Consider the following 67,905-nt stretch of genomic DNA (forward strand, 5'->3'; position numbering starts at 1 on the left):
CAGCCTCTACCGCGCCCCGGACACTGGATTTCGAGCCTCTTTAAACATACAGATCGCGGATAATCAGTCGCATATCCCACTCCCGTCATCCCGCTCCGCGCTCCCTGCTGGACGTTCGAACCCCCGCCAAAACCACCATCCTCCGGTCCACCAGTCTCCATTTTGGACATCTCCCTTTTTGCGACCACCAACATCAAAAGAGCGTGAGCGCATCGCCAGAAGCCGCAATTACGGTCGCACCAGCACACGTTGTTGGCACTGCTGATCGTTAGGCCCATTCCGACCCTGGCTGCTTGTCCCCGGTTCTTGGTGCGGCGGCGCGCGCAAAAGACATCAGCCAGCAGAATAAGCGCTGGTCAAAAGGCGCCGCCAACCCACCTCTCTCTGGACCACCCTACCGCCGCCCCTCCACCACGGAACACATTTCTTGTGGCTTTCTCCCCCAGCCTGCCGAGGGCCAGACGTTTCTCTCCCAGAAACAACATCTTTCTCCAGCGCAGCCTTGATCTCGTCGGATTAACGCACATTTATTTGCCTCAAAAGTTGGCTACACATTTGACGAGGCCTGCACGACGCTGCCTCACTGTGCTTGCCAACACTCGCTTCGACCTGCCGTGTGTCGTGTAGCTCCTACAGCTTCTACTCTACGCAAGAACATGACATAGTATTCCCCAAGCATCGAGAGCAAACCTGCCTCAGCCTTGGACTCCAGTCACTTGACCAATTTCCAAGACTGGCCAACGCTTTGAACAAGACCTAGATACTCTCCATCCACCGCCGTACGCTCTTGCGCGCGCCCGGCTCAATCATCAGTCACCATGACTTCGACCTACGCCGTTCCAGCCTCGTTCCACGACGAGCAGGCGAACGAACCCCGCAACCCCTCCCCGCCGACAGGAGGCAATCAGCGCCGATTGACTGCCACCTCCTCGTTTGACCCGAATCACCTCTCGCCTGCGTCGCAACTCCAGAGCAGCTCCGTGTCGCCCAACTACAACGACACCCCAGCCGAGTCCATCTCAACCTACAGCCAGTACCACAGCGACTACACCAGTGACATGGATGACTCCCTCGACCCCTTTTTCGGCGTCGACTTCAACGCAACAGAGCCCGGCACGCCCTCGTTCCTTGGCCCAGAGAGCAGGACCGACAGTTTCGGCCAGAACGCCATCGCCCAGAGCTTCAGTGAGGCCCGGAAGCGCAACGGAACCCTGGAGGCCAACTCGTATCCCTTCACCCCCGAACAGACAGCTTCGCTCCACACCACGTCCCCGGGAAGCGACCGCAGGACGATTGCCAAGTCCGTGCCCGACCGCCTCCCGACTTCTATCTCACCTCAGGAGCTCCAGAGACCTTTCCAGGCGCAGTCTTTCGCCCCCTACGCAGTGCAGCAGCCTAATCCCACCCTCCAGCCGACGCCCGATCCCAGCGGCAGCGGCCGTTCCAGCGAGGACGGGGCCGTGCCGTCCCCGGCCATGGCCGCCGCCCAGAGCCCGCGAGTCACCGTCTCCATGTGGGGCAAGGACGACGCCGAGCCTGTGCAGTCGATCGAGCGCACCTTCACCCCGGACGACGAGAACTCGTCGACGGCGCGCGGCGGCGGCATCAGCTCTGCGGGGGACCTGATTTCTTCGCAGGAGCATGCGCCATCGCGGCGCTCATCTCTCAGCCGCCGGGGCCTGGATCCCGACAACAGGCCGTCAATCGAGGTCGCCAGCGTCAATGAGATGGTGACCCGCGGCGAGATTGAGAAAAAGAACCAGGAGGTTAACCAGTGGCTTAACAAATCCGTCGCTCCGCCTCCGCCTCAGGAGACCGTGCAGGCCAGTCCCAAAGACGTGGCCGAGGATGAACGTCTGAACAGGCCCATTGACCTCGGTGACCAGACCGAGAATCGCCAGCAGTCGGGACAGACCTACTTTACCGGTGGAGGCGGCGAGATGACAGCCACAGACTTGCACATAATGCGCCAAAACAGAGTCTGGGGTGACGCGCCGACAATCCAACAGATCAGCGGACCCAGCACAGATAGGTATCAACCCGAGTCGTCACAAGCTGCAATCGCCCGCTTCAACAGGATGTGCATGGACAATGAGTCCATCGTTTCTAAGGCGGCCACGTGGGGCACCCGCCGCCGAAACTCCCTGCCCAGTCTACACGACGTGGACACCGAGAATGTCACAAGCGGCAGCTTATTGAAGAAGTTGTCCATCAGCAGGGGCGAGGGCGGCCGGAGACCGAGCATCCTGAAAGAGCTGCGCGGCATTGTTCGCCGGCCGAGCGCCACGTTCAAACGGTCGAGGAGCATCCACGAGGACGAGCCCAATAGGGCTGAGGCGTCGCCCCCCGAGAAACGGGAGAGCTTGCCTAGCCTCATGCCAGGCCGCACCGGCAGCTGGGGCACCAAGAAGGCGCCGACACCGAGCATCAACACCGCTCTGATCTCCATGGGCGGCACCGTGGCCTCCATCGGGACAACCCATGCCAGGACCGGCTCGATCAGTGCCACGCCCATCACGTCGCCCAAGAGCCCCTTTGGCGGACTGCAGGTCAGGAATACGCTGCGACGACCAAGGAGCAAGTCCGACCTGCCCAAGGGAAGCAGTGGCAGTGGCGAGACACACTCCAACCTCGTGGGCATGTGGAGGAAGACAGGCGGTCCGCCGGTGGCTAACCTCGCAAAGACTTCATCCACCAACCTCGACCTGGATGATGACGATGACGACGATGATGATTTTGAGGAGGGCGAGGGCAACTCCGAGTCTGGCAAGCTGATTGACAGCATCACGCCAAACTTTGCAGGATTTCAGCAGCACATTCTGAGTCTGAATCCGGACCTGGCCGACAACCACAACTTCCTCGTCGACCGAATCGCCCACCAGCAGGTTGTTCGGTACAAGACGCTCCTCAACGCCAAGGTCAAGCACCTCGGCATTGGGGCAGCCTGCACGAGCGGCAATCTCTGCCAGGCCCGTGGCGGTCGGCCCGTCCTCCTCGACCAGCGGGGTGACCTCCGCGAGCTCGACCCGTTGTCCACCGGCCTTGACTCCGGAGACGGGGACTCGACACCCATCGAGGGTGCCATTACCAAAGACAGCTTCCCCCAGGACATTCCCATGCCGCCCACCCAGTCTCTGCCGGCCGAGTTCGAATGTCAACTGTGCTTTGCGCTGAAGAAACCAAAGAAGCCGTCTGACTGGACCAAGCACGTCCACGAAGACGTGCAGCCATTCACCTGCACCTGGGACAGATGCAGAGACCCCAAGATCTTCAAGCGCAAGGCCGACTGGGTGCGCCACGAGAACGAGGGGCACCGCCACCTAGAATGGTGGACCTGCGACGTCGAGGACTGCCGCCATACATGCTACCGCCGCGATAACTTTTTGCAGCATCTTGTCCGCGAACACAAGTTCACCGAGCCCAAGAACAAGACGAAGGCGGCCATCAAACGGGCCGGTGGCATGGACCCGACGTGGCAGAAGGTGGAGCAGTGTCGCCATGAAACCACCAAGAAGCCCCAGGAGGAGGCGTGCCGGTTCTGCGGGAAGCAGTTCCCGTCGTGGAAGAAGCTCACGGTTCACCTGGCCAAGCACATGGAGCACATCAGCCTGCCCATCCTCCGGCTTGTCGCGGCCAAGGAGCTGGAGCCGGACACGATCATCAGCCCCGTGCAAGACCCGCCCCCGAGGACCATCTTCCCAGATCCCTTGAGCGCCACCTCGGCCGTCAAGACCGAGCCGTCTCAGCCGCAGGGCTTCATGAACCCGTACCAGCAAAACATGATGCCAAACAGCGGGTTCCAGTCCATGGATCAGTTTGGCTATGCGACGGGCAACGCCGGCAACTCTTTTGACTACATGTATGGCACACAGTACACGAACAATGGCCAGTCGATGGGCGGCCACAACATGCTGGGGGTCAGCCAACCCGTCAACCATGGGTTCAACCAGCAATACCAGAATGCCAACAACATGGGCCTCTCTGGTAGCTTTATGGGCGCACAACAGTTTGGGTCAATGGCGCCCGACACTGAGCCCTTTCCCTCCCTGGATCAGAATGCCTTGGGATTACAGCAGCCCTCGCAGATGGGCTCCCAGATGACCTATGATGGGCTCATGGGACAAAACAGCATCAACAAGAACCAGTACGGCTCTCAGGGGTCGATTTCACCGTACTCACACTCGCCCCTCCAAGGCGGCGGTGGTTTCTATCCTCCCCAGTGAGGTGTGGAGCATATCCCGTCTTCAGATTGGCGCGTATTATGGATACCCCTCTTACCTTGTGTATTGTTATGTCGACTACAGAGCTGCTCAGGCAAGCTTGGTGTTTGGAAGGGTGAATTCTTTTTATGAAATTTTGACGAAATATCTATCACGGCCGACACAAGATGGGAGTGGCGAGGCGTCCACGAGTGAAATAGTAAACCGGATATGACGTGTTTAATCTACCAGCAGCGAGTGCTGTTGTTGGGAGTGGTCTGCTACGTAGTTCGGGCACTGGCCGATGTTGGGCAGGTGGTGACGAGATGAGGCCGCCGAGGAACATAGACAGCGGACTGATTCGAGTGGGCGGGAAATTACCATTCTTTCTCTTTGACAATGTAAAAAGCCCGGATAGACAAACCATACGCACTACGCAAAGCAAGCCTACCTGTTGTTATCTGATGGCAGTGCACGCACGCGATGTGACATGTTGCGTGAGATGGGACCGTCCCCCCCCCCCCCCTTGGGTCCACCAGAGAAGCATTTTTAGCACCCGTCAGTCCAATTTTCCAGGAGGGCCGACGAATGGACGAGAATCGATCTGGCGAGGGTGGGTGATTTGCGCCCAGCTGCCGAAGCGAGCCGGATCCCCGAGGAGTTATCGAGACGGACGCAGGCCGTTGGACGGATGGCCAGAGGAGGAACCAGGTTTTTGGGTGGAGGGACCACAGATTACCAAGGCAAGAAGACGCAAGACCAAAAGCAAAAAAAGCGTGTTGCAATTCGCAAATGATGGAGAAGGGGTGGTGGGATGGGGATTGCGAGGACCCGCTTCATACGAGGCGCAATGCCTCCCCACCCGCCCCGGTTCACTGCTCGCTGTTCCTGAGCAGCTGCCAGCGCGTCGTGGGTTGTGGATAAGTGGTTAATGACGGGACGGACGGCGGGCTGGCGGGCGGCGGGCACAGGTGGATGATCCCCGATGCTGTCTTGTGCACGCAAGACGGAAGATGGCGGGGGGGCTGTTGCATATCTCTGTTGCGGGAAGGAGATGGGAGGAGACGGACGGAGACGGGGGACGGAGGTTATTCTGGATCTGGTGCCTGATTGTCGGTATCGTGCATGGAAGCGTGCGTGAGGTAGAGAGGTGTTGGTGGGAGGTCCTTGTTAGAGGGCGTCGGTCTGGATTTCTTGATGGGGAAGGCATGGGCGGTTCATGGGCATGGATTTTGTGACGACGAGGAGGGCTTTGGACGGTGCAGAGTTGTGATGTGTGATGTGATGTCCGTCTTTTCTTGGGTTGAGCTGCGAGGTGAGACATTGTGTCTTGCCTTGTAGCTCGGCCCGGCCGGTTAGACACTGGGAGCGAGGGGGCGTGAACATTCCTAGGAGAAGCAACGGAAGACTCTCGGGACAAGGCCTTTTTTGCAGATTGGCGAGGGAAAAGAAAGGCGGAGGATCAGGGCATTGTTGGGACGCGTTTCTGGCGCAGCAGGTATAGAATGCCGGAGGGGGATTATGACGAATGGGAGGTATATTGAGGTTCTTGTTAATGTGCTCTGCGCCGTCATTTGACACCGTGAGGTGAGTAGCGTGTCCCGAGGGGTCGGAGCACGGGGATGGCAATGGAGGCATGATGCATGTTTGGATGGGGAGGCAGCCAGTGACGGATGTTTCTTTTACAGTTTTGTGTTTCCCCGTGGGATAACTGCAGATACGGTAAAGTCTCTGGTTTTCTGACTACGCAGCAGTGAGAAGCACTCTGCATATACGAGAGGTTACCTAGGGGTTGAAGCACACGGCGTGGAACCAAGGTTTCTGGCGTTTTGTTTCTGGTGATCGACCTGCGGTAGGGTGACAGTGGCATGACGGACAAACACTGAGACAGACACATTCCTCGGGATGGCAACCGTGAGGCACGCACGACGTTGCCGACTGGCGAGACGATGACGGCGGGCTGGGGAAGGGAGGGGAGCCTCTTGCTGCTGAGTACGGGGGTTGAGGGTTTCGTGATGGGCAGAAAGTCCCAGTCCCAGTCCCAGTACCAGGGACGGGGAACCGAGGGCGAAGGGGAAGAAACAGACTTGTTTTGGATGGACGGTGACGAAAGACCGGATTGCATTTCAAGGTTTTGGAGGGGTTTGTGAGGGGAAAGACGAGGAGTGGCTCAGCTCAGCTTTTACGCTAAAAAAGGATTCAAGTCGACGAGAGATCGGACGGGATTGACAAGATTGGCACGTCTGAGCTGGGGGCATCTGAGGCGTGAGTCGTTGCGTAAAGGCGCATCTGCTGGCGCATCCGAGCTGGAAGGGAGGTGGCGCATGCTTGAGGCGGCGGCGGTATGCTCGTGCTGTGCGTCGAACCGTCCGTACTAGACCGTCCAGACGAAGGGTTCAAGCAGGTTTGACGGGCAGACGCACGGCAGCGCTCGAACGGACGTGGCGCGTCACTTTTTTTCTTCACACGACCCGGTTTGCGCCACTGACAGGACGACATGGCATGGCGAGCAGCAACAAGGCGCAACCCGGGGGCCACGGGCGGGAGAGAGGGAGCGAACGGGAGATGGGACGGCGGCAATGTAGGTACAAATTACGGTAGCAGTGTAATTCCCGACGATGCTTGATTGCTGGACGTGCTGCGAGGAGAGAGGGAGAGCATGGACAGAGAGACGGTCGAGAGGGTGGGATCACCTTGCCTTATCTCTGTGGGACACGCGCGGCGGTTGGGGCCGTTGACGTTGACATTGACGGCGCCGGATATTGGAAAGTTTGCTGTTAAGACGATGGCGAGGGTGGTATTGACGACTTATGCTGGTAATGCCAGCCGTGCGGTTGCATGCAAGTCGTGGTAGCGACGATGGATAGAGACGGCCTGGATTGTGACGTGGAGGGCTGGGTTATTTTTAATAGCAGGCAATTTTCCAGGGTATCAATCAGCGAGCCAGCTATCAATCAATAATCGACCCGTTCGAGGGGAAACAGTGGTTCTGGCGTCTGGTTGAGGGAGAGGCAGAGTCAAGACCAAGACAATCGAGCGGGAAAATTTCCCGTAGTCTCGGTGGTGAATTTCTTCAAGCCCCCGCCGAAGCCTACGAAGCGAGAAACATGTTCGACCTCGCGCTGGCATTCGTCGTCGTCGATTGATGATGGATGGCGTCTTTTCGTCTCCTCGGCGAAGAATTTGCTGTTCCTGCTCCTCCTTCTCCGTGATGACTGATGATGGCGCAGTTTCAGACAGGACCGGGGTCCGGGACCGGTCTGGTTCGGGATTCCCTGCTCTGGGCGTGGCGCCGGCCGCTTTACCCCCGCCCTCGCCTGCCCGCGGGGCCCTTTGTTCAACTGTTGTTCATGTTCATGTTCTCTGCCCACGCGAGACGCTCTGCCGTTTGCTCGTCGCTAAGAGAAAACGTTCAAGTACTTGCGTGAGAGAGGTCGAACGGCGTCAGCCAATGAGCCCAATCAAAAAAAAGCCCCGTCGAGGCATTCGAGACCGGTTTAGCCACCCACCACCCACTACGGTAGGAAAGGAAAGGCGCGAAAAAAGAAGAAGGGAAAAAAGCACTCCCCTGTCGATCTCCTGGCCAAGCCCCCTCCGAGACCCCTGACTGATGCAGGGGCGCTTGCAAGTTGCAGCTCGGGGGGCGAGTGAGAGTTGTGAACGGTGCTGTTTCTTCAAGGCCCCTGATTGTTCACACCTACTGGATTTTGCAGCGTCTATTACTGCGTATGGACAGCACATGCCGCTGGGCGACTGGTCAAGCGCCCGAGGGAAGAGAGACACCGGAGGTTGGGCAGCGGTTCGTTTGTGAATCATGTCCGGTGGATAGGATTGTGTCTCAGCTCCACAAGAAAGAATGGACTGCCACGCAGATTTTCTATCTCTGTGTATCAAGTTCATCCGCTACTCATCGTTCAGTGCCCAGTGGTGGTTGATGCCTGCTATCCGTCGTTGGATGCCGGACACCAAACGGTGGTAATTTGGTGGCAGGTCGTAGTGAGCAGATTGGATTGCCAGGTACTCATGCAGCACGCGCATGGTGCAGAGGTACTTCCGCCCGCTGCCTGCTGGAAGCAATTTGTTCCCTGCTGCAATCCCGGGCCCCCCAATCTCTTGTTTCCTCACCAGCAAGGACTCGCAGCGGCGACGGACCAGTCCAGACTGGCCGAACACACGACACCACCACGAGTCTAGACAGATGCCATCCAGGGGCTCGTTGCTTGTGCCGTTTGCCTGTACTGTGCGGTAAGGCACACCACGCCCGTCGGTCCGTCTGATACGCTACCGTATTCCTCCCTCTTCCCTGCAGTAGCTTCGTCCCAACTGCGCGCAGGACTCGCTCGACCGACCAAGCTAACAACATGAAGGCGCGCCATCAGACGGGACGGCGGACGACAAGCACGCCGCACCATGCCATGGCTGGCGCCGGTGCCGTGCCCGGCCATGGCAGTTGACGCTGCAAAGACTCTCTCCAGACTGCACAGCACAGCGGGAGATGACTGCCCACGGTACCTGAAAGCCCAACCTTGGGAAGACGACAGACCCAGTTCGTCAGCGCCGGGTCGCGCGTGGGCCGTCCCAATCCTTGGGTTATTACTGGCCATATGAGGCCCGACAGGGGCAGCGACACCTTTGCAGGCCTTCGGCTGGCTGAGAGGACTCCGTGAGCAAGGAACATGTCAGGGACGAGGCTCCAATCGAACTTGCGCCTAGTGGAGTCGGCCGGGGTATGGACGGGGGTGTGGACGAACACGACGACCTGCCTTTGCTTTGCGTCTGTCTGTCTCTGCTGCTGCTGAGCGAGTGCTTCGCAGACACAGCTCGATAGAGAGAGAGGGCTTCTGGTCCAGTCCAGTCCAGGGTCCATGTCCACCATGTCCCATTTCAACATGGGCCTGTGGATGAGAACAGACGACGCTGAGGTCGCTTCCAGGCTTGGGTCCCCGTCTCCCGCCAACCATCGATCGCCAATCGCTTCCCCTTCTGCCCAGTTCGTGTTCGTCCTTTTCCCTCTCCGTCCTTCTCGTCCCTCTTGCATCTGAACCACCCATCCATCCTCCCTCCCTCCTCTCTCTCCTTCCACACCACACTCTCCACCACCACCTCCTGACCGGCGTGCCTTTCTCAGCATCGTCACCTTTCGCTCGTTTCATATACCCGCCCGTGGACTTTAGCCTCTTTTCTCGCCCAGCCACTGTCTCTCCTTCTCTTTGGCTGTATCCGGCAGACACACACATTCTCTCTCTCTCACTCAACACACAAACACGCGCCTTAACAACTCCATCATCGCCTCACCAAACATAGGTTCTCGATCTTGTCCCGTCGATCCAGCTCTCTCGACGGCGAGCACGAGGCCTTTCTCAGGCTCGCAACAGCAACACGACAAGGGCCCTGCAAAGGCACTCCGCTGCCCGCCCGATTTTCCCTTCTTTCCAGGTTGATCCTCGGCCGCCTTACTTTTCTCTCTCTCGTCCTTTTCTGTAGAGCTGTGCTTGCTTCTCGGTTACCTCTTACAACCTTCTTTCCAATCATCTCTCGTACTCTACAACCTGGTTTCCTTTGGTCTCACGACTCGCCCATATACCCACCCACCGACGCGACGACGACGACTTCGATAGCACTCACCCAGCTTCGACACTAGAGGACCCGACGACAACACACGGCTTCCATCTCTCACTCAATTCTGTATCAAAGCGTATCAAATTCGTGGACAGGGACGGCAAAGACTCATTGTTGGGAGTAACTTGGGAAAGAAAGAAGCTTGTAAAGGCTCAGAACGCATAGACTCTTTTTGGATATACCCATCTGCGGCTTGGGGAAGAATCATCGATTCCCGAAACAGAAACAAACGACGACGAACCACGAACGTTTACCGAAACCCCCTTTTTATTTACTCCAAATCACAAAATGACGCGATCCGCGCCGAGTTGGGGCCCGAGGAGGCTGTTGGCCGTGGCCGCCACCTTCGCCACCAGCACCCTCGCCGACTCGATCCTCAAGACTAGCAGCTTCACCACCTGCGGCAACGACTCCGCCATCACTGTACAGAAGATTGACATTCAGTACAACAACGACGACAAGACCGTCACTTTCGACGTAGCAGGAACGAGCGCCAAGAGCCAGAACGTAACCGCTGTGTTGGATGTTACCGCCTACGGAACCGCCATCTACTCCAACAGCTTCAACCCGTGCGATGCCGGCACCTACGTCGAGCAGCTTTGCCCTGGTATGTACTGGCTTTTGGGCGAGACTCAAGACGCGTAAACTGACATGACACAGTTCCCGCCGGATCCTTCTCTGCCCGTGGAACCCAGAAGATCCCCGATGAGTACGCCAGCATGGTCCCGGCCATCGCCTTCCAGGTTCCCGACATCGCTGCCCAGGCCAAGCTGCAGCTCAACACGCTCGACTCCTCAACTCAGGTTGCCTGCATCACGTCCCAGGTCACCAACGGCAAGACCGCCAGCGTTGCCGCCGTTTCCTACGTCGCCGCCGGCGTTGCCGCCCTCGCTCTCGTTGCCGGCGGCGTCTCTGCCGTCAGCGGAGCCTTTGCCGGAACGAGCGCCGCCCTCAGCGGCCACGGCGGCGCCGGCACGATGAGCCCCAGTTTCACCGAGGTTGCTGGCTGGTTCCAGGGCATGGCCATGAACGGCATGCTCTCCGTCAACTACCCTCCCGTCTACCGCAGCTTCACCAAGAACTTTGGCTTCTCCACCGGCATCATCCCCTGGACCGACATGCAGATCGCGATTGACAACTTCCGCGGAGCCACCGGTGGTGACCTCACCAAGGACAGCATCGAGGTCCTCAAGAACAGCACCCTCGTCCTCAGCGACGGCTCCACCATTGACGGCAACAGCACCCTCTTCAAGGCCAAGCGCGCCATGGAGACCTTTGCCCTCCTCGCCAGAGACATCGAGACGAGCGTCAACGGAACGACCAGCGGCGACGCCGGCGACGACCCCGTCAGCACCATCAAGCAGAAGGTCCAGGGCATCACTGCCTTTGTCAACACCCTTAGCGTCCCTAAGTCTAACACCTTCATGACCGTCCTCCTCATCGTCGCCATCATCATCGCGGCCATCATCGTCGGCATTCTCCTCGTCAAGGTCATCCTCGAGTTCTGGGCCCTCTTCGGCAGCTTCCCCAAGGGTCTGGCCGGTTTCCGCGAGCACTACTGGGGATCCATCGCCCGCACCATCACCCAGCTCATCCTCCTGCTATACGGCATCTGGGTCCTGTACTGCATCTTCCAGTTCACCAACGGCGACTCGTGGGCGGCCAAGGCGTTGGCCGGTGTCAGTCTGGGCATCTTCACGGCCATCCTCGCCTTCTTCTCCTACAAGATCTGGAGCACTGCTCGCAAGCTGAAGAACGCCGAGGGTGACGTCAGCGGCCTGTACAACGACAAGTCCAACTGGATGAAGTACTCCCTCTTCTACGAGTCCTACAAGAAGAGCTACTGGTGGATCTTTGTCCCCGTCATCATCTACGCGTTCGCCAAGGGCACCATCCTCGCCGCTGGCGACGGCCACGGCATGGCGCAGACCTCTGCCCAGCTCATCGTCGAGGGCCTGATGCTCATCCTGCTCCTCTGGGCCCGCCCCTTTGAGCGCAAGTCGGGCAACGTCATCAACATCGCCATCCAGGTCGTCCGTGTCCTGTCCGTCGCCTGCATCCTCGTCTTCGTCGAGGAGTTTGGCATCGCCCAGACCACCCAGACCGTCACCGGTGTCGTTCTCATCGCCGTCCAGTCCGCCCTCACCGGCGTCCTGGCTCTGCTCATCATCTGGAACGCCGTCAACGCCTGCATCAAGGAGAACCCCCACCGCAAGCGCAGAAAGGAGATGGGTAAGTCTGACCACGCACATCATTATCAAAAGCACATTGCTAACCCCCCTACAGAGAAGATGCAGCGTGACATGGACACCCTCACGCCGCTCGACGCCCGCAACTCCCTCCTCATGGACCGCAAGGACCCCGAGCACGGCACCACCTTCTCCATGAGCAGCGTCCCCGAGAAGAAGGGCGGCCGCCCCGAGTCCCCCGACGCCTACCTCGGCGCTGCCGGCCACGCCCCGTACCACCCCCTGACGCCCAACACGCCTTACAACAACCCTAACGAGAGCAGGGACAACCTTGTTCTCGGCGCGGCACCCATCGCTGACAGGAACCCCACGCTGCCCAACGTCGGCGGCGGGCCCGGCTACCAAGGCGGATACGGAGGAGGCGGTGGCTACCGCGGAGTGTATCACTAAACGGTGTGCTGAACGGGAAAGAAAGGGGGACCGCTGCCACCAGCTGGCGCGTTGCCGGCCCTTTTGAATGAACAATGAACATAGAAAACCCTACCCCAAAGTGTGGAATGTATGAACCCAATGGATATGTATCCGATACCAAGGCCATATCCAGAAAGAGCCACTTTATATCTCTTTTTCCTTATTTTTTATTTATATTATCAACCAAATTTCCTTGCCTAGTCTCTCATTTCTCCATACCAACATACCTCTGCGCATGGTCATGATGTCGACGGCTGTAGTGTTTTTTTAAACTCTCCTATGTATCTTTCTTTCGAACAGGGGAGGGTGGGAAGGACAGTGCAGTCGCTCTCCATGTACACTACAAGAAGAGTCTACCATAACCAAAATGGACAATTCTGTTTAGTACTTTTGACCGCAAGGTTTTTCTAGGGGTTTATTGCCATGGCAGCGAAAAATGGGAGGAGGGTGTTTTAGATACCTTTTTTTTTTTTTTTCCTCCTCCCCGCCAAACCTACCCCCGCCGCTTTTCTTTCTCGCGGTGGGCTTCGATCAGTATATATACATTAGCTACAATGAATGGACCGCCCAAAATTAATACTGAACACGGCCTTGTTCTGCAACGGTGATGATCGTCGCGGTAGGTACCTGAGAGATCGTCGGCCAAGGGGGGAGGGAGGGGACGGACCCGCGCGCGCATGTCTTGGCCCTTTTCTTGCCGGCTTGGCTAGGCATGGTGGCCCATCATGACTTGCGTTGACGCGTCTCTCGGGGGTTGGGGATCAACAGGCGGGCGAGATTTGAGATTTGCTTTGCAGGTGAGCCTGACGAAGATGCCTGTGTTCATCGTTGGGTCTGGCCCACACGCCTGCCGAGCATGAGAGCTTGGCTGGAGGAGATGGCTTGATGTGTTTGATTGCGATGGGGTTGTTGGATGTCGAGTCGATGGACTTGCACTGTACGGAGGAGAGGCTTCTCTGGGCATGGTTGCGTGCTGCGTTGTTTAGGTCGTTAAGCACAGAGCAGACTTGTCCTGGCCTCCTTATCTACCTAGGTGGTCATTAGTAGCAGCAGTCTCTTTGTCGTTGTTGTTTCGCCCTGAGCCTCATGTCCCACGTTGCACACTATGTTCGTATCGGACGCAAGCTGAACAGGCGTCACATTGCAGATCATTTCAGAAACCTCGTGATGGAGGCAAAAATGCTCTCGCCATGAACATTTGAATTCTACAGAGATAGCTTTCCAAGACGTGTTGTTTCGACGTTGAGGGGCGATTTCTATGTCTAGGTCCCTGGTTGACGCCGGGGCTCCGTTCCGGGGGCTTGCTCTTTTCGAATGTCCAGGTGCACAGTAAATAACGGAGATTTCCATGGACGTCTTCGCACAGTGACGTGCCGCCAGTTGCAGTGGCTGCGTACAGTGCCAACGGCGTCACTGCCCCTCATCACCCCACTGAACGTCATCCACACACCAAACGGCGCTCCGATCTTGGCCTCGCATCGCGGTCAACTCAACCCATCACCTGCCAACTCCTCGCCGGCACCGGTTCTGCTCTGCGATATCCTCCGTCGTCTGCCGGGCTCAGGCTCACACGACTCCAAGACAACAGAATTCCTTTGACGGTGCAGGCCCGCCCCGGTCACTTGCTCAGACTCTCCAACCACACGGCGACAAAACAAGCACCTCGGCCGCCTTATCGCATGGACTAAGCGCTCCTTGGCAGCTTAACCCCCAACATGAGTGAGTTACAAAAGGCCTGGGCGAAGAGGAAACTCGACCCCATGCACCCCCTGCCGGAGCCTCTCAACGACCTCGACGAGGAACCAGAGCACGACCAGGTCCCAGAGCTGCCGGACCACCCAGACGACGGCGACTCCTCCTCGGCCTCGTCCGCCTCGTCCGCCTCCTCAACAGGCACCGTCATCCCGTCGCCCAGCCAGAACCTGTTCGCTCGGCCGCAAGGGTAAGGAATTTTTTGTTTCCAGTCATCTCCGAGGGGCGCCGCTGCTGCTGCTGCGAGGGAGAGGTTCGGCACCGCTGATTCGGCTTCTAGTGTGTCGCGGGGCCGCACGCTGGAGCAGATCCCCTGGACGACGTACTTTGAGCGCGAGCTCTTCCTGAAGCAGCCCGGGGACGGCGAGGCCGAGGCCGAGGCCACCGTCACGTACCATGCCTACCTCAACTCGCCCGTGGACAAGGGGCCGCTATTCGTCATGCACCACGGCGCCGGCTCCTCGGGCCTCTCCTTCGCCGCCCTCTCGTCCGAAATCCGGAAACGCCTCCCCAATGCCGGCATCCTCTCCCCCGACGCCCGGGGCCACGGTTCCACCTCCGTCACCGACGGCACCGGCCTGGACCTCAAGCTCGACATCCTGACCGCGGACTTGTTCAACGTCATCCAGCTGACCAAGGCCCGCATGGGCTGGAAGGAGCTCCCGCCCGTCGTGCTGATCGGGCACTCCCTCGGCGGCGCCGTCGTCACGGACCTCGCCAAGACGGGCCGCCTCGGCGCCGCGCTGCTGGGCTACGGCGTGCTCGACGTCGTCGAGGGCTCCGCCATGGACGCCCTGCAGAGCATGCTGACGTACCTCTCGACGCGGCCGGGCGGCTTCGTGAGCCTGCAGTCGGGCATCGACTGGCACATCCGCTCGCGCACGATCCGCAACTCCGTCTCGGCGCGCACGTCGGTGCCGGCGCTGCTGGTATTCGACGACCGCGCCGATCCGACGCGGCCGTGGCGGTGGCGGACGGACCTCGCGGCGACGCAGCCGTTCTGGGAGGGCTGGTTCGTGGGTCTGAGCAAGAAGTTCCTCGAGGCACGCGGCGGGAAGCTGTTGTTGTTGGCGGGGACGGATAGGCTGGACACGGAGCTGACCATCGGCCAGATGCAGGGTGCGTTCGTCCCGTTGACTCGTTGCTATCGGCTAAGCTGACATGGACCAGGTAAATACGCTCTGCAGGTCTTCCCTGAAGCGGGCCACTTCATCCATGAGGACCTGCCGGAGAAGACGGCGCTGGCGGTGGTGGACTTTTACAGGCGGAACGACAGGAGCGCGCTGGTGCTGCCGCCAAAGGTGGGCGACCTGTTGAAGCAGGGCAAGAGGGTCTAGATGAGACTCTGGGAACGCACGCACGCACGCATTTTAGACTTTTCGGTTCTGTACATTCAGAGTTATACCCCTGAATCTGACTGCGGCGTAGACGACGGTTGAGCTAGGTGAAGAACACGCAGGCCGTGTGACCCGGTGTGATGGCGCGTCAGCAGCTGATGGGCATGGGGCAACGCCGGGACACTGGGGTCTCTTGGGGGACGAAAGTTGATCTTTAGGGGACGATAAAAGCTGTGGTGTAGGCGGCCTTGTGAGCTGTCTCTGGACCTCTGGACCTCTGTACCGGCCTGCAAGACGCGGGCGAGAAGACATCACCAGAGGATGATGAAGCATCAAACCGCGGAAGAACCCAAGAACTAGACTCGCCGTGCCACGATGCCTCTGGTGGTCGTCTGGCACTGCTGGAAAAGCCTACGTGGCCCAGGATGAGCCAGCATATGTAAATGAGCTAGACGAGCAAAATTGACGTACATTCGCCAAACCTGAAGAAGCAAATTACAAACGCCCTTGATATCGCTGGCGAGTGGCTTTGCATGTTCTCAAGACCTGGAAAAATCATGGCAACGGGCAGCATGAGACAGTGCCGTGTTGTTATCTACATCAAATTTGCGGTCTCCCCAAGATGTGTTCTGTAATCTCCATGGTGTCAAGCATGCGCAGTTAAATCTCCCTTGACCAGTACGCCGTCACCTGGTGAGCCATTGGTGCGCGTACACAGAGAGCATGCCTACATCATGTCGATGGACCAGCTGTTTGAGAAAATCATGCCTTGTGCCCCCGAATGAAGGTCAGCGAGTTTGGAAAGCCGGACCTCACAGGCACACTGCTCGTCGTGGAACGCATCATCTCCTGCTTGGGTATCATATTTATTGTCTATTTGTGGCTGACTACGTTGGAAATGATCAATCTCCAGCACGGCAGAACCACCGTCGAGAGCAGTCTCTCATTCATGTTCACTTCTTCGGGAGCTTGTACTTTCCGCCCGCCAGCTCCAGCTCCCCCTCGGCAATCTTCTCGCCGAGGAACTCCTGCAGCTCCTCGTTGCTCCAGGGAAACCCGTCCGCGATGAGCATCTTCATCATCATGGCAATCTGGAAAAGCGGCATCGCCGGGCTCGAGTTGGTGAGCATGCCGACGATGAACTGCCAGTAGACCTGCCGCTTCTCCTTCTCCTTTGCGTCGAGCGCCGGCTTCTTGGGTGAAAAGTCGCCAGACGGGGGGGCGCGCGCGTCGCCGTCGAAAGGCCCGGCGGCGGACGCGTCCTTGTCGACATCGTCTTCGAGCCTCTCAAGGACGACAAACGTGCCGGGTTCGGTTTCACGCAGGACGCGGTGGCTCACCCAAAAGTGTATAGCAGAGCGGATGAGATCGTCATCCATCTGCAGCATCTCCTCCAGCTGTTCAACCGTACGCCGCACAGGGACAGCTTCCGGGTCGGCGTCGTCCTCTTGAAAGGCGTAGATGACGACGGCTTCGTACGTCTTGCACTCCTGCTCGACCGTGCGGTCCTCCAGCTCCAGATTGACCGTTGCGATGCCGAGATTGTTGAGCCACGTGAGCTTGCGTGAAGACTTGAGACGTTCAAACTCCTCATCGTAGCGGCCCTGCATTTCGACGACGGGGCGTGGCAGGATAAAGTGCTCCCTGTCCATGCCGGGCCAAAAGAGCCGAGAAAGAATCTTGGTGTGGTAGGACGGAAGGTCCTTGGATCGGCGAGGAGGACCACCGATGTGGCCCGTCCTGACGTTCTTGGTGATGGTCGCATCGACTCTCCTAGAGTCTTGGATATCTCTGATCATGACGTCGCAGTTCTGCAAAGCGTTCTCGCCGAAGCGCTTCTTGAGCAGGTTAAGCACTCTGATCTCTTGGGGGAAGTCTGTTTGAGTAGACAGCAGTCTGCCCGCAATAATATTTTGGAACTCCTTGATGAAGATGTCCTGCGAGCCCAAGGCGTTGATGAGAGTGCCAATGACGTCTTCGGACTTGGGGCGCTTGTAGTTCACGCCCGCGTCGACCGGATCGGGGATCCACTCCATGTCGTCCCAGTCCAGCTCCTCGTCATCCGTCGCCGGACGCCGCTGCTGTGAGGGGTCGTTGAGGAGAACCGCGAGCTCCACGAGTTTGGTTTTGCCGGCCGTGTCGACATCTTCCGGACTGGACAGCAGGCCGGTGACGACGATGGGGATGGCGTCATCTCTCTGGCACAAGTAGAGCTGCAGGGAATGGACCACTCGGTCCAGGAGTACTTTGGAGTGGTCGAGAGCGTGAAAGGTCCGAATCATGGAGATGTACACGCGAAGTATATCGAGCGTCGACCGTCCCGGGTGAAGCAAACGCTTCTGTAACGCTGCCGAAAACGTATCCGTCAACTGCAGCCGTCTCTGCGGCGTGGTGATGGCCATGCGCAGGTCGTCCAGCGCCCCCCTACTCTCTGGCCATTGCAACACAATGTCGAAAAGCTCGTGGATGCGCATGACTGCCAATCTCCCGACTGCAATCTCCTTCCACTTTTCGACATCGCCCCAGGCAATCTCCCCGCTATCAAGGCGCGCAAACACCTCGACCGCCAACCGGGAGTAGCGGTTTTCCACCCAATCACTGAGTGCAGCAATGCAGCGTGAAGGTGTGCTGTGCTTCGCTGCGCGAGCGGTCAGCGAAGACCGTGGCGCATCCTTCCTGCCGTCTGCCTTTGATTGCGCCCAAGCCCCGGCGAAGGATGTCTTGATGTGCTCGGCCATTGTTGCATCCATCAACTCGGCAAACAGCACTTGGAACCGCTCGCCCGCAAGGCCGACCTTGTGTAGTGTCTCGACCATCTGCAGCAGCTCTTGCCGCGCTGCTTCCGCCGCCGCTGCTGCCTGGCCATCCCCTTGCAGGGCAGTCTCCCAAGATCTCCCAGACGAAGGCCGGGCCTGCATGCCCAGAACCTCCCTCATCAAGCGACCCAGGACCGCACGGAGAGATTCCATAAGCGCCTGTGACATGGAGTTGCCGATGACTGCGTGCAAATCGCGCCGGAACTTGTCGACCGCGATGTCCGCCTTCCTGGACTCGAGACCCCGCACGACAAGAGACAGGCCGTAGAGATACTGGCGGTGGGCTGCTTCTAGCGTATGGATGCTCCCCAGAAGAACCTGGCCCTGGTCTCCGTAGCTGTTGCATGCAGACAGCAGGGGCAGGACGTGATGGGCGAAGTGGTGGCGAACCTGCTGGGTGTGCCAGGAGAGAATGTCCTCCGTGTGAGTGGCATGCTGGACGTGTCTCTCGGGATGCAGTACCAGGCTCAGACTGTCATGGAACTCAGCGTCATGGTCCTGCGATTCCGTCGCCAGGGTCCCGAAGGAGTCTTCCGCGGCAACCGAGGCAGGTAACTGGATACGGGTCGTGACGACATGCCACGCTCGATCCCAGCGAACTTGGTCGCTGGCTTCAGTGGACTGGATGCCTGGGAGCGTCGACGGAGGGGATCCTGGGTGGTTCAAGGCCTTGCTGCCGCCGCGAAAGTGCGAGCGGGAGGGAGACTGGTGGTGTGGTGGCTGTGGTGACTGCGGTGTGCCACCGAATGGCTCGCTTTGCGCGGTGAACCTCTTTGAGGGTGTCGAATAAGGCGTAGGCTGCGAGATTTCCGTGTCAAAGACAGACTTGAACACCTTCTGCCTCTTGTTGGACCACCTCGAGGGCGGGTTCATCGTCAGGGCCATGGCTGCAGGCATGCACAAACGGCGTTCTCAAGCAGAAGGATTCGAGGCCCGCCTCATTGCAGATGTTGGGTTGTTGGCGACGTGGGCTGTCACTGGAGAAGTAGCAGTACTCTGTCGCTCTCGTGTTGCTCGATATCAAGTTATTGTCGCGATGTCGTCGCCGCCGTGAAGCGTCGTCGGTTTTGTTTACTCTCTCTGGTCGTGATGCCGACTAAGCGCTGCGCTTAGGTGCGTGTCCAAACATTGAATTTGGGGTGGTGAGGGTCCAGCCTATCGCAGAGCCGCGCTTAATCCGCCTGCAGTTAGCGCTAGCGAAGAGAAAGCAGCGGAGGAAGCGAGACAGGCGCAGATTGTGCTTGGCATGTGCGGATGCTGTTGAAGCACTGTTTGCGCACAGTATACTTCTGACCCCCATCTAGTGGCCACTGCATCGACGCCCTCCTTGTCGACTCCTCTTCTACAATCACGCCCTCCCCAAATTGCCTCTGTCTTCACAACGCTTCCCCGGCCATGTTATCTAAGCCATATGGATCTTGATCGTGCCTTTGAACGACCGTCCGGGTGCCAGTTTCTGGGCCCACGCGGGACCGCAAGTCATTGAACCCTCCGATGTGCCGTACGGTCTGCAGATTTCCTGCGATGGGAGACGTCGACCGAGCCGCCGCCTCCCTCATCCATCAATGCGAAGCGGTCTCCGCCTAACGCGCGCCCGCAGCCAATGCTCCTGCCGACTTGTCAAGCCAGAAAGGGTGCAGTGCTCGACTAGCACCGCCGTTTAGACGGTGAGTGTGGGGTAGCGACGCGAAGGATCAAGACAAGCGACCTCGAACCTGGCTTCACTTGCATGCCGCTACGTACAGGAGACAGACAGGGAGCTGCTGTTACTGCCAGCCAAGGGATAGGGGCTATGGCACGATAGAGAGTGGTACAGATACCTGCAGAGGCAGCAGCTGGACTCCATCTCCAAAGGTACGCCTACAAGTGTCATGAAGATCAGACCAAGACTACACTGCTAACAGTTTTCGCCTCCTAACCGCCACAAGCGAAGCACAGAAGACTTCCACGGCCAGTGAGAGACTAGCCGTGTTTCGTATTCAGCGTGGATTGGTCGGGCCAGTGCGCGACATGAAGAGCAATTTCAGAATCGTCCGAGAAGTGTACGTCGGACGATCGGTCGAGGCTTCGATATCGACCAGCACTCTCAAAAATGAACCAAGCTGCGGGCGTCCTGTCCATCCGCCAGCACCGCGGTTTTCAAACTAATCCAGCAGTCGTCGCGTCATTCGGGTGCCCCAGTACTGCGTATCTCGACATCGCGCGGTGTCGGCTCGCTCGTCCGTCCGGGGAGATTCGATCAGGGTCTCCCCAGCGAATCGACCTATTGACAGGATGACGAGAAAGGTGGTTCAAACCCCGACTCGCCGTAGGCGTTACCCCAATCGGCCATCAGCCTGTCCGATCACAAGCCTTTCATGTCAAGCCTCATCCTTCAGAGGGGAGAGGGGATATGGCCCCCAAGACCCACGGGTTTACAGACCTCAGGAGCTAGTTCCGAAGGAGACAACACATCGTCACCGCGGGGGGGACTAATTCCATCGTCGTTGCGCCGAGAGAGGATGTCTTTGACCGACCCAAATTGAGAAGACCAAGTCAAGGGGGCCTTGCATCGTGTCGTGTTTGTTGCTTCCTTCACATGGCATGCCAGATGAGGTTTACCGGTTTCCAGGTCAGGTCAAGTCTCGTCACCGTCGTCTTCCTCTTCATATCAGGGGCCCAGCGTTCAGCCAGAGTCTGCAATCCTCCCGATCTGAACGCCCGCACATCAGGGGTAACGACTCCATCGCCATTCACAGCCCGCCCGCGAATCAGAAGGGGCAGAACACGACCTACTGCAAGCTATCCGGTGGCGCATTGCTTTCCAGAGCTTCCATGTGGGCGTTCCATAACCGCCTTATGAGCTGGCCCCTGCCTTGCGACCATCACTAGCCGTCGACCAGGACCGCTGCTTTATCATCCTTCAGAGTGACATTCGTCCAATACCCACCACGAGACGCCACAGGGAGGGCCTGCTGCTTCAGTCTTCAGGACTTATAGGGCTGTTACCAAGTGGAAGCAGCATAGGGCAGTGGATGGAGGTGCGGACGTATTGGAGGATGGTCCCGGCCGGCAGCGGCAGCGGCCCAAGCCACCCAGTTCACCGGTGGATCTGATTAATTCTGCTGCCTAGAGGCCCGTCTTGGATGGACTCTGGATGGTGTCAACCTCACCGCAGCGCGGAGTGCGCCATTCCAGAAACAACGAGCGAGTCCTACATCATCGTTAGTTTTCACGATCTTAAGTGGCTGCCCTGACAAGTTAATTTTAGGACCTGACGCATAGCATTCTACACCGATCCTTTCGCAGTGATCCGCGCTCAGTATTACTCTACCCAGTCGACATCGACAGCAAGGCACGCAATACGGGTTGAGAGACAACTCCGCAATGGCCGTTCCCTGGACTCAAGCAAGTGACAAACGGCAACTGCGTCAATGACGATGGTCCCCATGGTCGGTCAAGTCCAGAATAGGCTCCGGGAAAGGATATCGAAGAGGCATCGCATCTCTACGACGAGCCTTCTTTCATCAGAATTTGATAGCATTGGGAGTCTTCTGCTGGCCGTATGTGAGAACGAACCAGCACTATGCCGCAGAATCCTGAGAGGGGTCACAAGCGGCAGTGGACGATCTCACACATACCTCGTCGACTATTCCCACTTGCCAGAGTCCAGGAGGCGTTGAAAGAACATTGAGTTTTGGTTCGCATGACGGCCAATAAGAGCCAAGAGAAGAAGACGCCGTTGAGTACTCTGCCCAATAGCAGCCAGTGCGAAGCGAAGGGCAGCATCAGAGCCTGTTGATTAATTGTCGTGCCTGCAGAGTGGGTCACTGACAACGGTACGAATACCACCTCGAGGTCATTCCCTAGAGCGGTAAGGAATGGGGACCACACGGATGCTACCTTGTCCTGGTCACCAAGGTACCGAGTGCTTGGACTCTCGCTGAAAGTCTTGATCCCCTCATCACGTGCGGCCGGCAGCTCGCTTGATTATGTAAAGAGTTCGTGGAGAGGAATCTTGGCCCCCAATCTGCAACGAACTGGTCGGGGGAGCCTCACGCGTTGGATGTCGGGAGGCTGTCGCCGTTTGACTTCACTTGAAGCCCCTACGCATCGCCATTGGCCACCCCACGCAGAAGGCTGTCTGTGTGCGCTCCTGAAACGACTTGCGGCATGGGCTTCATTCGAACGGCCGCGCGGTCACCCACGAGACTGCACATGTGAGCCGGGCCACCAAGTCTTCGAAACAGACTCGCCGTGACGTTAATCTTGACAAAATTGAGCCAGGCTTCTTGGCTTTCGGGGTATGGCAGGGCAGCAGGGTCGATCTTGACAACTCCGACCTGCTCACGGATCCTTGGCATCGTCGCAGTCTAGCCTGGCGTTCTCTGTCTGTCTACTCCTCCTGTGCTCGCTGCAGCACCGGGGGCTTCCTTGTGATGGTTAATGACGGCGGGCGGCCGACCGTTTGGCTGTGGGAATCCAGGCCCGGAGGAGAACACCGACGAGCCCGACGAGTACACGCCGTCGCAAACATTCACCGACGGGCGTAACGGGGCCGACTTGCCACGGACCTTGGGGATCTCTGATATCCACCAGGAGGGCCCTGGTGGAGCATGAGACCACTGTAACGAGCGCAATCTCCCTATGAGAACGCTTGGAGAGGGCTTCGTTCACGCATTGCCCATCCGCGGAGGGCATATTATTGCCTACTTTAGACAGTGCAGCCACCGGCTCCGTCGCGAGGGCCGCGTTTGATTATTATTTGCAGGGTCTCCATATTCTAGAGTACGCCGCATCGCACCCGTCCCGAAGCACATCGGGTCGTGCTCGGGGTATTCTCATGTTTCGGCCCAGAGAATCGGCCGGTTGGATACGTACGGGTTTACAAAGCATGGGCCACGGAGTTGCGCTCCGTCTCGACCTCCCCACCCCCTGACCCCCCTTATCTTATCCCTGCCTCTCTCACAGGACAGAGCTTCGAGCCTTCTCAGAGGCGACGGTCAACGATACATTGGGGCTTGCGTGGACAGCTGGACATGGCCAGCGTCGGCGACCAAACCAGGATATCGTTATCCCCATCGGGGTCTTAACCCAGCAACCCCAGGCTGCCGTCAGGGGGGGCCTGCCGGTTTCTCAAAGGAGCAAATGACTACACACGACCATCGAGCACAATTCCCGATACGTCGGATTCGTCGTCAACGTCGGGAAATGCCTTCAACGCAGCGCGCCTTCTGAGCAGGAGCCTAGGTTTCCATCTGTACTCACATCTCTCGCGTTCGTCTGACTGCTAAATCAGAGGAACTTTGGACTGAAAGTTAACTCTGTACGTTTACGAGCTTCGAACAGGCGGCTTACGGGAGTCCACCGCTAAGTTCCGATGTGGTTCGGCATTTTGCGGCACGTACGGTACATGGCCGGATGGATGTGAGTTGCGAGAGATTACCTCAGATTCCATCAGGTGTGGCCCTGCCTCTCCCACATCTTCACAGGGTGCGTCAGTCGCCCCCTCCTCTCCCGCAGACGGCCGCTCATCTCCATGCCTCGTCTCTCGCGCCTCGCTCTCCCAACTTGGAGAGCTCCCTGTAAGCCATGTGCCTCATAGGGCAGGGCTCCAGCTTCTTGAGGGGTCTGAGGGGGTGAGTGGAGGGCTGGGGTGTGGAGGCAGATGGACGAGCAGTTCTCCAAAGAGTACCGCAGAGTACATTGGTCGACCTCGAAGTGCAAAGAGAGTATTGGCCAAAGGGCTGGTCATTGCGAGAGTTTCGGGTAGCGACTTGAACCGCCCGCTCCACCCTGGAATTTGGGGGCGGAGAGACTCCGACAAGAGCACAAACCAACGAGACGAACGATGAACCCAGATCCCAGCACTTCGGACGAGGACTCGGGACCGAAGGGTATATACTATGTATACGACTCGTTGTTATAGCACGGCGCAGTGCAAGGAAAGGCGAAATTGGAGAAATTGGAGGTGGCAGTGGGAACAAACAGCTAAGGGATGACAAGACGAGGCACGACAAGCAGCGGCTTCTGCGTTGTTTGACACGCTGCTGCTTCAGCTCAGCAGCGACGACCAACTGAGGTGGAGATGCTGCAAGAAAAGGTACTTTGGTGTTGGTGGAGACGCTGCACTGCGGACAAGTATCCACCGACCTGCACAATTCCCTGGCTTTCTTCACTTGTCATCCGCAGCTTTTTCTCTCCCCCCTTGTTGGAAGATGGACTGTCGGATGAGGGCTGACGGGGCACTCGTCTGCTCGCCATTTGGCTGCCAGTGGGCCGTTCATCGTAGTCCGGCCCGTCCACTCATGTCGAGTCTTTTTGCGTCCTCTCCCCGTCACTTGGACTGTCACCTCCAATGCCCTGGCTGCTCGCGACACCAACCGGGTGGCACCCACGCCGCTTTTCGACCTCGAGCTGCAATGCTGCGCTGCACTGCAATGCAGGTTGCCTTTCTCTCTCTCATCCCATGTTGATCGTACACCCACCGACGTGTGGGTGTGTACCTTGCCTTGGCTGCGTCTGCGTGTGTCTTGGGCTGGGAGGATGACACGCCCTTGACGCAGCGGTCACGGCAAACCACCATTAAGCTACACACGGCACACTTGGGCGCACTCTTGCCCGACACGCCCGACTTCCCGCGGAGCACCGCGGACGATGCGCGTGATTCCCTCGACCAGCCTGGGCCCATTGGAGACGACAAGCGACCGACGACGGCATCATCGTCATCATCGCCCATCGACAACCACCAACGACAGACGCTGCAAGCCGCCGCCACCTCCTCCAGCGCCAGCGCCAGCGCCAGCGCCAGCGCCAGCGCCCGCCGTCTGCCCGCTTCATCCTTCTCGCCCTGGCGGCCCGTCCCAAGCCCCAATTTCCAAAAAAGCAACGCTCATCTCACTTCCACGAGGATAGAGATGAGTTGGCGCATCTGTGATTCGACCTTATTTTGATGCCTAAACAGAGGCTTGTTGTTCCATCACACCGTCACTTGGGACCCTAAACCATACTCACATGGCGAGATGAACCCTCAACCGGCCTGGTGCTCTCATTCGGGGCGTTGTCACCTTGGACCGAACGTCCCTACAAATTAGGACCCGTCCTATTTCCATCGCGGCTGTGTCGGACGGGGAGGGGGTGGGAACGGCGGGGAAGCTACACCTGCATCTCCAATTCGCTACCTCGGGATACCAGCGGCCAGGTACGTATCTCCCAGTTCTTCGTTTCTGGACGCTCGTCGCAATGCGAAAAACAGAGCACAGCGACTCTTTGGATGCTGAGCCGCAGGTTTTCTGCCATCACCTGTGCGTTTTCAGTGTGTAGGTTCTGCGGACGACGTCTGCAAAACCCAGCGCGCATGTACATGTCTGTTGCCTCAACTGAAGCTGGGTTGTCTGCGGCGGCGATCGCTACCCGTTGCCAGAGTCCTAGAGCCCCGAGCCCGGGATCCAGGTTACAATCCAGGTCCACAGACAGGCCCAGGTTCAGGTCCGTTGCAACGGGAGGCGGGTCTTCAATTGCCCGCCAGGACTAGTGTCGACAGAAGAGGCTTGGGTCGAGTCGATACCGCCCCTCTTCCGTGCCTTGCCAGATATGAAGATGCAAGTCGTCATGGCCTGCTTTGGGACGCTGCATGCCTTGGTCCCCTCTCGCTTCCTGCTCGAATGCTTCACCTCTGGCCCAGACTGCGGGTTGCAGAACGAAGACTGCGCGCTCAGAGAGCCATCGCTCGGCCATTTTGACGTTTGCATTGATGCTGCGACCTGGAAACGGGACGGATCATGATGGGATGGGAGGAACAGGCCCCGTCAAATCAGCACTCAATCTGCTTGTTAGGCCTTCGCCTTGTCTGCTGGAGGACCGGGGCCCCTAGGAGTGCTGCTTCCTGGAGTTGGGTTGGGATTATTCCCTTCTGAACCCCGGCCCCAGGCTCGACCGGATAAAGCAGGCCCTGCTCTCCTCCAAACTCGGCTCGACTGATCTTGACATCACCGGGAGACCCCCGGCCACAGGTCGCGCGCCCTTGGCAGGCGGCGCCTACGCAACAGCAGCGGGGGGGACCCCTCCCCTTTCACCCACCAACCCATGGACGGAGAGCGACTCCGAAAGCCAGGTCCCCATCGCTTTTTTCCTTCTGTTTAGTGTGTTCTCCGCCACGCCCACACCTTGCTAGAACCCGTCGTATCTCCATATTGACGACTTGACAAAAGATCCAAAAACGATATCGGACGAAAGAAGCAAAGCACCTTGGGCTTCATTTCGCTGAATTCAATGTTCTTTTTCATTCGTTGTTTTTCTCGCGCGCCGTCCGAGGTTAGCTAGGTATCCATTCTGCACCATACCATGCACCGCGTACCCGTAAACCCGCGCGCCCCCCATCTCGTAATCCTTCCCAGCAATGCTTATTGTTCCCTTTGTAAGGTAAACGGGGTCTTGTTTCTTCTGTGAGGTCCTTTCTGCATGAAGCCGAGGCAGCTTTTCGTTTGTTGCATGCCTCACCCACGACGCACCTTGAGGAACGTAAAGAAGAGGAGAGGAGAATCAGAAAAATACGAAAATACAAGATACAGAAATTTACCACTGTTTTGGAAAGCGACAACTGTGACCTTTCCCGCCACACCCCCCTCCCCTGCCCAAGGGTACCCTAGACCATGTTGGGACCAACTTTGGGGGCCTCTCTCCGAAACAGGTGACTCTCTCTCCCGCGCCGTTCATAGGCCCGTCAGAGGCTGCAGAGTCTTTTCGAGATTAAGAAAAAAACCAGGGGTCTGGTTACCGTTGTTTCTGTTGTCTTTTTTTCCCCCGATGAGGGTAGCATCCATTGCGGGAGTCGTTCACAAGTCACATTGGAGCGGAGGGGGGGGGGAGGGGGGAGGGAACTCCGATGACGTTCGGTTCTTAACAACATTTGCATTTGGATTTTTGATTCGTTTGTGTGTGTAATGTGTGTGTGTGCCATCGAGGCCCGACCAGCATACAAAAAAAGGTAGAAGAAAATTATGTACCAGACGTCTCTCTCTCACTCTCAATCAATCAACACCGTATGTCCAAAATAGGCAATATGTAAAAAACCAAACGACAAAAAAAGTTTGAAGGTTGGAAGAAGGTTGTGTGAACAAGAAGAAGAGAAGAAGAAGAACAGCGTTTTCCGTAATCTTTCGTTTCCTTGGGAACGAGGTGTATTTCAAGAAACGCTAAAGAAAGGGTATATCTTAAAAGATGAGGAGAATAGAAAGTAAAAAAAAAATTGGGTGGTGAAGAAGCGGCCGGGATCCCCGACGCCGCGGTTGTTGGTGGTGGTTGGTGTTTTGTGAACGAAAATAAGCCAAGAATGCCATCCCTTTCTCCATAAAACAAAAGTCCAAAAATCAAAGTAGCCAACGCAGAGCAGAGCAGAGCAAAAAATGACAGAAAAATAAACACCGTATCCTCCCAAGGCGGCGAGAACATGTAACCACGGAGGATAGACACGTTCTGACCGTTTCCCTTCCTCTAAGACAAAGCAAAGTCAATTTTTGATTCCCAAACCACAGCCTATCTCCTTCTCCTCTCCTCCTCTCCAAGCCAAAAGTCCTTTTGTTTTCTTCTTTCCCTAGGATGTACAGATAGAATGGAAGAAAACAGAAAACACCAAAAAGAGGGGGGCGGGCAGCGACGCGCAGTGCGGCGTTGGTCGTTCTCGTACGTTGTTGGTCGTCGCATGTCGGCATGGATGATGTGCGAGGAGCGGAAGAGCAAGGGGCCCAGCCAAAGTCCGACGGCCCCTCTCTCCCTGACTGTGCTGCCCCCCTTCTCCATCCAACACATCCCCCGCCAACAACCAACAGGGAAGAGTGAAAAAAAAGAGGTGTCATGCCGGTCTTTGCGTCGTTAAAAATAATGATGAATGATGGTTGCTTCCAACACAAACAAAACAAGGCAGGCCGTGCCCCTAAGCCACGTCACCCCAGCAGGTCTATGTGTTGCGGCGCTGCTTGCACTTGTCGTGGAGGAGGTGGCCGTTCCGCGCCGTTGTTCTCGTGAACTCGGCTCCACAGTTGGGGCAGGTCGCCTTGGCTGCTTGGCCTGACTTCTCGCGTTGGTGTCTGAGGAGGTTGCTAAAGGTCGAGAACTGGCGGCCATTGCAGCCGTGCTCCCAACATTGGGGCTTGGGCCGGCTCTGCACCACCCTCACGTGCCCTCCCTGGTCCGCTCCGGCTCCGGGCGCCATCGAGGGCGGCACGCCGTACATCATCGGGTCCTGGCTGACTGACAGTGGAGGGCGGCTGCTAAGAGGCGGTGTGTCAGCTTTCCTGCCCTGCTGCTGCTGCTGCTGCCAAAAGTAGTGGCCTCGGCCACCACTTCTCGGTTCGCTGCTCACGTACCCGTACTGTGCTGGTGGTTGGAACTGGTTGGAGTAGTCCATGCCGCCCATGCTGTAGGCCGGCGCCATCGGAGGGTACCCGCTCTGGTAGCCGTGGTCTGACAGCGGCGGGCTGTAGGAAGGGAGGTATGACGAGCTTCCCATGGTGGTCGTCGGCTCGGCGAGGAGCGAGATCGGGGCTGGCGCGGTGGTGTAGACGGGAACGCCCATCGTGCTGGAGACGTCGGGCATCGAGAGCGGTGGCGAGTGGATGTAGCTGTTGCTGCCGGCTCTCCTTACCCGTTGAGAGGTCTTTGAGTCCCGGCGCGCCTGGTCCCTCTGCTTCTTCAGTTCCCGCTGCTCCGGCGTCATGACCCCCCTTGGCGGGCTGGCCGTCACTGATCTCGATCCGCTGGGCGGTGTGAGGCTGGCGTCTGAGGAGCCGAGAGATGCGAGGTTGTGGCCGAGAAGCGTCCCGCTTGATTCGCCGCTGTGTTCGAGGCCTTTTGGTTATGCATGTTAGAGGCACGTCCAGGGATGAGCTGTTGTTGGGAGGGGAGAGGGGGGAGCTGATTTACCAGGCCAGGTGAATGTTGATCGGCTTCCCATGGTGAACGTGGGGTCGAATGGGATAGCAACAGTGCTGGGAAAGAGACAAAGTGTTAGAGAGACTGGTCAACGGTTTTCAACGTGGTTCAAGGTCCGGGAGCGCACCTCATGCTTGCTCCGTGTGGTAGTGGCGGCGATGAGGATGGGTGGTGGTGAGAGTAGGTGTCCTGGGCCGGGTCTACTCTGACTAGAGGCGTCGAGTTGGAAGCGTGCTGTTGGTGGTGTACCTCGTTGCTGTCGTTCCACTCTGCATTCAAGATCTCGGGAGGCAGGAGGGGGAAAGGCGAGTATCCTTGGGAGCTAGAGTTGGTTGAGAGGAAGGTGGCCGAGCTGGGCGGGTTGGGACTGATATAGCCGGAGGAATGAAGAGCCTCGGACCTGATGGAGGGGCTGGACTCTATCGGCAAGGTTCTGGGGGAATCGACGAGCTGTATGCTTGCGAACTGAGCAGTGGTGGCTGATACGCGGCTTCCTGCTCGGGATCTGGGTGGAAGTGAGTAAGAGTTCTCGCAACCCTGCTCGGAATAACTGGAAGCCATTGATAAAGAAGAAGGACGACTAGGAAGAAACTCTGGATGGCACATACGGACAAGGTGGTGAGGGTCCAAGGTCGATGATGTTGTCAGTGTCGATGGAGAGTGAGTGTGTGTATGTGTGTATGTCCAAGCGCCGTTTACGGGTGTATGTGTTGTTGGTATGTGATGTGGCCAAGTGACGATGTATCGGCGAGGCGGAGAGTGAGAAGGACTTATAACAGACCAATGTGAATCAGGCACCGAAGTTTTGAAGTCTGGAGAAGGAAGGATTGCTTGCTTGCTGGCCGGGTGGAGGCTTTCGGTTCAACTGAGATCACAGATGCTATACTTGGACATCATCAGAAGGTTAAAGATCTCAGCCTCACGGGTCCAGGAGCGGGCACTGGTCTTATAAATGGGAGTGGGCAGTGAACGACATGTAGTAAGTAGCGTGTGGAGTTATGGTATTAGATCCCGACCTTGTGTCGACGTACCGTCTGGCCATGCAGCAGCAGGGCCAGCAGCAGACGGAGGAGAGATGGGCATGTTCGAAGACAAGCTACACCGGATGGAGGTAGGCCCAGACGTGGTGGCAGGGGTTCGAGGATGAGAGAGAGATGGGATTATGGTGACCAGGATGGGGGAAGATGGGTACGGAGGTACAAGCACCAGCACCAGTGTGTGAGGAGGGGGGTGTGGTCCCAACGGTCGAAGAAGGGGAGGAGGGTAGGGGAGGGGAGGGGGGTGTTTTACGGGAAGAGGCGTATGTAGGACTCCCCTGGGGGTGTGTGTGGGGGGGATGAAGAGACGGAGAGGAAGAGAGGCAGAGGTGAGCAAGGTGTGTTGCGTGTGTGTACTGTAAGTATGTGTGTATGTGCGGCGTAGAACGAGGAGGTGTGTGTCTTTGCGTTGAGTCGAGAGTGTGACATGTAATACCCAGGACAAGGACTCTGGGGACAGGGCAGGACAGGACCTGCTGGTGGAGTGAGGGTCAAGTGCAGTCAAAGGTGTCTCTCCCGCTTCTTCCAGTGTCCAGGCCAGAGGCAAAGGCAAAGGAAGAGAGACCCAGAAAGACTACCAGAGTGATGGGCAGACGGGCACAGTCCAGTCTCCAAGTCCGCCTACCTGTCTTAACAATTGAAGAAAAGACATGGGGCTGTGGCGGGGACGGGGAAGGGATCGATAGGCTCCAGCATTTTCTGCAAAAGCATTGGCAGCCGCGGTATGAACGCCCCGGTCAGTACCCTCAACGTCCCTGCTTGGGATGGGCTGCAGGGCTATGGCTAGCGTCCTTCACCCTCGCAGCTTTCATATGCAGCAGAGGAACACACAGAAAGAGAGAGAGAGAGAGAGAGAGTTGCTGCACACCCGGCTAAGGCCAGACAGGCAAGGCAAGACGACAGGGCAGGGTATCCGTACCGGCAAGGAAAGGGTAACAAGAGGCAGGGAGCGGTATCCGTACCGTACCGTAGGTACCTGGCGGGGAGGGGAGGGGAGAGGAGAGATGACAATGACATCGCTCAAGCCCTGGCTGGCCTCAAGGAGACGGGCCACTGGGTCCTGAAGGGCACCTCGCGCTCGCCTTTACTCTTTCCCACACCAGGCATGTACACCAGGTACACCACTAAGCAGCCCGTAAACTACAGGGCGTGGGCGGGCCACTGGACTGGGGCGGGCTAACGTCGTAGTGTAGAACGGTACGGCAGCCCGTACCAGCTGGTCTGTGATCGGGACGAGTGGATAATTCAGTGACCTTATTCCCTATTGGGGCAGCTGTTTCGACGTCGACCGGGAACCAGGGCCGTGCTAAGGTATAGTAGTCCTGCTCTGAGGACCTCGTCCAGGCAGAGACCAGGCAAGAAAGAAAAAGCAGATAACCTGTGGAAGACGAATCAATACGATCGAGAGGAACAGAAAGGAAGACGAGAGTGTGAGATTGCGAGATGCCCTCGAGGTGGGATCCTGGGGCAGACAGACACTGGCTGACGGGCTGGGCTGAACTGGGTGCGTGTAAGAGGTTACCGAACAGCAGGCCTGGTTGCTTGATGCGCCAACGCCAGTGCCAATACCAACGAGCGCTTGCTTGTCTCTCGCCCTCCGCGCCCTCTCTCTCTCTCTCTCTCTCCGAGTGTGTGTGTGGCCTTCAGCTTGTCTTGTCCCAGGTACAGAGACTCGATGGACCCCAGAAGACGGACAGACTTGGGCCGGGAGCCAGTACGTCGGGACGGCGGTTTTGCGTAGCAAACCTAGCCCGGCACTGGCCAGCCAGGGCAAAGACATGATGCATGTTGGTCCGACGGGTTAATGTGTGTTATGATGCCTCTCTCATCAATTATTAATTATGTTTCCTTTTTCTCGCTCCCCGCCTGACCCCTTGGGCACAACCACGGCAGTGTCAGCTGGCGGATAGGACCGATGCAGAACACGCGACTGAAGAAAAAAGAATGTCTTCTCCTGGTAATCCTGTGCAATGTAAAAACGAACATCAAGACGGCCGCTCGGGACAAACCGTGGTCGACGGGGGTTCGGATTGGCGAGGCGAAGGAAGCAGCAGCAGCAATCACCAAAAGGTGATGTGCCTGGCAAGGGCACGGGGATAAGAAAGGTATGATTTGAGAGAGAGCAGCAGATGGGCTAGGTAGCGTCCGTCTCCATCAGATTGCAGGACGGCGTCCATTAGAGAGATTACCCTCTCTTCTGCGGTGTGGTGGTGATGGCGCGCACTCGCGCTCGTCGTCTCGCCTCGCGAATGCCAGACAGCGGACAATCGAGTGCGGGCAGGGCAGAGGAGAGGGACATGGAAGTCCTGGGAGAGAGACTGGAATAAAGGATCGGGATCCCTGCCGATGCTCGTGCACTGGTTGGTGTTGTGGTGGAGAGAGAACACTGCTGAGAGAAAGGAAGGGGACAAAAAAAAAAAGGCAGCCGTTCGTCGATAATCCGAAGTGGGGACGGCGTGTGGTCGGGACAGCTGCCGGTACGTACCGCCAGCTGCAAAGCGCACTAGTCGAATCGGGCATGGCGGGGAGTGCCTGGCAAGGAACCAGGAAGACCAAGGTAGAGAGCACCACCACCACCACTTCATCTACGGACCGCAAGAAAGCAAGGTGAGCGCAATGGTATCCGCAAGGTGAAGAAACGATACCCTGACTACGGCATCCGTACCTTATCGTCCGTGCCTGACCGCTCCGCATCTCATCGGCCTTGCCCTCCGAACCTACCTACGACGCAGCGTGTTCTGTACGGATACAGACTCCTTCTTGGCTTCCAACCCGACCCGACCACGTTGGGTTGTCTGGCGGAGCATTGGTGAGTCAACCGCCGCAAGGAACTCCTTACCCACCGTGTCTGACTGCCCGTAAGATCAGTGACTCTTGTCTGAGGCGGATGCTGCTCACGAGGTGACAGAAGGCCCGTTCTGCTTATTGAAGAACCCCGCCTTGGTTCGGTTTCCAATTGTGTTCACCCACTCCGAGCCCGTACGCCGTATCCGGGGAAAGACATGATGGAATCATCAGCCCAGCCAGCTCACCCGCTCGCCTCCCAGTGTACCAGAATATTCCTCACATGTATCCGTACTTGCGAGCCGTATCCATTCCTTGATGGGGAGTGCGGTGTCGATGACGGTGCGGTACGGGACGCAGCCAGGACCAACCCGGCTTTCTGCCCACCCCGAGCACGCCAAAGTCCCTACGGACGTTAACTATGTCCATCTTGAATCCGACCGGCACCGGTGCCGCTGCGGCAAAGACAGCCAACCAACCCAACGCAGTTCAGCCCAACCTTGCCTCGATCGAGAAGGTTAGACGACGAGCGTGTGTAGCCGCAGCGAGTGCGCGGCATGCGCTAGGCGTTCTTGCACTGCAAAGCTGCAAGTGAGATGGGTGGTGGGTTGACCGGCGCTCGCCAGTTGGGCGTTTTTCTTGGGCGTTTATGGCTGCCTTCCACCACTGTCTGCACATGCTTCCTTTTTCTTTCAAAATTAGCAGGACACGGCGTGTTTCCACAGACGAACTGCTGCCCTTCAAGGCCTCCAGCCAACCGCCAGGCGACGAAATTAGCTGCTGCTGGACGAACGAGCGAGTGATGAACTGCAAGGAAGAGGCTTTCCCGCGCGGGAAGATCACATAACGTCCGTCATCAGCAACAACCTTTCCAGACGCCACACCGTAGCCGTCCTCCTCCTGTTCCCCTACACCTAATTCCTTATCGATTGTCGATTAGGTTGTGAGGCCCATGTCCGTGGTCGACCGGAGAGGCCATGAGACATGACAAGACGACCCAGTCCAGTGGTGTGTCCTCTGCCCTGCGAATGCGTGCCTTACCTTGCCTCGCCTCGCCTTGCCTTGGGTCCAGCCAGGTTCGGCCGGGGCAAGCAAGCAAACATCACTGAGGCCGGTTTTTGCTTTTCTAGGTCTTACTGAGACGCACCTGATTGAGTTGTCGATCTGAGCTGAATGGTGGACAACGGACTGACCGTTCCGTGCGGCCATGACAGGAACGTGTCGCTGGCTGTTGTCTGAACCCGACATCTGGTCGTCCTGACTGATGGCTGTCCCTGACACGTTCTAGAGCCCTTCAGGGTGGCCAGTAGCCCACGTACTCGTCGTCTGTCCGCCGGCTATCAAGGCATCTCATCTTGCTCATCCTCATCCGAGCACTTTCCAAGAATATCACGGGACCTGCAACGCCAAGCGCCCTGTGCTGGTCGTTGGCTGATATCAGCGCTTGATGTGCAGCTGGGGTTGTGGCTGTAGGGCGTAGGTGCCGACGGCGTGCAGCAGTGCCCATGCATGCACGGCATTGCCATCTTTGAGTTTGCCAGACCACGAACATTCCGATCATGGCACTCGTCTGCCGTGTCGAGTCTTGAGTCGCGGTGGCTGGCATAATAGGCACAGAGTAATGATTTGCTGCGGACCGGATGGTTGTAGTTCCTGTAGTTTAATTGCTGCAAGTGCCTGCCCCGGCCCCACTTGGCCCTCAGGCAGAGAGATTTGAGCCTGCACCGTCGGGACCAGGTGGCAGGCAGTGCTGCTGAAATCTTCCGTCCAGCTACCCAGCTGCGCGGGTGCCTCCCTGTCCCCTGCCGTCAATGTTTTAAGCCCCGACGGCAACAGAGTTTCTTCTCTCCACTCGAGCATTGCCGCGTCTGTCATCGCACCGCTTGCACTGCCGTCACCGCTGCAAGGCTTCAGCAACATCAGCAGCTTCCGCTTTGCTGGCGCCGTCGTCCTGAACCTAAGTTGCGAAGCATCGTCGCCCACATGCTCCAGACTGGCCGGGCAACACCTCTCCCATGCCTGGGCCGCGCTTGATCCTCCTGCACCTCGTCAACCCTGTCGCTTCAGCTCGCCAGCCTTGCTCGTCTGTCTCGTCAAGAAACGCAGACGCAGCAGTCGCAGACGCTGCCACTCCAGCTCCCCTCAGCTGCTGCTGCATCACCTGCCACTGCTTGGCTCTCTCGGTCCCAAGAAGCTGTCTGCTTGGGGGCCAGATTCTCGGTCCCGCCCTTGGTGTCGTTCTTGCCGTCATCTCCCAACGCCCCTCTCTCGGTGTCTTCCCGATCCCCCAGACATCACATGGCGCCGCCGACTGCACCTTGACGCCCCTAGGGCTGGGGGGCACAGACATCACGCCCAAAGGCTTGCCGCATCTTTGCCGCGCTAAAGCTTGAAGCTCAGCAAGACTCGCCGTCTCACGTTTGAACAACGGATAGGGCTCGTCCGGCGTCCCTGGCGTCACTAAACCAGTCTCCCGCGCGGGCGTTCAACATTCATTCACCATGAGCCACGCTTCTCCGCACCCATTCTCCCGCTCAGCAGCAGCAGCAGTCGACAAAAGTCCCCAGCACCAAGACGCCATACCCACCTACTTTCGTCTCCAACTTTGTGTGTGTACCTGCGGGGCATCGAATGCTGCTTTTCTTTGCCAACGTCTGGTCGAATGACGACACCGCAACTGGATAGCAACAACACCCTCTCCAAGTCCGGCTTCTATTTGCGCGACCACCGGCTTTGAAGGGGCCTCCCCCGCGTCCGTCAGCAGACAACACCCGCATAGCGGCACATACGTCAAATCTCCCACTACGGCACGTTGCGTCTCCCCAGGCTCTGGCAGTCCAGGAACAATAACAATATTGGAAGCACTCGGCCCTACCACCACCACAACTGCCACCATCATCACCACCACTCAACGGCGATCCCACTACTGGATATTGGAGAAGCACCATCTTGTGCCCTGTTATCGCCACACCCTTGAGCATGCTGTGCTGTCACCATCAGTGGCGTCTCAACTGTCGTGAGCCCACGCTGGCATGCGTCGTTTCGAGTTTATCCAAAGACGTTCTCGTCGCTCCAGTCCCGCCCCAAAGCTGCAGATGGCTTTTCTGCGGTGTTCGAATCGCATCTGACCAGCGGCACCAGCACAAGCCATGGCCTGGCGTCCCGAAGGCGTTGCACGTTCTAAATTAGACGGAGACACTAGAGCACGTCGGAGTTAACAGTGTGTATTTCACTGCTGCCTTGAGACTGGAAATGCGACCGTCGCTTTCAGGTCGGCCCAGAATAGGGCCCCAAGACGACCTTCGGACGACGGGCGCAGACCCAAATGAGGCCCGGGCTCAGGGACAAGGACAGCACCGAGAGCTCTCCCCTCGAGTCCAGTCGAGCGGACGACGTCCGACTTGACACTTTGGACGGGGAGGGGGGAGCCAAAAGTCCAAACGCTGGTCACCGACGGTGCAGCTCATCACCCAAACCGGCCAGGAAAGACCCTGTCACCGCGGCACCAGCGATCCACAAGGCTTAGACCTTGGGGTTGGGACGGCATGCACTAACATGTCGATGTTCACATCCGTCCGATTTCTCTGATGGGCAACCACTATGTCCGAAGTACCTTTGGCCACACACACCCAGCCCTCTCCGAACAGACCGGTCCATGCCCATCGCACCGCTTTGCTGGGAAGGGGTTGCTTGAGGGTGTGGACAATGAGCGTCTATTCAAGCCAATTGCCTCCTGCCCGCCAGTCTCCTTCATGCAGCGACGGCGTTCTAGCCGCGCACTGAATTGCCCCACGCATGCTGGGTGGTCTGTAGACCGAAACGTGCGGCCGCTGCTAACCAACCAGACGAAGCCAAGGAAGCACAGGCGGGTGGTGATATTGACGAGGGCAGAAGCTAGAACACCCTCTGTGCCTTCGACCGCTGATGACCAAGGAGCCTGTCATGATTGCTTGCCTCGCTGGCAGCGACAGGATCGGCGAAACACACGCTCACGAGAGAAGCACGATATCCGACTTGGGACTTCGTATCACCAAGTGTCACTGACTCAAAACTTGACGTGCGAGGTCTTGCTGGGATAGCCAGGTCTACTGAGAATCTATTGGAGCTCGAGAGACGCCGGGGAACGAGTGCCCCTTTCCAGTAACGGCGACAGATCGCGGATGGCTTTCTTCCAGCTAAACCCTACAGGGCCGCGCCGTTGCAACCCATCTTACACAGCTTGCTCTAGGCATCTGGATAATCTTTGGGGGACCTTCCAGAATAAGTCGAGGCATCACCAGCCGACAACGACGACTTGACCAAACGGCACTTTGGCGGGTGTGTACACGCACAAGTGCAGGGTCCCCACGAATGCGTTCCCTGCCAAAGAACGAACCCTCTTCTGCGTCCACCAGGAAAGGACTAATCCGACCTTTTGAGTTCTCACTTTTGCGCAGGACAGCTACAAATTGCGCTCTCGTAAGGCTAACCTCCGCTGCTAGGCTGTCCTTGATTATGTGAGATGGGTCCAGAATGGAACGCACACAAACGGGAGGATCTAGGAAAAACGGCGTCAATCGTGTGGCTAGATATACGAATTGCCTTACTGGGAAAGCGTGCCCACTTTGGTCGCGCTCCCAGGTTTTTGCACACCCGGTTCGACAAGAGACGATCTTTGGTTTTGTTACCCAGTTTTTTTAGTGTTCTAGAAAGAGATTTTTTTTTTACTAATGAACTTCAAGGCATTAATAAATATACTACTATTTAGCTTTATCTCTTAAGGTTATAGATAGATAACCTTAAAAGTAAGGATCAGTATAGCTATAAAACTAGCTAAGCTAGTAGAGATTCTAATATTATATTAACCCCTCTATAATAATGTCCTTATTAATCTCTTTTAAAATAGCTTAACTTAACTTTACTAACGTTTATAATATAGAAATAGCTATAGTTGGTTATTTATATAATCTTAACTTTTAATAATATCTTTATTTCTATATATATTTTATTAAAAAGAATATTAGTTTTAAGAGAATAAATAAACTAATCTTAATAAATAGTAAAATAAACTATTATTAAAGAGTTTAGTTTAATTTATTAAACTATATATGGTTTCTAAGAAGTTTAATTATGAACTAGTTATATATTATTTATATATAATAAGTTCTTAAAATTATACTAATAGTAATTAATGATAATACTTTATATTAAACTTTAGATATTATATTAATAGAGATATTAGTAATATTAGTATAGTAAATAGCTTTATTAGCTAAGATATAGTAGTATTAAGCGTATCAGGACTTATAGTAGTATAACTACTATGAGTACCCTGTTAATTAGTCTCAAAAAGTCTCTTTTTTGAACCACGCAGCTTATATAACGCAGTTACCTGGGGCCGAGGCCCGCAGGCACGACAAGAGACGATCGATATGTGTAAGCCGCAAATCTACGGATCCGGCCGTCCACGGAGTCAGGCGGCTCAAAGCTCGTCTGGCCCCGCTGAGCACGGCACAAGCAGGTATCAACGCTGTTGTGATGGCTTCGGACGGCGTTGTTGAAGGCCCATCCCATCCCGGAGACCCTGTCGGCCATCCCAAAAGGGCATGTGGATTCGTGGAAGACAATCCGGAATTCCACATCAGCCCTTGCAATGGAAACGACAAAGGCCAATCAGCATCATCCTCGCAGCTGGGTCTCTGTACACGAGATAGCATACCCAATCTGAGGAGGGACTACCTGGAAGGCTTCGTTCGGTATTGACTGCCATCGTCAGAAAATTGTACTGCGCCGTTGACGAGCCGATGCGGGACGCGGAGAGGGCACAGCGGCACGGGTGGCCAGGCATACGCCGCACAGCACCCCTGCCCATGGAGAACTGCAACGATGGCTGCCACGTTGATGATTGCCCATCAAAATGGAGACTTGCTGAACCAGGACCACCTTGGCTCAGGCCGCGGGCCAGGACGTGTAAGCTCCGAGAGTTCGGGACTCGCCCAACGACACGGTCGGACAACATGACGGGTCCCAACTCCGACGACCAGCCGCACACCTTCGACGTAAATTGATCAATGAGGTCAAGCTTGATGACGAATACGCTAGCCCGCCCCCAGTTGCACAGACGCCAGCTTTTTGCCATCAAAATTGCACCGCGTGCGAGAGCACCCACTGGGCAATTAAACGCCGTTGGGAGGTTTCTCCTACGGGCGTTGCTATGCGCCCTTTGCCATAGGTCCATCGAGTCTGACAATCCGTGTCTGACTTGCACAGCACACGTTCTCGAGGACAATTGCCTGTGGGGCAATGTCTCTTTGCAGACTCCCTCCGCATTACCCTCACACGAGACACGGCACACGGCAGACGACACTGAACACTCCGCCAACTCAGATGCCGCAGTCACAGAGACAATCTGCCGCACGAGCTTCGAGGTGCAAAAAGCTGGAGACGCTCCTGGCTCTGTAATTGTTAGCGTCACCGACTTCTCTTCACATGCCGCAGGCGCATGGCCTCACGTCGCAGATGGAGACGGTATGTTGAGTCTCCACAAGCCGCAAGGTCCTTTTGCACGGAAATTGCCCAAAGGCGAAAATCGGCCGCTTCTCTGCCTCGCAACCACGGCCAATCACCCACACCCGCAGAATGCGTTATGGTTACCACTTTGTAATGCGACTTCGGCCCCCAAAGTCGACAGTCAACTCGCAAACTGTATCGGATGCTCTGCGCCGATCCGGACCATGTCCGCTACCCCAGATTCCAATCAATCTCGCCGTTCCGTACCAAAAAGTCGCCGAGCGGGCCATTCAAGTCTCCGATTCGTCAACCACTCAGTAGACTTTGGCTTCTGAGAGAGCACTTCCTCAAGCCATCACAAACGCGGCTCCCGGTCGTCGGCCTCAGAGCTCGACGTTGAGATTGTGGTGAGCGTCCCAGAGCTTCGTCGCATCAGCACACGGATGTGCTGGGCCCGGCTTGCGGGCGCTTCTCTGATCTGTCAGCAGATTAGAAATGCGACCTCTGCGCGCGAGACGGGGCGGGCTGTTCCAGGCAACTGGTACTCTCTAGGACCAATGGCAACAGAAGTCCCGTCAACAATGCTGGCCGGTCATTCGCCGAAGAGTATGTGCATATTGCCTCCTGCCAACGAGCCATGAACCACGGCCTCGTAGGGCGACGAGCAGTTTAGGGCTGGGCCTGAATGATGCAGTCGTGTCACACCACACACGGCTGGCTGCATTGGCTGCCAGAGTGCACATAACTGCCTTCTTTGGTCCCCTTTCCGCTTGTACAGGAGCGCCCGCGATGTTCCGGGGCTCTTGCTGCCGATTTGCGGATACAGGTATGCAAACGGGCGGCGTGGCCTGCAGCGACACGGCGACGTCATTTCGAAATGAGCCTGTCGCAATTCAGAAGCTCTCACGCGACGCCTCCTCGAGGAGGGACTTCTATTTTCCTTCTTGACGGTTTCGTCGACGCCGCTTTTGCTCAAGTTGAGACACACGCAGCGGATTCCGCACCCCCGGACGTCATATCTCGTCTAGAAAGGCACTTTCCTTCGGTTGCCCAGCTGCATTTCTCGCGCCGTGGCTGAACCAGACAAATCATTGTTCATGGCCTTCTTCTTCTCAGCACGGCTTTTACGCGTACACCTGCGGAAGCACATATCTCGCAGTCTCACATACTACCCATCAGACAGCAGCACACTTAGAATCCTTCCGCTGCCACCCCCAATATTCCTCCCAGCCCTACGAGGGACTGACCACCCTCCCTCTGTCGTGGTGTTGTGGGCGTCCAAAATCTGACATGCAGCATCGGATTCCAAAACGGTATGCTGCTGCCCACCCAGCTCTCAAACGAACCAGTTGCAATCATGTTGCCGCGAGGGGAAAGGCTTCAGCTCGCTGCAGTGCACCCGAAATGAAGAAGCCTTGTGTGCAGAGCCGTCATCTGCACCTTGGACGTGGCTAAGAATTGTTACATTTAGTTGCCCTTCACGTTCGAAATACCGCGACCGTGCCGCCCCCCCGACAGAGCAACAAACCTCACCATGCGTCGCAGCCCGGCCTCGGTCGCGTATGGCTAAGGCGGGCAGCAATACTGCTCATTGTCACACACAGACTGGCTAAAATGGACCCTCCGTGCGACCTCTCGCCGTTGTTTGGCGGGCGTGATATCAAATTTCCAAGACCGAGCCTGCCAATTGATGGTCTTGTCCACCTCGCAGAGATCGAACAGCCCACAATAGACTGGATCGTTCTGTCCGGCTGAGGAATGCAACGGTGCGACCCCTCCCGCCGCCTTTGATGAGGTTCGTTGTGCGCATGGATGATTTGGCTCATCGGGAGGATTCAACGTCTCGTCGCCGACGCTCTGCGGGGAACGTGACCAAGAGATGCCAGGGACACACACGCCCCCCTCCTGAAATAAACGGCGATCAAGCAAATCGGTGGAGGAGACCGACCGCTTTAAAAAGGCGCATTTAGCTCACGGCGATGCAGAAGCCCCTTACGATATACCACACATGCGGGCGTACCAACAGACGTTTCTTGGGCGCATCTGATCCTCCCATCTTCACCTGCAGCCTCTCTCGCTGTCCAAGACAGGAACAAGAGCCTCGGCTGTGACGTCCTCGCACAAACTTTCCTTGTCAGCCACATCAGAAGGGCTCTGAGCCAATTGTCAGCGAACGCTGATGAATCAATTTAAATGGGGAACTCGGTCTCCCTACCGACTTGCCCATGCAGCAAGACGAGAAAGAACATTCCATGAGCCGTGGCAAGGTGAGACAGTCTCGGAAAAAAAAAAAGGTCCCATGGGCAGATTCAGCTTGCTCCGACGATTCGGATGACACACTTGCTGCTGGCTCAGTTTTCACTCTCGCGGTCGGACTGGGATGATTTGACCCCGCGGCTGCTGGCTGCTGGCCGACTCGGCCCAGGCCCGCCGATGAAAGTCGGAGCAGTTGGATTGAAGGTTTTCGGACCTCGAACGTGACTTGCGAGATACGGGCGTCCGGGGAATTGGTAAGACGCACGGTTCGTAGGGCTAGACGATTCATGCGTCGTGGCTGATGACGGCCTGTTTACTGGCATGTCTCAACTAAGAAGGGGCGACGTCTGAGAGACTAGAGACGAAAATCCGATCTCGAAGCTCTGCGCCCCCAGTGGTTTGATACACCTCGTCGTCGTATTTCGGCCATTGAAAATGAAGCAGATGCTGGGACGAAAGACGATTCATGGAACGAGACGGACCACGACAACAGACGGACGGGTGTATGTGAGATGGGCACGTATGGCTTGTCTCACGACACAAGTCAGCCTCGTGTGCGTGTGTCTGTCTACCGTCTTCCGTCTCTCGCTCTCCTTCTCACCTCAGCCCAGTCCGACCTACTAGCCAACTCTCCCTCTGCTGTCCTTGACGTGGCTTGAGCGGGGATGCGGGTGATCCTCTCCAAAACTGTGGCTGAGGCTCCGGCGGCAACGAGGCGTGGCCGCACAGGGAGGCCGATCCCATGGGGCCACACGGACCAACCACCACACGTCGTTCGGACACTGGGGCATGACAGATTCTAGGCTACAGAATTACTTTTGTTTCTATTTTGAAAAAAAGCACATCATCTCGATTGCTACTGTGCATGGTTCGGCCCTCTTTGGTTTCCTGTCGAGATCATGACCAGCGGCCGGCCAGAAAGGTGTCATCCGAACGGCCGTTTGTGGACTCTAGGGGGCCGGTATGGAGACTGAAAGATATTATTTACGAAGGATTTCAATCGAGAACGGGGCCCGGGCAGGGTATCGCAGAACAGAAAGGCGACTGCTGTCGGTGAGAAGGATGCCAGCACTACGCTGTCGTTCTCCATCTCCGACAACTCCTGTCAAACGGATGTGGTCCGGACCACCGCCCCTCTTGGTCCGGACTCTCGCGGCGTGTGCAAGCCGGATATCTCGTTTCAATGTAGGGCATCAATCCCCCGCCTGTCTGAATTGTGTGAAGGAATCACGGGGTAGGGGTGGTGGTGTTCAACGGCCGCATAGAACATGTCATGAACCATGGCGGCATCCCGCTCAATTTCGATGAGATTGACTACCCTAGGATACCGCTGTGTTGTCTCCCATGAAGCGGCGGCGGCGGCAACCCTTGGGGAAAGATTCTTAACAGTTTGACGCCCTTGGAGACCATGTTCTAGCCCTCTTCGCGATTTCAAATACCGCATCCCATGGGATTTGGCACAGTCCGCCTGTTGCAAGGAACCTGGCTGGAAGACGGCCTTGCGTGTTCTTCTCGTCCCCATCGGCCCCGACTTGGCCTGCCTCATTATCACGTATCGAAAGGTCCGCTTTAGCCGCTTCGCTGCCCATCACGAAGCATCACCATACGTGGCTCTCTACATCCGGACCTGCTGCTACCTGCCCGGTCCTGGGTTGACCCCTCTCATCAGCGACATCATTTCCCTACTTGGCAATGGACAACCCTCACCCCTCCCTGGCTGGCTGCAGCGACGATATTCTTAACAAAGTCTTACCATTGAACGACCTCAGTATAGCTTCCAGACCCCGGTGGCCAAATCTAACCCCCGTCATAGCTCCCTGAGAGAGGGGAGCGGGTGATGGAGGGGTATCGTCTTCCATCACTCCCCCCATTCACGCCCCCAATACCGTCGTCTTGAGTCTTCCTGTCCTTGTTCTTCCCTGCCCATGTCTGGCTGTCCTATCCCATCACGGCCCAGGCCTACCCTTCCCAGTGCAAGAGGCAAGGATCGAGATCCTCCCGTCCAACTCCTTTCCCTCGTTCTGGGTTTGAATTTTCCCTTGCCTGCGTGCTTCTACCCTGTCCCCCCCCTTCTCCTGCTCCTGCGGCGGCAGGAAGAAGGGCCGTCAAGCTCAGGCCATTCACGGCCTCTTCCTGGGGTTTCCGTACCTGTACCTGTGACGGGGTGGCTGTACCCTCTACCTTGGCCGCCCCTTCGCCTTGTTCTTCCTCTAGGCTTCCTCCCTTGTCCCCGGTCCTGCCCTGCCGCTTGCTCGACCTGTCGGGCCCGAAGGAGACATCGATGCTGTATACGGAAATGAGAGGCAAGCGCGGAGATGCGCGCTGCAGGCTTTTTTTCTGTGTCTAATCGACTCCATTGCTGCGGTCTGCGGCTGCGGCAGCTACTGCTGATGGTGATGCTGCTGCGGACTGAATCATTCGCTACGCGATGCTCATTTGCTTTGCTTCTTGGTATGTAATCATGTCTGCCTGCTAGTCTCCCCCTTCCCACCCTTTGCATAGTATCACCCGGGCTCCTCCGCGGGATATCTCGCGTCGAGGTAGGCCCGAGTGGGAGAAGCAGCAGCAGCCACCGCCATCGCCAAGGGTGTACTGCGCATGCGGCAGGAACCTGCTGCATACATGGTGTACGTTTTCTAGGCATATGTTGGTTCCTACAACCGACGGCCGGCAACGTAAGATAGATAGCTTCTGTCACGAGAGGAAGGTAAAAAAGAATTGAAGAAGCGTATTCGTAGAGGGAAAAGGGGGAGGAGGGGTGCGAGAGCATGCTGCTGAAGGCAGGCAAGTTCCGGCCAAACCACCTTTTGCAGTCCGTACACACACCTCTCTCTCTCTCTGTCTCTCTCTCTCTCTCTCCGTCCCGTCGGGCCACTTGGGATGATGTACTTCAACTTGAATCCTCCATGATGTTTTGCCGCCGCCGGTGGCTACCGTCCGCTTCCCCGGCATGAGGAAGGGGAGTGGCGGCCATGTTGGTAAAACAAGAAACAAAGGATCGCAACGAGCAGAAAAATGCAATGCCATCACGTCCCAACCAACATACGCGCTCAGTCAAACAAAAATCGGTGTTGGAAGAAGAAGCCACAAACTCGCATGACACTCCACACTTCCCCATCCATCCTCCACATGCCGTTGCCTTTGCCGCCGCCGCCGCCGCCGCCACCAACAACAACCACCACCCGAACGGGACACACTCGCGCTCATACACATTGCCAGAAAGCAAAGAGCTTCTTTTGGGTTGTTCCTTCCCATCTTCCCCATCTCCTATCCTCCCCTTTGGAGCAGTCGAGACGAAACGGAACTAGAGCATGCAGATGCAGGTCTATCTATCGCATTAGGAAAAGGAGGCATTTCTTGTTTTTTTCTTCTCTTTAGGGTTATCGGCAAGGCAAGACAAGATCTGGGAAAAACCAAAAGGAGGAAGGGGAAAAAGCAAAAGAGGGTGTCATGCAGCAGCATCAGCAGCAGCGGCCAGCATCAGAAGGCAGCGCCAACAGCAGCAGACAATAGACTTTTTGAGCAAGATAGCGGATCTTGCTCGATGTGGGATCGTGAAACCTAACGGTTCAGCTTTGATCGAAAACGGCATGCGCTTGTGTACTCCAGATATACCTTATCGCCAGGTCTGGAATATCATGGTTCAGGGGTGAATGAACTCAATGACCGCTGCTTGTATGTCGATAGACACTCCGGGTGCCATAGCTCCTCATCCGCGCCGGACGGCCAGAGTTGGGGGAACGGGGACAAGCTGGAGGGGTAGCTGTCACAAGCTTCACTACGGCGACGACGACTGCTGCTATCTCATGTAGACGGAGTGAAGAAAAAGGCTCGTGAAAGGTCTCTTTTCGATGTATTCAACAACAACCAGGGGGGATATCAATTAACGGAAAACGAAAAAATGGAAAAAGCTGGCCCTAATAGAGAAGGAGTAGCAATCCAAATAGCAACAGACATGCTTTGCGTCTGGTATTCCCGTCTGGTTTTTTTTTTCGCATATGCCGCTGTCGCTGTATGCAGGCTCGACGCCGGCCCTGGACCCCTAATGCTCCCTTCTCCGCGCACGCGCGCGTGCGTGCTCTCACTCATCCGCCCGACCACCGTCTTCTTTTCTTGTCTTCTGTCCTCACAATCTCCCGTGGCGAGCCTTGAAAATCGCCACCTTGTCGTCGTAAAATAGAATTTCGCGGAGTCGGAGGCGAGGCCGCGAGGGGCCGAAAACCGCGTCGCGCAGAGACTCGTCGTCCGAGTCCTGGGCCGCAGACACCTCCGACTGTGTGTCGTCCGCGTCCACTGCGCTTGCTGGGGTATCATCGTCGTCGTCGTCTTCCTCTTCCGAGGTTTCTTCATCCATCTGGCTGGCCGTCTCCTCGTCCGTGCCGGCATTGTCGTCTTCGTCATCCTCGTCATCGACACCGGAGTCGTGTGCCATGACGCCGTGGTGGTCGGCCGTGACACTGGCAATCGAGCCGCCACTCTCCTCCGCCGGCTTGCTCTCCAAGATCTCAAAGCACTTTGTTGAAATGCCGACATAACACAGCTGAATCTCGGGGCGTAAGGTTATGATGTCCACCATCTGCAAAGCCAATTCTCTTGGCTCAAAATTGCCGACTATGTGCTCAGCGACGTGCTGAAGATTCAGCGATCGCAAATGCGGAACGTTGGGCAAACGTTGAAGGAATGTGTGCTGTGACAAGACCATGGGTTAGCTTTGGTCTATTTTTGCAGGTATGAGGTGGCAGAGGTTATCGTGCCACAGTAATCGAGGACGTCATGAGTATTTCAGCTCACAGGCCAGAAACCAGCAGCAGCGAATTTCACATGCCACAGATAACACACACAAAAAAAAAGTCACTTACCCAGTCTTTGTAGTGCAACGATATGGCGAGCTCCCTGAGGTTTGACATCCGTCCACTCGTCATGTACAGCAACATGTCCGTCGACAACACCCAGTTGCGCCAACGAGAGTTGTCCGCTGGTACGTTGCCGTTCTTCCGATCCGAGCTGTCCAGTAGAACCTTTTGCAGACTTGACCGATGTTTCTTAATGACCCCCTTGAAAACCTGCTCAATGGTCGCAGGCTGAGGCCCTACCCGTCGACGATCCTGCAAAAACAGCACCTCCAAACTGTTGGGCGCCAGGGTGTCCCTCAGGAAGCTGACCAGGGCACTTGAGACGGTGTCGGTATGGATGCTCTTGAGGCAGAGGTGATACTCCATGGGCTGCTTGCTCGCGTTCGCCGCATGTGATCCGAGCCTCGATGCAGGCGCTGGTGCGAACTGCCGCCGCAGGCCCTTCCAGAGGTGCTCGCTCTGCACGCAATCCAGGATGGTGATGTTGGTCAAGACCGTCCAGTCAAACGCTTGAATGCACACCTGGATCGAGAGATTGACGCGCTCGAGTTCAAGGGTGCGCAGCTTGAGTTTGCCTTCCAGCCTCTTTCGCGGAGTCCGCGGGGACGCGTATGAATGCTCGTTACCGACAAGAGTGTTCTGCTGCTCGTCGGACGGCCGGTCCTCCACGGAAGCGCCGTGGCCTTGCTCGGGGTAGGTGACCGCTTCCTCTGTAGTCTGGTCTACGAGCTGATCCTCCGAACCAACCTCAGTGGCCTCGTCTGCGGGTGCGGCGTCTTGGCCGGCGTCCACGTCGACATGCTCGTTCGTGCCCTGGGCCGGCAAGGTCTCGGTATCGTCTGCGTCCACACTCGCGTCGTTTGACGACTGCGTCGTTGGGGCAGATAACAATGGCGCCTTTCCCCTCGACCTCGAGCTTGCCTTACGGCGGATGTCATAGACCCGACCGACGAGCACGCCGAGGACGCCACCCAGTCGCTTGTCTCCAATGGAGCTCTCGCCAGGCCATCTGGCTTCCCGGTCGATCTGGTGCAGGTCGGGACCGTCCCACGGCTGGGCAAAGTCCTTGTTCACGGCCTTTTGCGAGATACCGACGCGCAGTTCCTGCAGACGGTCTTTGGATCTCTCAATCACCATGGCCATCTCATCCAGGTAGGCAAGCTCGTCAATGTCCAACACGGTCAGGCTCTTGAGCGGCGGCAAAACGCAAAAGGTGGGAAACTCGACCCGTGTCTCGGCGTACGGCAGCGCAGGCCGGGCGCGGGGCAGGCCGGGCCCGGTGATCAGGTAGCCGATGGCGGTGGCGTTGTTGTTGGCAGACGTCGCCGGATGCGGAGGAGCCGGGCTCGAAGACATTGAAGACGTCGTCCCCTCGTAGTTATCGTGCCACCTCACCCAGACCTTTTCCAGCTTCGATTCGCCGTCTGGGCTGTGCTCCGAGATAGACGCTAGTGCCATGAAGATGTCGGACAGGACTCCGGTGGGCATGTCCCAGACAAACGCCTCCAGGTTGACCATCTTCTCGACGGCCAGTGCCACCAAGGTACCCAGCATCTTGCCGCTCTCCTTGGAGATCATGTACTCCGCGACCCAGTCGGTAGGGCCGTTGCCCAGCGAGAACTTCCTAGTGTACTTAGCGTAGTCGTTCTTCGGTCTCCGCTTGAACGGGACAGGGCTCGCCATGTTGTACGTGGGCTCGAGCATCTTGCGCGTCCGATGGGCGAACGAGCTGCCGAGGCAGATTGTGGACAGGCCGTACGTGAGGGCATCGACGCTCTTGCTGTCGGACGTGTTCATCTGGGTGGCGTCGGGCCAGACAATGTCAAATCTCGAGTAGATGTGGGGGATCGCGAGATTGTGGAGGTTCGAGTTCGTCAGGGCGAGAGACGTGAGGTCGTTCGTGTGGGTGATCTACAAGCACAAGAGTCAGCGGGAGGGCGAGGCAACAGCGGTCCATCGGAACTTGCCTCCTTAATGATCAGCCGCAAAACGTCCACCGGCAGCTCGAGCAGGGTGAGCTTCTTGCCCGACGACTTGGTGGACGTGACAGCGTCCCACTCCTTGTCCTTGCCCTTCATGAGCTTGCGCATGATGGCGGAGGGATCCTCTCCGGCGTCGGTGTCGTCATCGTCAACCACAGTCGCATGGTTCCCGTACGTGCCGTCGTGGATGGGCACGACGTGCTGGTTCGGATGCGACTGGGCGAATTGATGGGTGGTAGGGTCGGTTGTTTGCAGGGCTGGAGCCATGGTGAGGAGGGCTCAGCGCATTCTTGTCGAGGGTCAGCTAGGTCGGTGGTCGGGAGAGATGGCCTCTCAGGTGCGACGGTTGATGGAGGCGCAGGACGTGTGGAAATATGCTGCGACGACGAGGACTGCAAGATCGTAATCGTGGGTGTCGGGAGGGGAGGGCGCGTCTGTGGTTTTGAAGCTGGCGCCGGGTCAAAGAGCGCGCGGTAGAGGCAATTCGGGGAAGGACTGCCGTCAAAGAAGGCAGGAGGGATATCCTTTGTCGACGGTTCAGTTTGTATCGAGCGACAGCAATGGTGAATCCGAGCCAATCATGTCCCGACCATGGACAGGTTCAGGGATCGTGGTGATGTTGCGGCTCTTCGGTGAGGAGGCGGCGGTGGTGGTGGTGCGTTGGTTGGTCGGACGTTGTCGATGGTTCGCCGGCCAGTTCCTGTTTAGCCTTGCTCCGCGCTAAGGTGACGACGGTCTGATTGCTTTCTTTCCCCCAGATATTACTGTGTGTACGTACCGCCCGAAGCCGACCACTCCCAAAATAATGACCAAAAAGAAACAGTTGAGGTGTGCAAAGGAGGGGGGGAAACGCCTCCAAAATTCAGGTGAGGAACTTTGAATGGTGAGGCAAAGCGAGCGGCAGTCCAGCGGCCAGGCAGGTTCGTCCGTCAGGTCAGGACCCGGAAGGCGCTGCGCTGCGGTGGGAAAGGTATTGCGACTGCGGTGCACTGTGACGGCGGTAGGGGACCCATTCGCCGCAGAGACCCACCGGTACCCCAGAAATGATTCAGCCAGTAGTGTTTGACGCCAATAGGGACACCTGACAAAGTACCGCCTCTGGTCCCGTCGGCGCCGGGGACAGTGGAGGAGCTCCAGCTTCGTTTGAGGTCCAGTGGCCACCGGCCAAGTGGGCTGCCCAAATGGCAGTTCTCTGCCTCACACAGACAGGCCTGCCACGCGTGCCACGATCCAGGGAGATTAAGCGCACCTACAAAACGTCCAAAAATCCCGAACCAGGTGGAGGGACACGGGATTCACAGCCTCTGGGTCAACAGTCTGATTTGACGTCTCGGCCGATGAGACAGCCCGCGAGCTGCTCAGTCTTCAGTGGTCTGCCTGCATCCTCTGTACCATCAACAACCCTCTCCTTGGATGCTTGTCTCGATTATGGGAGCAAGGTTAAAGACACAGCACGGCGCCTTGTTCAATCTGGGCCATTTCAGCTCCGAATAAACCCAACTCACCTACCCCAGCCCAGCCCTGCTCGGGTGGTTCAGCTCAGCTCAATCTCGCGCTGGCTGCAGTTCTCTACGATCCGCCCTGACGTCCCCGTGTCCGAGAGTCCTGCTCGATGTGCCGTTGCGCACAATGGGAATTAAGCTTTTTACATGATCTGCGCGCCATCGATCTTCAGTTGACATCCGGGGGCCGTCACCTGTCTGAGCTCCAAGAGCCCTCCGCGTTTCCGCGGTCCATCTTGCAGAAGCCACGTCCAGGGAGGAGAGAGTCAGGGCGCAGGTGCCTGCAATTGAAACCGCTGATCCGGGAGGGCTATCGCCGATGAGGTGCCTCGGGCGTCGTGGTGGTGCATTCAATGGACCTGCAAGGTGCGACGGACAATGGCTGAAAGCAAGACTGACGACGGACTTTCAAGCAACAGAGGGAGACGGGGGCAATTAAAAACAGAATACCGCGACAAACCAAAACCCGACATTGTGTCAACGGGTGCCGGCTTCCACGGCCAAATCTGGTCAGCAGGGCCGTCGCCTCGGATCGGCTCAACTAAGGCATTGTGTACGAGAGGTCACGACCCCTCGAAAAGGGCCGCGACGGTGACGTTTTACGGCCATGGAGGGGTCATTCCGACGCGGGATGCCCTGCAACGCAGACTGACTGGCTTGGCTCCTTTACCGCACGTATTACCGTGAGGAGCCGCGCCGTCTGAAGTGTTTGCAGTGTGGTTGTGAATGACGGCTGTTGGTATGCTAGGCATCCATATGACACCAAGGCAGTCGCTGGTGTTGACGCACCTATCCCGGTTCCGAACTGTCCTTCTGAAGCCCAGCATCGCGAGGCCACGGTCACCTCTTTGCAAATGCCACTTGTAAACTTCACTCAAGGCAACGGTGTCTTTCCAGTTGACTACACATGCCCTGCCCTGCAATACACTGTTCGTTGGGCCGGAAACACACGTGTCTCCCATGGATTGTTGATGTTGCTGTCCTCCCATCGAAAACGCGGATACTTTAAGACGCTGTTCCCCGCCATGGCCCGCGTTATCTAAAAAGTACCCTCCCGTCCTCAAGACCACACCGGACCCCTCTCCTGCACACCACACCAGCTACCTTCCACCACCACCACGCTACCAGCCGCCTCCCCCAGCTGTTGCGCGCATACTCGTCCGGAAAAAAGCACTATTTATTATGCGCTCTTACCGCCTCGACTCTCCAGTCTGACCACCGCCGTAAACAACATCACTTTATCACGTCGCGACGAAAGAAGCTCGCACCAGCGTTACATCAGCCATCCGACGCCCCGCAGTTGAGCCCGGTGCATCATCGTCATCACAGCCCAACGGAGCCGACTCCTCCAGCCCCCAAACCTACTGCATCCATCCCCAACCCGAGCGGTCTACCCGACGAAACCGCGCCGACTCTTCCTCAGAAATCCCACCCCATCGACGACCACAACCGCAACCATGGCCGACTTCGTAGTCAAGCTCTGGGAGTCAATCTTCACCCCCGGCCCGACGCCCACGCTCCTGGTCGCTACCAACGCCACCTTCGCCGCCCTTCAGGTCCTCCTCCTCTTGCTCTTCGTGGGCACGTATAGCATACACTTCGTCATCCTGTCTTTCATCTCCGGCGGCCTATGGTACAGCATAAACTGGTTCGCCCGCGAGATCGCCCTCAACAACGAGCAGCAGGATCTCAAGAAGGCGCTTGGGGCCGACACCACGGCTCCCGCCGCCACGGACGATAGCGACACCGAGGTCGAGGGCGCGGCGCCCGGTCGTAAGAGGAAGGTCGCCAGGTCTCGCGTCGCCGGCAGCAGCAGCCAGGTCGAGACGGAGGAGCAGAGGCAGGAGGCGGAGCTGAACCGCAGGGTCGCTGCCGCTACGGAGTCGAACGCCGAGAGTACCAATGCCGACGGCACGCAGTCGAGCGTGAGCACCGAGGACGAGTGGGAGAAGGTGTCAGAGGCCGAGAACGAGAAGGACAAATGAGGGGCGAGGCGGAGGACCACATCTACGACGCGCTTAAATCCCGTCTAGCGATGCGATGCGATTCTATTATGACGACAGGGAGTTACGCATCGGCGCGATGAGACACTCGAGATACCCATGGGCGGCGTCGATATGATGGGCTTGGAGCGGCACCACGCAGCGAAACAGACTTGTACATATCGTTCTCGTAGCCTGCTCCATAGGGGGCAGCTCAGTACAAACTTTGACACAAAGAAGCATGCTGATGGAAAGTGATTGCATTCAAAGACGCTCTCTACGTCCGGCAGGTCTCAAAAACATGTCCACTCCAAACTCCTAGATTGACCTAACCCTTTCATCCTAGGCAATTGCTACAACAAGATACTGCCGTCTTCCGAAACGCCGTCCCATGCCCGTGCTAGTTTTACAACGTCGGTACCTCAGCCGGTACCAGCTCAAAGATGCTTCAGCTTTCGTGTGGCGAAAGCAGCAACGATGGCGCACATGGCGCCGATGAAGAGACAGACGGCGATGGCGTTCGGGCCGTCCGTGTTGTGGTGCTCCTCCTTCGGCGCGTCTGACAGCTCGGGGCTCTTGCCCGGTTCCAGGATCGAAAAGACAATGGAGCTGATGAAGGTGCCGATGAACTGCGGCAGCGTTGTGTAGATGTTGAGGATGCCAAAGTAGATGCCGGAGAGCTCGCCGGTCGACGAGGACGGTTGCGTGTTCTCGTCCGGCCCGTGTTCGAGGTGCAGCGGCTGGTCCTGACCGAGCGTCGGCAGCTCAATGTTGGAGGCATCCGACAGGCGTCGGTATGCCCCGCCGCCGCCTCCTCCTCCCCCGCTCAGCTTGTTGACCTCAACGCCGAGGAACGCCGACGGCGCCCACATGGCTATCGTCCAGGAGAAACCGCAGGCGGCAACGAGGAACGTCGCGAACCGGAAGCTGGTGGCAAAGGGCGCCAGGGACATGGCGGCGGCGAACATGAGGTGTCCAAAGATCCAGGCCGTCATGAGGTCGGGCTTCTTCTTGCTAAACTTCTCCAAAAACGGGGCAATGGCCCGAGGGGGCCGGGCCGTAAAGTTGTCGTCGTCCGGCGATTTGACGATGAGAGGCAGCAGCCAGGCGCCGATGAAGGTGATGGTCGAGTAGATGACTAAGGCCATGCTGCCGATGCGACCGATGTCTCCCAGCGCATCCTTGGAGTCCTTGCCATCCGCGGCGGCGTCGTAGCGGAAGTAGGTCTCGCCGACCCACGTGGTGCTGTAGAAGAGGAACGGGAACCAGCCGATCCAGGACCAGAACTGCGCCCAGCAGATGGCCTGGATTCTGGGCGGCAGATGAAGCAGCGTCGACCAGATCTGGCGGAACACTTTGAACTTTCCGGTGGCCTGGCGCGGGTCTTGCCTCGTCGACACGAGGACCCTCTCCGTCACGGCCCAGCATGTGACTGCTGACGAGAACAGCATCATGAACGTGGCAATCACCGTGAGGATCTGAAACTGCGAATCGCCCAGCCATGTGCCAAAGATGCCAACCAGGTCTACGGCTCCTGCAATGTAGCCCAGCATGTGCCCGATGGCAGACATCCTGCTGGCTGTATATCTTGTTAGTGAGCAAGCACGAATCCGCCCGAGGTCCACTTACACCATGCAGCGCCGGTCTGCTGCTTCTCGATCGGCAGCGTGTCGACGATCAAGCTTCTTGCGCAAGACATGACTGGCAAGGGTTAGCTCAAAGTGCGCTACATTGGGGCAGCTGATCCTACCGGCATTGATGGCAAAATCCACGACGTAGATTGCCAGCACCGCCAGGATAATGGTGAATATGCGGGCAGTCTCCTTCTCCGAGATGAATATCCCCACAATCTCCTTGGTAAAGCCCAATATTGCCAGGGCAAACGCCGTGATGATCGAGCCCAGCACTATGAAAGGACGTCGCCTGCCCCATTTCGACTTGGACTCGTCCGCAATCGCCCCGACAATGGGCTGCACCACAAGGCCAGACAGAGGGCCTGCAACCCAAACCAGCGATGTGTTGCTCTTCGACAGGCCGAGGTTGAGGAGGTATGGTGTGCAGTCTGCCAACCAAGTTAAGTTAGCCAAGCGATGGCGCGCACAATCGACGAGGCGACGTACAGGTCATCTCAATTCCCCATGTAAAGCTGCATTGCGGCAGATTAGTCAAATGAGCCCAAACGGCAACGACCAAGTGCAACATACGTGATGCCGAGGGTGTTGAACGTCAGGAGAATCATGCGCATAGCCTCAGAGCTCCCCCTAATGGAGGGTTGCCCCGACCAGCTCGACATCTCGGCGGGATCCTGCTCTAACACGAGAGCGTCGTCTTCGGCGTTGTCGCTATCGTCGTCGTCGTCGTCTGAATCGTCTCGTTCGCCTACTCCACGAGAACCGGTTACTCTCCTGGGCTCCTCTCTGTGCGCTTGGGGTGGTTTCCGCAGCTTCGACAGGTCATCAAGCTGGAGAGGGCTGCTCCTGTCGTCGTCGAAGCTGGAGGATGATCGCGAGGGTGTTCGGATGGGCGTGGATTTGCCGCCCGAATCGTCCGAGGGTGGGTGAAGACTGGAATCGTGCGACAGCGTCGTAGAGGACGACGTCTGGTCCATTTGAAGATCCGGGGAGGATGGGGGAGAGGCCAGGTGGACCAGCGATTTTAAAGTAAATCCCGGGGGGCGTCGCGGCCGCTGCGGATGTCAGGACCGGACGGCGGCGCGCGCGTCATGCCCGCAGCTCGCAGTGTCTGGTCAGGGATGTTTCTGGTCCTCTGGATGCGAGGTGCAGCAACAGGTGCAGGCCAAGGGACCAAGGGAGGGGTGGTGAGAGCTGAGGAAGCTCTGGTGGGCCGGGCGATAAAAGTAATATGGGGACGGATGCGCGCTGCAGCGTATTGCACGGGGGAGATTTGGTGGAAGCACGCGCAAGGGAGATGTGCGATACGAGAGATGGGGTCTGCTGAAAGTGGCCGGTGAGATGGAGCAGACGGGAGCACACACTCTGGCGGCTGCGGGCGGTTGGGATAAAGTATGTAATGATTAGGTACTAGATGTCGGGGATAGGGGCGGCGCATTCGATACACGGACGGACCAGGACGAGAAGAGCATGACGGACGGTGCGGATGGGGTCATCAGCTCCAACAAGAAGCGTGGCTTGATGGAGAGATACTGCGACATTCGTGAAAACCTACTGGACACAACGAGGATGCGAGGGAGCACAAAATGCTGCCGTGCGTGGATAACAAGAGTCCAGACGGCACGAGTAGTGTCTCGTCTAAGTGGCCTGGTGGAAGGTGTCTCCCTACCTGGCCTGTCGCCGTGCCTCGTCTCCCTGTCATCTGTTTCCCCGGGCGAGGTGCTGTTGGAAATAGAAGCCAGGTGGAAGCCGACGGGCTTCTGGTGCTGAAGCTCTGACCAGGGCGGACAGAGGGAGACTCCGAGTCGTCGGCATGTCCAATCAACTGGATCTTGTTCCTGGTCGCTAATATGCATCTAATTAACGCGTGAACCTACGTCCATTCTCTCGGCGCTCCAGCATTGCAACGTGTTCTGGTTGAAATACCCCTTGCATTAAACCTTAACAGGTCAGTTGTCGAGCCGTGGTTGTGACAGAGACAGAGGCACTCGAGACCCTTGATCATCGGTCTGAAGAGGAATGCTGCTGTCTAGGGCCAGGCGTTGGGACACGTTGAATTGCTTGTCTCTGTCTGAGTTGAGTTGAATTGGGTTGGTCTCGTCTACTTTGAATAGCATATCTCTGCCAATGGAAGAGAGAGAGGCCGTCCATCTCTTGTTGATAATCGGGCCTTAACACCACCAACACCAAGGCTGCTCCCATTGACAACGAATACCGTCGTTAAAGATGGCATTCTCTCAATTGCACTGCGCTCCACAATTGCGGCCCTCCACCTCACGAATAGGGCAATGCCGCGCAGGACATGCGTCACTTCATGCTTCCACCAGCGCTGCCCCTCCAGCGTCCGGCATCTGCCGCCGCAGACGTCCAGGACTGCCCCGCGTTCAACGATTTTTTTCGTCTCTGCGGCCAGTCGAGCTCCGACATAGGCCAACGTGGTGAACGCTAGCGCTGCTGCACCGCGGCACACTAACCAGCCAGACGGCCCAGCCCACACAAAATTTCCGCGTCGTCTGGCTTCAGTGCCTCCGTTTTGACTCACCGCAGAACCACCCCGCCGGACACCTTCCGCGACGAACGAGAGACGACAGAAAGAGAATACAAAGTCGCGCAGAGCCAGCCGGGCCATCTCATCTTCACCTCGACACCTTCGGCCCTGGCCAATTGACTCGGCAATCGCTCCAACTTAACCTTCCCAACCCCGCCGTCCCTTGTGCAACCCGGCTGCCGTTCTCGCTGCTGCAGAAATCTTGTCGCATCATTGGATTTGCTACGACGCTGTGCTCCATCCCTGCGCGCCCGACGTTCTCGCCCAATCCACGAGCCCATAACGACATCGAGGGCAAACATACCCCCACGTTCTCCACGGCATTGTAGAGCGTATACATACCTAGCCCGTCATGGATCTGGTCAACCAGTTGGTCTTACCCCTCCCCAAGCCAAGAGCATCATGGCCCAGTTCAAGGAGAAGCTGATCGCGAAGGAAAGCCTAGAGGGTCGCCTGTTGTTCGCCGTGCCCAAGAGTGAGTCAACCGCGTCTGCCGTGGGTCTATGCGCTGACAATGCCATCCGCAGAGGGCCGCCTCAACTCGGCCACCCTGGACTTGCTTGAGGGAGCCGACATCAAGTTCCGCCGCGAGAGCCGTCTCGACATTGCCCTCGTCAAGAACCTCCCCATCGCCCTCATCTTCCTGCCTGCCGCCGATATCCCGACCTTTGTTGGCGAGGGCCGCGTCGACCTCGGAATCACGGGCTGGGACCAGGTCAGGGAGCACGATGCCGGCATCATTGCCCACAACAAGTCGAGGAGAGCGTCCGTCGATCTCAACGATGGCGAGCTGAAGCCCACCGGTGGCTGCGAGATGGTCATGGAGCTCGGCTTCGGTGCCTGCAAGCTCCAGGTCCAGGTCCCCGAGAAGGGAGCCTACGCCACAACGCAAGACCTGGTCGGCAAGACCATCGGCACCAGCTTCGTCAACCTGGCCGAGGAGCACTTTGCCAAGCTCGAGCTGGGCGTCGACGCCGACGGCAACAGCAACACGTCGCCCAGGAAGCTGCGCACCAAGATCATTGAGCTCAGCGGAAGTGTCGAGGCCGCCTGCGCGCTGGGTGTCGCTGACGGCATCGTCGATCTTGTTGGTGAGTAGTTCCGTTTTGTCTGTGAGGCTGTCTGTGAGGACGGAGACTGACCGTATCCCAGAGTCTGGCGAGACCATGAGGGCCGCCGGCCTCAAGGCCATCGACACCGTCGTCGACTCGCAGTCCGTCCTGATCAAGTCCCGCAACCCCTCCAACGTCGAGCTCGTCGAGCTCATCGCCGCCCGCATCCGCGGTGTCATCACCGCTCAGAGGTTTGTCCTGTGCCAGTACAACATCGAGAGGTCACGCCTCGTCGAGGCAAAGCAGATCACCCCCGGCAAGCGGGCGCCGACCATCACGACGCTGGACGAGGAGGGCTGGGTTGCAGTCAGCTCCATGGTGGAGAAGAAGAAGATTGCTCTGGTGATGGACGACCTGACCCGCGTTGGCGCCCAGGACATTTTGGTGCTTGATATCCACAACACTCGATAGATCTGGAAACCATTTAGACGACGACCACGAGATACCTTTGTAATACACGTGAGGGCGGATCAGACATTTGTCTTGGAGAGCCATTTGTCTTGGAAAACAAGGGCGAGCTGTCAAAACGTAAAGTGAAGCTGTAGATGGTGAAACGCACGCTGATCACCGACGCAATTGTCGCAGTTGTGGCTGTGGACGATGATGTACCGCAGTCGAGCGCCGGCCGGTTGCTTGCGCCGCTAGCGTCGCGTTTCCGAGACTCTGCACCTCAGCCCTGTCGACGTGCAAGGCCCAACGCACTGAGCCCCTGGTCAACGGGGAAGCTGTGCGTTCACAGCTTGCGCGAATCGGTCCTCCATCGAAGCTTTACGTAGGCGTCGGGCAGCCCTGTGTCGTGTCGAGGTGCTGGTGTCGATTGGACCTCTCCTGCTGATCCCCAACACGCAAAGTGCGCCAAGTGGGTCCAACTCCGTCACTCCCGTGTCCCGGCCGCAGTGCACGCGCCAAACAGGGCGTATCGAAGGCGAACCCGACGGTAGAAGGATATGGGCTATTACCGTCAGGGAACTAACAGAAAAGAGGGTGAAGCGAAAGCGAACGAGCGGCGGGCGGGAAAGCGGGCGGTGACCAGGTGGCCGCGCCGAAGGTCCCGCCCGGACTGGCTTTGATCGACTGTAAGCTCCAAAATATTTAACTGTATTCCTGTCTCCGCACGCCGTCGTCCCGTCGTCACCGACGTCTTTTGCTTTCCCTCCCGACTCTCAGGCACCACGAACTTTGGGGCTGCCGTGGACAAGCTATTGCGGTTCATCGGAAGCAGCTCGCATTGAGAGCTTAATATCGTCGACATGCGAAGGAATCAGTCTGCGGAAAGTGTGTCGAGTACCCGGTCCAGTAGTGGGATTATGTCGTCATCAGCAACAGCCACGAAACTCACTGCCACGAGGAGCGGCAGCGATGCCGGCACCATGCAGCAGTCGACCATCTACAAGGTTTGTCCCAACTTGACGATCCATAAGAGTTGGAAACTGACACTCTCGCAGGGTATCATGACACCCATCATCTTCGTCTCGTTTCTCCTCTCCCTTGTGTGGGTCGACTTGAAGTACACACTAAAGAGATCCCGGGATCGCGGCCACCACCACGGCGGCGGCTGGATGCCCAGCTGGCTACACAGCATCGTGTATCGTCACTCACCGTACACGTACATGCAGAAGGAATCCACGACACCGAGTCCCAGCCCCAGGTCGAGTCCCCGGGAGCAGCCGGGCGAGTTCTACTACCACAGCAAGCAGAAGAAGCTGATGCGCATGGAGATGGACGACGCGTTCGAGGTCCGAGGGCAGGTGCTCGTGGTCGTGGGAGCGGCTTCTCTGGCGACGCTCTGGGGTTTCTGGGTCTTGTCGAGCTGGGTCTGGAGGAGCATGTCACTACGGGGTCTTGTCTTTTGATGCGAATGAAGAAGATTCTTTCGAAATGCGTCGTTCCGTGCCTTGTTTGCTTGTCGGGATGATGACGACAATTTCAGACGAACGGTTTTCTGCACGGCCCCAGGGGTTTGCCCGCGCTTTGATCCACCGATCCCGCCAGCGTCTGACTCGTTTTGATGCGACGGCCAGGTTGTCGACTGATGGGTCATGATGGTGCTGCTGGATAGGCAAAGGGCTGCCAGAGACGCTGACGAAGTGCTTGTTGGGCACTTGGCTTGGTTGGAAGGATGAGATCAAAGGAACCGAGATACCAAATTTACAAACAAAGGCTGAGCCCACGAATCTAATGGAAGAGTCCCTGATGTCAATCGCACTCATTGTTTCCAGCCGTTTTTCGACAGCTATTGAAGAATGTTTGATGCGTCTTCCCTGCACCGCGAAACAATCCACCAGGACCCTGAAAATTAACCGCCTACCTTGGAAAAGGGCTCGAGCAAATAATTCACTCGTTCTTCCATTTCCATGTAGTCAGACGTATTGCATGCCTCTGCCGTTTACCGCACCGGATCGTTACATCCGATCGCCTCAAGTGCCGTAGGAGCGGGGCAGATCGCGGGGGTGAGCTTCAGCGCCGGGTCTCAGCACCCAGCAAGCTGGTCAGGGGCCGTAGCTCCCACCACCACCACCCGCCCCCCACGCACGCGTCGAGCTCAGCTACTTTCTTTTTTTGGCTTTCCACGCAAATTCACCAACGCGCGCCTCACATCAGATGTTGTAAACCACTCCAACTCAATGTGCCAGTCTCATACAAACGCCGGATGAAATAAAAATGACAGAGCCTGAGCGCAGCACGAGGCCCGGCGTCCTGCACGGGACCTCGGCGCCGTTGGACAACGCGCTGCGAACCGAACTGTACGCCGCCATTGAGGCCATTTACGCGGCGGGTGGGTCCGACACGTCCAGCGTGCCCAAGCCCGCCGCCAACGACAACCGTCAAGATGAACCTGATGCCGCCTCCAAACGGCTTTCCGAGGTTCTCAAGTTCTGGAGCTCGAGGATCGAGGCGCGCAACCTGCTGCACCAGCGGGCCTTCTACCACCTTCACCCGCCCGCGAACATCCGGGACTTTGAGAGCTGGGTCTTGGCCCGGGACATGTGCGCCGCGGATGCCGCTCTTGTCGCCCGACTGCGCTGCGAGTGCCCCAAGGCCGGCTTCGAGGTTCTCCCCGTGGTCCTGGAATACACCGGGACTGCCTGCCAGTACAACGCGTGGGTGTCCAAGGAGCAGTCCATCGGCCGTGCCTCGGAACCTCAAATCGGAGAGGACGGGTTCTGGAAGACGTACCAGCACGTACGCCACACGCCGCACGTCTACCAGTTCAGGGGGTTCTCGGGAGCGAACCTTGCGGAGGAAATTGACTGCAAGGAAGGCAATGTCCTCGACGAGAGGAACATTGCATGGGAGCGTGCCCGCCGCGGGCTGTTCTTCTGGCAAGGGCCCCAGGAGCAGAGGTATTTCGATGAAGAGCGCCAGGCTCGCGAGAACAACCCCAAGTGGTATCAGAAGATCGTCCCCGGGACGACTGCCGACCTCGGCAAGTATTTTGCACCTGTAAGTCTGACCCCTCCATATGACGCGACATATGCTCACCAGCCGCAGGCCATCATGATCGTGCCCACGAGCACGCAACTGGATCTTGTTGATTTCGCGGAAAACCCGCAGCCCTACGCCAACGTCTGGTGGCACTTACTCAAACAGTGCGAGGCCCCCGTGAAGCGACAGGAGCATTTCGAAGCCCTGGAGTCGCTGTGCGATTATGTGTTCCCAAAGGAGAGCGAAGCACCGGCGGAAACCCGAATCCTCGGCATGAGGGTTAGCAATCGAGAAGATTGGATCAAGGCGTTGGATCCCCTCATCATGGGCGACTTGATTGTGGTCTCCCTGGTTTTCCGGGCCCATTCACTCTTCGAGCGTCTCGCTGCTAATACGCCGGTACACCCCACAATCAACTACGACTTGTTGTGTCAGAATGCCGACAGGACGGGATATCCCGCGGCGAAAGCCCTCGGGGCGTACGTATTCCCTTGTTGTGAATGGAGACGCATCTGACACAGATACAGGTTGCGCCGCTTCTTTCTTAAGAACGCCCACTTCTTACAGGTTGCCGCCCCGATGAACAAGATGCCGGTAGACTTTCAGAATGTCGAGGCCACCAACGTCACCAAGGAGCTGATCAACGAGGCCATGACCTTGCTGAAGTCTCCCGTAACGGCGAACCACGGCCGCGTTATCGCGGAGTTTTTGAAGTTCTTTGAGAACTTCAACGACTGGCACAAAATGTGGGTGCTTCTCCCTTGTTGAGGAATGGAGACTGACCAAATACAGGGTCAACTCGGCCGTATGTGGATCTCCCGAGCTGCGGAAACAGGTACCCTTCATCTTGGGTCTGCTGAACAGGCTGCTCGATGTAGCAAAGCGAAACAACCTCCCTCTTGATCAGGTGAAGATGTTCTACAACGATTACAAAACGCGCATCATCAACGCTCCTCCAGGGTTGGTAAGCCAGCTCGTCAGCAACGTACTGAAAGACGACAGCACCGAGGCGCAAACCGCAAGACAGACGTGGTGCGAAGACGAGCCGTCGGCTGAGCTTCTCGAGGGTCAGAGCCAACCGCCCACGACAAGCTTTACCTTGCTCGCCGGCCTGTTCAAGGGTCTCGACCGGCTCGACATGACGTCTGAACTATCTCACCTTGTCATCTATATTGTTCACCATCAGGAAGAGATCAAGCCGATACACATGGCTCCGCTGTGGCTGCCATGTCTCAAAAGTCTTCACGATCTCGTGGATCCGAGTCCTGCATTCCAGAAGCTCTTCCAGGCTATTTTCGGTCTGTACCACAAGATGGTGTTTGATGACGCTTCCCTCCAGTTCGAGGACGCCCCGTCATCCATTACGCCACTGCGGCCCTGCTGCGCCGACTGCAAATACCTCGACGCCTACTTTGAACAGCCCAACTGGAAGAAGTTTCATCTGGTAAAGCCAAAGAAAGTGATTGAGCATATCCAGGAGCAGCTCCGCCAGCAGAGGAAGCCCATCGAGACGACAATCTTTGGCAAAAACGAAATGTCCATTACGATGCAGCTGAACAAGGTCTCCCTGGTGAACAAGGAGCTTGGCAAGATTGAAGCGTTGCGCAGACAGGAGGCGTCCAGAACCGTGCGGCAGTTTGAACCATCGAGGTTGCTGCCCTTCCTCGGCGACAAGGGGGACATCATGTGGAAACTGGGCGATGCTGATTCCGCGGATCCCGTCCAGCGCACACCAGCAAGGCCATCACTTACGTCCGCCAGCGGATCCGGGCTTTCTCGGACCAGCTCGTCGTCTTCTGCGAATACTTCCGTCTCCACGGCGACCCCTAGCAGGAGCGTTCGAGAGACGGTCGTCAAGAGAGAGCCAGGGCCAAGTGCTAGAACCACGGTCGGTGGCCTGGTCACACCAAAGACTGAACCGCGCAACGAGCTCGCGCGCGTCAAGACTGAGCACACACCCTCGGGCTCTTCGCACCACGGCCAATCCAAAAGCATCCGCGATATGTTCGCGTCGGTCAAGAAGGAGAAGACGCCGGGAAGCGCCCAGGCCAAGAGCGGGCTGTCTACGAGGGATCGTCTCAAGAACCCCCAACCGCCCCGACGAGAGCAGTCCACGCCCAAGTTTAACGACTACTCGAAACCGCCGATGGGCTCCCTTGATAATGCGGTAGCGAGCAGCAGCTCCAAAGCGCCCAAGCCCATCGTCAAACGGGACCCGCTCGCATTGTTTGGCGGCGGCGGAACGCGGAATAGGGAGCCGGTGCGCAACGGGATCCGGAAGAGGGCCGGGCTAACGCATGACACCAAGACAGCACCACTGTTGAAGACGGTCGGCAGTTTTGCAAGCAGACACAACGCCACCCCTGGCCCGTCAACGACCCCACCCCTGAACAGCACGCCCGGGTCGTCAGCATCCGCGTCGCGGGCGCCGGATTTCATGTCAGCGGTCCTGGACGCAGAAAAGGCTCGCAAGAAGCGGTCTTCCAAATCAACGTGGGAGGTGAAGACGGCCGCCGGAAACGTGGTGAGCGCGGGAACGTCCTCGGCCATGGCCAAGTCGCGGTTCGACGGCCTTGCTAAGGACAAGGAGAACACGACGCGCCGTACACATTTTGGCACGTCAGCAGCCGGCCGGGCCGCAAATGTCTTGTCGGCGCGCTCGCCCAACATTGGCGGCTCTTCGGCCTCGACAGCGAGCAAGAGAAAGGCGGACGACGATCTCATCGACCTCTGCGGCAGCAGCAGCCCCGAGCGCGCTAGCAAGCGCAAGAAGAGCGCTGCTACTTTTGACCCTTTTGAAGACGACGACCCCTTTGCGGATATGTAGATGGTGTTTGAGTATGCGCACGGACGATATTGGCAGGCGCATTGTGTTTGAGGTTACTAGAGTTGGTTTGCTGTCTGGATTAGCGGCTGGAAGTTGGCAAAGGCGTTTGGTGGCACGCGTGTTGAATCAGGAGCTGTAGGATCGATACCCCAAGACCAGGATTGCATTTAAGAATCAACGGATGCCATTCTTATTGCTATGATTAACCTATTTTGTGTACTCCCGTGCCCTAGAATCGACCATACGCACGAGGACGTTTACATCACGTACAGAATATCCGTGTCTGAGGGGGTTAGCCAAAGCAGCCTCGACACACGCGGGACAGCTTACCAATGGGGTGACTGCTGGAGAGCTGGGGCAGCTGCGTGTACTTCTCCTCGAGCACGTCACGGATGCTGTTGAGGAGCTGGACGTAGCTCTGCTGGGGGTTCGCCTTGAGGGCAGAGATGAAGGCGTAGGACATGGCGCCGGTGGCCTGGTTCGCGATGTTGGCGTCGGCGCTGCTGAGGTTAATTATCTCCAAAATCACACAGCACTGGAAGCACTCACGAAGTCTGGCTGTCCTTGCTGCCGGACCACATGATGACGTCGGCAGGCGACGTGCGGGTCTCCTTGGTGCGCTCGTAGGCGTCGTCGCCGGCGATGGCGCGCTTGCCGAAGCTGAAGATGGAACTCGCGACACCGCCGAGGTCGCCGGCCGTGTACGCCTGGAAGGCGCTGAGCAGACCCTGGCCCGCCTCCTTGGCCAGGTTGGGCTCCTTGAGGACGCCCTTGGTGGAGTAGATGTACGGCAGGTCGAGCGCGGATCCGGAGTGGCACGAGTCGAAGATGGCCGTCAGCCGCACACCGGGCTGCAGGGGCTTGACCATGATGTGGTGCATCTCGTCGTCGACAATGTGGCCGGCCTCCTTAAAGTCGACCGGGTAGATGACCTCGTCGTAGCCGTCGTCCTCGTCGCCGTCAATGTCCTCGGTCTGGCCGCCGTGGCCCGAGTAGTGGAAGAAGAGCGAGTCGTTGGGCTGGGCGCCCTGGACGAGCCAGTGCATCGCGCGGAGGATGTTCTGCTTGGTGGGCTGGCCCATGGGCTCGCGCTGGTCGTCGGTGAGGACGACCATGTCCTCGCGCTTGTAGCCGTAGCGCTCGACGAGGAAGGCGGAGACGTTCTTGACGTCGTTGATGCAGCCGCGGAGCTCGCCGTCCTGGCCAAAGTAGTTGATGCCGATGAGCAGGGCTTTCCTCTTGCCCTGGCAGGTGGAGTACTGGAAGCCGTAGCCCTCGGGGGCGCCGTGGCCGAACTGCTGCACGCCGGTGGGAGGGGGAGGGGGCGCGCCTCTGTTGCCGTGCGCCCAGTCGTTGGAGTTGACGGTGGGCATGTCTGCGGCGTGTTAGCTCGGCCCGGCATGATAGCTCAGGGTCAACTTACGGGGCCTTCCTTGGTCACCATGGGAGTTCACGGGGTAGCCGTAGACATCCAAGCCTGGAGGGGGAGGGTGAGAAGGGGGGGCGTACCTGCCCATGTAGCTGCTGCCGGGGTTTGGGTTGGGAGGCTGCTCGTGATAGTTGCCGTAGCCCTGCGGGGGGCCGGGAGGAGGACGGTCGTAACCTCCGCCGTAGCCGCCGTGGTGACCGCCGTGGTGAGAAGGGGGCGGGCCCGAGGGAGGCTGGTAGCCGCCGCCGCCGCCTCCGTAGCCTCCACCGTAGCCTCCGTCATGGCCGCCGCCGCCGTGGCCGTACTGTCCAGGGTAGCCCGACATGTCTGCTTTGTGATGGTGCTTGATGACAGGCTGTTGCTTTGTTTACTGTGGAGGTTGCTGCTTTACAGGTCCCTGGAATGATGTGAGTGGCTGGTCCCGGAAAGGCGGGGGAGGGGTGAAAACCCGCCTGGGTGAGTAGAAGCTGCTGTTGCTCTGGAAGCCCCGAGGTTCAAGACGGAAGACGGCTTCTGTAATGTGATCTGGAGATGCGCAAGACCCGGGAGCGACACCAAAGACCAAGTGTCGTTAATAACGGAGTGTTCAAGAGGTTGGACGTCCGGGAGGGGCCCAATGGAGGTGAGGTCACAGGTGAGAGAGCTGAGCTGAGGTGAGGGGCGCCGTCAGCTGGCTGCGAGAGGAACCGCCGGGTACCTGAGGGCGGTAGCTACAGGCGCTTGGGACTTACGCTGGTTTGGAGGGGCTGCAGCTTCAGAGGCAGCCCAGGATGAGACGTCTTTGATGCTGGAGTGGTGGGGTTTGAAGGGGGAGAAGGGGAAGGAGGGGCGGCAGCGGAATGCTCGGTTCCAGTTGCACCAGACGGGCCATGTTTGTGCAGTGCTTCAGCGTTTCGATACGAAGCTCCCGTTTTTGCACAGTGATATTTCTGCAAGAGAGAGACGTCCATATCCATCCCGCGTATTGTCTACAGCCTCAGGGAAGCCGTCACCGTTCGGTTCTGGGCCTTGTGGACAGCGCAGCAGACTCCAGCTTCACTTGATAAATAACGCAAAGGGGGCCGGAGCCTCACGCGGTCAAGTTGGGCTAACATGCCTCTTCCATACAAGCAGCTGCAGATCATCGAGCAGGAAGAGGTACTTACTGCTCAAGTACCAAAGGACATGCGAGCTTAACTTGGGTATCAAACACAGCGCGGGCTCCTCCAAACGCCCGCAACCCGGACCATCAGAGGCAACATCAACATGGATAGGGCCGCAGGGCCCTGTTCGTGGCCTGCCAAGCCCGAACGGTTGTCAGTTCTGTCTCCCGCAGCAGGGCTCCCGGAGGAAAAAGAAGGGACGAAAATGCCCAGCCCGCAGTGCAGGAGCGGGAGGCGGGAATCCCTCCCATCGTGTCTGCCCGCCGTCGACCAGTGGAATAGCGATAGCGAACCGTTTGGCAGACCGACAGCGTTCAGGGCTGGATGGCGAGGTGAGGTGGTCGCCTCGACTGGCGCCATGTGGATGCGGCCGCGTACGCTTGCAGGTCCGCGGGCGGAATCTGGCTCTGCCGCCAAGACCCTCATCCTTCAGTCCCCAAAGGTGAGCACGCGCTAAGCCCAGGAAGAGAGCCGTAGGGCCGCCTGGCGTCATACCATCGCTCACATGCTGGCGGTGATCCGTCAGAAGCGGGCTGGGTTGGGCAGAGTGAGGGGAAGTCTGGAGGAGGGACACTTCATAAGAAGAGAGACCGACGACGACCAGACTGCAGGGACCACTGCCCATCAGGAAAATTGCGTGGTTGATTGATTCTTGACTCTTGCGACGGCGTTGCAGTGCTGCACCATTACTGGCCTCCCCAGCCAGGCTCTCTGCTAGCGGGACAAATTCACAAACAAGGCACACTTTACACAGCTGGACAAGCATTTGGCTTGGGCTGGGCTGGAGCTCTAGTCGAGCTGGGGCGCGGACATCGGCAGCACAAGGCAAACGACAAGGTCTAGCTAGTGGTGGCTCGTAAAACTAGGCACGTAGTGGTAGTGAATCCAATCAGTCAATCAGGCTGAGGCAAGCCGAGGGGTCCTCACCTCATGTTTTCCTCCCTTTCCCCTCCAATCTTGCAATCCATCCCCTTCCCAGCGTCAACAACAAACACTTGACGATCCCAGCGACCGCGATACAGCTCGAACCGGACGAACGATCCCATAACCCGACACTGCTCACGCCCGAATCAATCGCTCCGACGCTCTTTTCACGCCCGCAGAACTCACCAAATTAAAAATGGTGCGTCGCTACTTGCCCCTCCTTTCGCACCGCCAGCTTCAGATAGAGCTGCTGCTGTGTTTCCGATACCCACGAGATTGACGGCCTCTAACCCGTCATCTTCATGCAGGCGCGCCACAACCTTACCGAGGAGCAAGTCAAGGACTACAAGGCAGTCTTTTCCGTATGGGTATGTCCACGAACCCCCAACCCTGCCCCGAGCCACGGCGATCGCATTACAGAGACCCTGGTTTCTTGGGACGAACATCAGTCTAGTGCTAACGTGCCCCCGATGGACAGGACCGCGATAACACCGGTTAGTCCCAACACGCACCTCCCTCGACAATACACACACTGACACGGCCTCGTGACCAGGCGGCATCGATGCCGAGGAGTTTCGCATCGCCATGAAGTCCCTGGGCCTCAACCCCAGCATCGAAGAGGTCAAGGAGCTCATGAGGGAAGTCGACCCCAAGGGCAAGGGCGACATCAGCCTCGACGGTAAGGCCCGA

General features: G+C 57.5%; 14 protein-coding genes across 14 annotated transcripts in view; 8 read left to right on the forward strand and 6 right to left on the reverse strand.

The window, feature by feature from the left end:
* Positions 1 to 818: 818 nt before the first annotated feature.
* On the forward strand, positions 819 to 4,223 carry CGGC5_v001149 (uncharacterized protein; the record flags this gene model as incomplete). Its single annotated transcript, XM_032030019.1, has 1 exon — positions 819 to 4,223. One exon carries the CDS (start codon positions 819 to 821, stop codon positions 4,221 to 4,223), a length of 3,405 nt encoding a protein of 1,134 aa, XP_031890345.1.
* Positions 4,224 to 10,106: 5,883 nt separating this feature from the next.
* Positions 10,107 to 12,457, forward strand: CGGC5_v001150 (Flavin carrier protein 2; the record flags this gene model as incomplete). Its single annotated transcript, XM_066150781.1, has 4 exons — positions 10,107 to 10,425; positions 10,479 to 12,050; positions 12,105 to 12,279; positions 12,331 to 12,457. 4 exons carry the CDS (start codon positions 10,107 to 10,109, stop codon positions 12,455 to 12,457), a joined length of 2,193 nt encoding a protein of 730 aa, XP_066009726.1.
* Positions 12,458 to 14,193: 1,736 nt separating this feature from the next.
* On the forward strand, positions 14,194 to 15,567 carry PPE1 (Protein phosphatase methylesterase 1; the record flags this gene model as incomplete). Its single annotated transcript, XM_032030022.1, has 3 exons — positions 14,194 to 14,420; positions 14,511 to 15,349; positions 15,401 to 15,567. The coding sequence occupies 3 exons, from the start codon at positions 14,194 to 14,196 to the stop codon at positions 15,565 to 15,567; spliced, it is 1,233 nt and encodes a 410-aa protein (XP_031890346.1).
* A 953-nt stretch (positions 15,568 to 16,520) lies between these two features.
* Positions 16,521 to 19,268, reverse strand: ANAPC2 (Anaphase-promoting complex subunit 2; the record flags this gene model as incomplete). Its single annotated transcript, XM_032030024.1, has 1 exon — positions 16,521 to 19,268. The coding sequence occupies one exon, from the start codon at positions 19,266 to 19,268 to the stop codon at positions 16,521 to 16,523; it is 2,748 nt and encodes a 915-aa protein (XP_031890350.1).
* Positions 19,269 to 28,317: 9,049 nt separating this feature from the next.
* Positions 28,318 to 29,852, reverse strand: CGGC5_v001153 (putative C2H2-type zinc-finger transcription factor orf8; the record flags this gene model as incomplete). Its single annotated transcript, XM_032030028.1, has 4 exons — positions 28,318 to 28,630; positions 28,727 to 29,207; positions 29,283 to 29,347; positions 29,419 to 29,852. 4 exons carry the CDS (start codon positions 29,850 to 29,852, stop codon positions 28,318 to 28,320), a joined length of 1,293 nt encoding a protein of 430 aa, XP_031890566.1.
* A 16,131-nt stretch (positions 29,853 to 45,983) lies between these two features.
* On the reverse strand, positions 45,984 to 48,959 carry CGGC5_v001154 (uncharacterized protein; the record flags this gene model as incomplete). The annotated part of the gene is made up of 3 exons (XM_066150782.1): positions 45,984 to 46,544; positions 46,717 to 48,621; positions 48,708 to 48,959. 3 exons carry the CDS (start codon positions 48,957 to 48,959, stop codon positions 45,984 to 45,986), a joined length of 2,718 nt encoding a protein of 905 aa, XP_066009725.1.
* A 2,692-nt stretch (positions 48,960 to 51,651) lies between these two features.
* pkr1 (V-type ATPase assembly factor pkr1) lies at positions 51,652 to 52,179 on the forward strand (the record flags this gene model as incomplete). Its single annotated transcript, XM_032030030.1, has 1 exon — positions 51,652 to 52,179. The coding sequence occupies one exon, from the start codon at positions 51,652 to 51,654 to the stop codon at positions 52,177 to 52,179; it is 528 nt and encodes a 175-aa protein (XP_031890568.1).
* Positions 52,180 to 52,613: 434 nt separating this feature from the next.
* On the reverse strand, positions 52,614 to 54,784 carry sut1-2 (General alpha-glucoside permease; the record flags this gene model as incomplete). The annotated part of the gene is made up of 5 exons (XM_032030031.1): positions 52,614 to 53,755; positions 53,806 to 53,877; positions 53,927 to 54,238; positions 54,297 to 54,322; positions 54,381 to 54,784. 5 exons carry the CDS (start codon positions 54,782 to 54,784, stop codon positions 52,614 to 52,616), a joined length of 1,956 nt encoding a protein of 651 aa, XP_031890540.1.
* Positions 54,785 to 56,707: 1,923 nt separating this feature from the next.
* On the forward strand, positions 56,708 to 57,878 carry HIS1 (ATP phosphoribosyltransferase; the record flags this gene model as incomplete). The annotated part of the gene is made up of 4 exons (XM_032030032.1): positions 56,708 to 56,724; positions 56,796 to 56,830; positions 56,883 to 57,446; positions 57,508 to 57,878. The coding sequence occupies 4 exons, from the start codon at positions 56,708 to 56,710 to the stop codon at positions 57,876 to 57,878; spliced, it is 987 nt and encodes a 328-aa protein (XP_031890569.1).
* Positions 57,879 to 58,837: 959 nt separating this feature from the next.
* CGGC5_v001158 (uncharacterized protein) lies at positions 58,838 to 59,320 on the forward strand (the record flags this gene model as incomplete). The annotated part of the gene is made up of 2 exons (XM_032030033.2): positions 58,838 to 58,861; positions 58,913 to 59,320. The coding sequence occupies 2 exons, from the start codon at positions 58,838 to 58,840 to the stop codon at positions 59,318 to 59,320; spliced, it is 432 nt and encodes a 143-aa protein (XP_031890570.2).
* Positions 59,321 to 60,128: 808 nt separating this feature from the next.
* Positions 60,129 to 63,720, forward strand: CGGC5_v001159 (uncharacterized protein; the record flags this gene model as incomplete). The annotated part of the gene is made up of 4 exons (XM_032030034.1): positions 60,129 to 60,911; positions 60,960 to 61,372; positions 61,421 to 61,639; positions 61,686 to 63,720. 4 exons carry the CDS (start codon positions 60,129 to 60,131, stop codon positions 63,718 to 63,720), a joined length of 3,450 nt encoding a protein of 1,149 aa, XP_031890571.1.
* A 257-nt stretch (positions 63,721 to 63,977) lies between these two features.
* On the reverse strand, positions 63,978 to 65,474 carry casA-0 (Metacaspase-1; the record flags this gene model as incomplete). Its single annotated transcript, XM_032030035.2, has 4 exons — positions 63,978 to 64,003; positions 64,051 to 64,220; positions 64,270 to 65,095; positions 65,144 to 65,474. 4 exons carry the CDS (start codon positions 65,472 to 65,474, stop codon positions 63,978 to 63,980), a joined length of 1,353 nt encoding a protein of 450 aa, XP_031890572.2.
* A 62-nt stretch (positions 65,475 to 65,536) lies between these two features.
* On the reverse strand, positions 65,537 to 66,105 carry CGGC5_v001161 (uncharacterized protein; the record flags this gene model as incomplete). Its single annotated transcript, XM_066150783.1, has 3 exons — positions 65,537 to 65,546; positions 65,598 to 65,797; positions 65,881 to 66,105. The coding sequence occupies 3 exons, from the start codon at positions 66,103 to 66,105 to the stop codon at positions 65,537 to 65,539; spliced, it is 435 nt and encodes a 144-aa protein (XP_066009950.1).
* A 1,306-nt stretch (positions 66,106 to 67,411) lies between these two features.
* The window catches only part of CALM (Calmodulin), a gene marked incomplete at both ends in the record, with an annotated part of 1,039 nt that continues 545 nt past the window's right edge, over positions 67,412 to 67,905 (forward strand). Inside the window, 4 exons of the mRNA XM_032030036.1 lie at positions 67,412 to 67,414; positions 67,524 to 67,583; positions 67,694 to 67,709; positions 67,769 to 67,894. Coding sequence (XP_031890538.1) covers positions 67,412 to 67,414; positions 67,524 to 67,583; positions 67,694 to 67,709; positions 67,769 to 67,894 — 205 coding nt within the window. The remainder of the gene's footprint in view (positions 67,415 to 67,523; positions 67,584 to 67,693; positions 67,710 to 67,768; positions 67,895 to 67,905) is intronic.

This window comes from Colletotrichum fructicola (assembly GCF_000319635.2).
Source record: "Colletotrichum fructicola Nara gc5 chromosome Unknown KSG_Nara_v1_contig01, whole genome shotgun sequence".
Classification (NCBI taxonomy): Eukaryota; Fungi; Ascomycota; class Sordariomycetes; order Glomerellales; family Glomerellaceae; genus Colletotrichum; species Colletotrichum fructicola.